The following is a 54134-nucleotide window of genomic DNA, read 5'->3' as shown; positions in this document are numbered from 1 at the left end:
CTGTTTCCCCTCCTTCGGGCTGGCGGACGGACGGACTGCTGCCCTGGGGCCGTCCTCCTCCCATTTCTGTGTCTTCATCGGAGCCCTGGCTCCTCTTACTGCTCCTGACACACAGCTCCCCATACCCCGCCCCCCCACACACACCCCATCTCCCAAGTTCTTGCCTGTAAGAGGGCTCCTCCATCTGCTCTCACTGTAGCCGCTGCCAAATGCCCGGGAGCGCCCCATCGCTGCCAGCTCACCGCCTTCCGGGAGGCCCTTCCAGCTTCTTGCTGAGACCTGCTTTTAGGCAATTGTCTCCGGTATGAAAGGCACCTGTGGGAGGGACGGCCCGTCAGGGTGGGCGGAACCAACCCCCTTTAATGCCAAGCAGAGCTTGTCAGAACCACTCTCTCACTTTCTGACAGTTCTGGCTCCGGGCACGGTCACCATTCCCCAGCCCCTTCCTTCTCGCTGGCGCAGCTCCTGCCGCGCTCCAGGGGCCTCGGTGCTGAGCCCAGGATTTTGTTGTCTTCCTTCCCGTCCTAGCACGTGACCGTGGGCCCCAAAGCCAATTAGAGTTCATGAGAAGAACGTGAGCTGAAGCCCGAACAGCCATCCCCACAGGTTCTGCTAATAAGTAAATAGGTGTGGTTAGCCTCCAGGGTTTGTGTTGGATCTTTTTTTAAGTCTTTATTGTTGAAAGTATTATAAATGTCCCCCTTTTCCCCCCCACTGACCCCTTCTAGCCCGCCCCCGCCCCCAGGCCTTCACCACCCTATTGTCTGTGCCCACGAGTTATGCATATAATTGTGTTGGATCTCCACTGTGAATGTGACAGAAAGTGCGCTTACAGGGTGTGTTTTAAAGCATCTGAGTCCTGGCCCTGGAGGTGAGGCCTTTTCGCCAGGAGAGCAATGATTCTGCAGAAAGGGCCCCAGCCGTCTGACCGGCGTCTAACCGTGAACAGTTTCCCTCCAGTTTTATCAAAATTCAGTGAACAGTTAAAGATGGGAACAAGCATGACAGATGTCTACGGCAGTAAATACTTTTGGAAATCACGTTTCAGAACAAAAGCCAACACGAGCACATTGGACCTCCTGGAAGTCGGATAGAGGCATGTCAGTGACGCGGACCCTCAAACCCCATTGCAGCAGGGGGTAGCATCCCCCCATCCTCCTCCCTCAGAGGAGCCAGGGCGAGCTGAGGGGACCTGCCGGCCCGCCCCGTGGTGCTGACTCAGACCTGGCCTCTGGGCCGAGGAGGCAGGAGGCGCCGTTCCGAACTCCTGGGCTCGGGCTCCGTGCTCACCTGGATCCCTGGAGGCCGCCCGGAGAGGAGTCTGTCTTCAGAGCCGGCGCTTGTCAATGGGCAACACCCGGTCCAGGGCTTCCAGAGAGTTCTTCCGAAGACATTTCTACCGTGAGGAGGCTCAGGATCCCTAGCTCAGGGGCAGCTGTTACCGCCCTGCTGGGCCCACACCAGGGAGCTTGTCTGTATAGATTGTGCCCGATTATGGCGATGAGAGACAGGCCTGGCCAAGGGAATCAGATTGCCCGGGATCAAGGGTTCCACCTCCCTGCTGAATCCCTTCTGAAAGGTTTCTCAGCGCCTGGAGGGCAAAAGCATGAGCTCACTGCAGGGTTGGGGGTTGGCCTGAGGCAGGTTCCTGCTGGGGCATCTGGGACCACCCCCAGTCACCCCGACAAGGAGAAGCAGATGGAGACAAGCTGGGGAGAAATGCCGCAGAGGAAGCTCGCAACTGAAAGCCCGGTGGCGTGGGGGCGCTCACGGCCAAAGGGCCGCCAGGGGCAGCTGCTGCGCTCCCTCCAGGTGCCCAGGCAGACGGACACCCCAGCATCTGCTGGTAACTAGAAGCACGATCTCTTTTGTGTTGTGTCTTGTTTAGGTTTTGTTTGCAAGACTCAACAAATACCAATTGACCCACCAGGAGTCCCTGATTCAGTTAAAGTTCTGCTGGTGATAAATGGATGACTTTTATTTGAAAAACGTGGATGAGCTGCCGTTTGAGGAATTTTAATCATATATATTCATTCTACCCCTAAAATAATTCCTATGCATAATCCTATAACAAAATCCCATTTTTTTCTGTCGGACTTTGTCGTGCTCAATAAGCAGTTTTAGAACACACGCTGCAGTTGATAACTTTCGTGACCAGTTTTTAAGAGAGACATCACCCTCAGTAGGAAAAAGGAGGGAGTGGGTGTACTCGCACACCTTTGCCCGTCTGCCTCCCTCCTGTGAGACACTGTGTGTGTGTGTGTGTGTGTGTGTGTGTGTGTGTGTGTGTGCACCCGCACAGACATTGTGGGTGGCTGGAACGCTCCAAGGCTCAGGCACGGAGTCAGCGCCCATGTCACTTACATGTCAGGAATTCTCAAGGTTCGCTGTCAGCTGTGAGGACAACCAGCGAAAACCTTGGTTTATTGGACATTAGAAATCCTATGAGAATAACCTACAATCCGGAAGTTGTTATACATGGACTTTCATCTTTATAAATTCAGGGTCTGGTATAGTAGCTGATGTATGATGCCAGGCTCTCAGTCTTTATTGAAAGAATGAATGAGTGTGAACTAACCGTTCTCCCCGCTGCTGGATTTTTCCACACTCACGTGTGGGCGGCTGTTAACAAGAGAACACTTGCCAGGGAAGCCAGGGAGCATGGGAGGGAAAGGGCTTTTTGTATCGTCAAGAACAGATGAGTGAGAACTACAGCAAGAAGCCCACGACTTGCTCTGTGATAGCTCCTCCCAGGAGAAGCTGGCTGTAGAGAAGGAGCGTGACCATCCCAGGTCACGAAACCACCAAATCACTTGCAAAGAGAGGCTCTCAGTTCTGGGGTCCCAGCCGGAGCTTCCCCACCGATCTCTCTATCCAGGGAGGGAAATGCCTTAAATACCAAGGAAGCCAACACCAGGCATCAGTTGCTCCAGCTGAGGCCTGAGGGGCTTGTGAACACTCACCCCCACCCTCTTCCTTAAGTTCATAGACAGTCGCGTTTGAGATCCCGGTTTAAAATGTGAAGAGACCAGGGACATTCGCTCAGAGCCGGGCAGACTGTCCCCTCATCTGCACCCACAGGGGTATTCACAGGCCAGGGATGCACCTCTTTTGGGGCAAAACTCGCCCCGCCATTGGTTTGTGAGTTGAACGAGCCACTAGTCTTTGAGCGAGATGCTTCCCCACTGCTCCAGAACGGCCGCAAACCCTGAGTGAGACCCCCAAGCTGAAGAGCTGGCGGGCAGTGTGAGAGCAGGAACGGTGCTGGGCAAGGGAGGGCGGCTGTGGGCAGAGCATGAGCCCAGCGGGGAAGAGAGAAATACATTGTTCCCAGTAACTAATACGTTGCTGAGACATGCAGCGCTGATTTCCAGGCACTATTCTAAGCACTTAGCCCTGTTTAACAAACACACACTTGAAAGCAGAGAGGTTACATCGTTGTCCGAGGTCACAAAGCTTGAGCAAGGGCAGAGGGAAGGATTTAAAACCAAGCAGTGTAGCTCCGGATTGTCCGCTTAAATAGATTAGAGTTGATCCAAGCCCCTGGAAGGCAGTCTTCAAATCTGGTAAGTTTTTTTATACAGACAAATCCAGGTCAAATGGGTTGTCTGTCATTGGCACGGAGTTGGTGGGAGGTGGTCAGTCCTTTGGGTGTAGAGGAGGATGAAGACTACGAGGACCGTGAAGAGGACTCAGAGGATGAAGGGGACGCAGGGCATGGGTGAGGTGAGTCACTGATGATGAAGAGGTCAAGGAGGTGGCCGTGAAAAGCAATGCACAGAACCAGGACGAGTGGATGATCTAGGTCCGTGGTCGGCAAACTGCGGCTCGCGAGCCACATGCAGTTCGCGAGCCGCAGTTTGCCGCTCTGTTGACTAATGAGTTTGCTGACCACTGCTAGGGAAAAACACTTAAAAAGCATTTTAATAATGTACTAATAATGTCTTTAACCTGAAGTCAAAACTTCTGGGTAAGGGTAATGCCTTAGCAGTGGTCATCAAACTCATTAGTCAACAGAGCGGCAAACCGCGGCTCCCGAGCTGCATGTGGCTCGCGAGCCGCAGTTTGCCGATCACGGATCTAGGTAAACAAGGCAAGGTGGCCTCAGGGAGACTCGGGGTCAGCCTAAACGACCCAGTACCCCTGCAGAGCCAGCTGGTCACCCCAATGCCCAACTATCACTCTTGGGAACCAGCAACGCTTTGGTGCATGGGATAATGCCCAACCACTGAACTACACCAACCAGGGCAATACAGGACTGAAAATTTATAAAATTCTGAAATACCCAAGGAACTAGAGCAAATTTAAGACGGCCAGAAGTCAGTACCGCAGAAGACAAACACAGGCACCATCTGAGGGAGGAGACGGGGGCCACCAGGGTGCAGGTTCCTGCCCTCGAGGGGCTGATGATCACAGCTGAGATACATCGGTGTCACCAAACAGCACGAATAATCAAGTCTGAACGTTAGACAGAAGCACTGACCAGCAAAGGGCCCCCACCCAGGCAGCTCTGAGCCACAAGTCCCTGGGCAAGACAGGGCGGTGCCGGGAGGCACACTCCTGGCCGGCAGGGCGGACGCCAGTGGACCCGGTGGACATATGAGTCACAAAAGACGGCGACGGCGCATGGAGAGGTTGAAAGGGCGACAGGCCATCGTCTGAAGGACTGGGTTGTGTCGGGACCTGTGACCGTCAGGGAGCAGACTGCCGTCTCCTGCATTGTGGGGCCTCCCCTAGTCAGAAAGCATCCTGGAAAAGACGTCCACGGAAACCATTCTGTCCAGAGAAAATGGGCCAGTGGCTGCTATTTGCACCTGCCGTTTCTTCAACTAGTTGGGGCTCCCCCAATCCGGCTGATGCTTGGGGCTGTTATAGAGCAACCTGATTCCGGACGCCTCATTAGCAAGCTCCCTCGGATGGATTCTGGGACACAGCCTCTTAAAAATAACTGCTTCTAGCTTTGCACAGTGGCAGTATCGTAGCCAATGAGGTTTATCTGAGGCGCAATTATTGCTAATTGAAAAAAAAACAAAAAAAACTGCTTCTTTGCAGGATCTAGACGACAGTCACAGTATCATATGTGAGGTTTTCCAGGAGTCCTGGCATTACTTTTAGACCCTTATACTGGAGAACCAAGATGGAGGCGCGGGTAACACTGGTACTCGCTGCCTCCCACCTTCGCATCAAAATTACAACTAAAATACAGAACAACCATCATTCAGAACTGCCTGAAAGCTGGCTGAATGGAAGTCCTACCACTGGAGAGATACAGAAGGAAGCACGTCGAGACTGGAGGGGGCAATGGAGCAGAATGAGCTGGTCCGACACCGACGTGTGCGGTTTTTTAATCGAGAGGGAGCTGTCTCTGCGTGAGGAGCAAGGGGTCTCAGCGGCACACCAGCCCCCCAGCCCAGGGTTCCAGCGCTGGGACGAGAAGCCCTCGTAACTTATGGCCGTAAAAACCAGCAGGGATTGGGGCTGAGTGACACAGAGGCAGCTGGAGACCCAGGTGTTCCTTTGAAAGGTCTGGCGCAGGAACTTACAAGGTCCTGCTTCCTTTGAGCTCCAGCGCCGGGTGGTGGCTCTGGGGGACCAAACACGTACGGGAGGAACTGGATTGTCTGGCATCGGGGCAGGAACTCGGGGGCGACTTTCTCCCAGACAGGGGTGCTCACAGGGGTCATTGTTCCTGTGCTGGGACCTCCACTATCTGAGTCCCCCCCCCCCCCCCCCCACTATCTGAGTTTTCATCAGCGTAGCCCACACTGTTGGCTCCACCCTGGTGATTCCCTGCGACCCCGCCCCATCCATTCGCAGCCCCACCCAACCTGTGTGCAGCGGCTTTTCCATGTGAATGCTCAGGCTTCAGACTTTGCTAAAACCTCAAACAAGCTGCAGCTGAGTCAGCGTGCCCCAAACCTACCACTAAAAAGCCTAAGACCCGGCACTAGCACAAGCCTGCCTTGCTTCACAGCTGGGCCTCGCCTGGGCACCTCCAAGTCCAATACAAACAACTCCTGCAGGGGGGCCCCAGGCAGTGGCTGACTTTGCAACTCTCTGGAGGCCCTAGAACCAGTGTATCCGGTGGACAGCTTCAGACCATAGCAGATTACAACCCTACACACCCACAAGGGACACACTCAAGGGGCAGACCCAGTGAGTGCCAAAGCCCCACTGAAGCCAAGTCCCGCTCCATAGGGATGTTTCCTGCACAGCAACTCCCCCACTGTAGCCACAGCTGGTCCCCACAGCCAATTGGCCTGGAGGTCAACTCCTCCCAGTGATACCAACAGCAATCAAGGCTTAACTACAAGACTGTGCACACAGCCCACACAGAGGCGCACCAAAGGGTCCAGCTCAGGTGACTGGGGAGGCTGAGCCACAGGGCCCTACAGGACACCTGCTCCACAGGCCACTCTACCAACTCCAGGAGACATAGCAGCTCTACCCAGTACATAGAAACAGACACAGGGAAGCAGCCACAATGCGGAGACAAAGAAACATGTCACAATGAAAGAAATGGAAGCAAGCAAACTATTGGATACAGAGTTCAAAACCATGGTTATATGGTTACTCATGAGACTTTAAAGATCTTAGTGAGAATATCAAAGACACGAGAAAGGAACAATCAGAAATTAAGCCTACACTGATTGAAGTAAAGAATAATTTACAGGGATTCAACAGTAGAGTAGAGGAGTCCGAGAATCAAATCAATGATTTAGAATATGAGGAAGTAAGAAACACCCAAGCAGAAGAGCAAAAGGAAAAAAAACAAAAATATGAAGATAGTGTAAGGAGCCTCTAGAACAACTTCATGCGTACCAACATCCGAATTTTTGGGGTGCCAAAAGGAGATGAGAGAGAGCAAGATATTGAAAACCTATTTGAAGAAATAATGACAGAAAACTTCCCCTACCTGGTGAAAGAAATAAGACTTACAAGTCCAGGAAGCACAGAGTCCCAAACAAGAGGAACCCAAAGAGGACCACACCAAGACACATCATAATTAAAATGTCAAGGGTTAAAGACAAAGAATCTTAAAAGCAGCAAGAGAAAAGCAGTTAGTTACCTACAAGGGAGCCCCCATACGACTGTCAGCTGATTTCTCAACAGAAACTTGCAGGCCAGGAGGGAGTGGCAAGAAATATTCAAAGTGATGAATAGCAAGAACCTACAACCAAGATTACTCTACCCAGCAAAGCTATCATTTAGAATTGAAGGTCAGGTCAAGAGCTTCACAGACAAGAAAAAGATAAAGGAGTTCATCACCACCAAACCAGTATTACATGAAATGTTGAAGGCTATTCTTTAAGAAGAGGAAGAAGAAGAAGGAGGAGGAGTAGGAGGAGGAGAAGAAAGAGAAGGAAGAGTTAAAAATATGAGCAATAAAATGGCAACAGATACATATCTATCAACAATTGAATCTAAAAATCAAAATTAACAAGAAATCAAATGAGCAAAATAAATGATAAAAATAAAATAGAATCAGAAGCATGGAAGTTGGAACAGACTGATTAATCTCAGAGTGAACGAGGGTAGGGGGAAAAGAGATTAACCAAAGATCTTACCTATGGACACTGAGAGTAGGGTGATGAAGGCCTGGGGTGGGGTGGGAACCGGGTGGAGGGGGAAAATGGGGGAGGGGGGAAGGGGGACGTCTGTAAAGGGGAGGACAACAAAAAAGATTTAAAAAACCCGTATACTTGCAGCACACCTATAAACATCGTAGTATTCTCTTCCAGCTAATAAGGATTTTTAACTTCTGCTTGCTATACAGGCTCACCTTCTTGTCCTTTGGAGTTATTTTTTAGGATCTGATGGGCCTTCTGCAATCCTTTATTGTCTTAGAGTATAAAAAGCAAGTGTCCTGAAGATCGTGTTGGCAGGCATGGTTACTGGCATCCCTCTGGGTGGCTCCCGCCTCAAAAGAATTTATGATCAGTTGCAACTTGTCTCCTCAGAGCGAGACTCCACCGACCTGCTGACTGCTGGCAGCGAGCCAGCCCAGTGCACCTGGGCCCGAAGGCGAGCCCTCCTGTGACCTCGCACCCCAGCCTCCTCTGGCCCCAGCACTTGGCTTCCAGAGGCCGCTGCCCTCTAGTAAAAGCAGAGAGGACACCTGCCGCTCAGCGCGCCCACCAGGAATGGTTTTAGCCTCGCTGTGGTTGCAATTGCTGGGGTGTAAGCTCCAGGAGGTCAGGGATCTTGTTTTGATGCCCAGTGTATCCCAACCTCCTAGTACAGTGCCTGGTACACACTGGGTGCTCAATAAACATTAAAACCAGCAAACAAACCCAACTGAGGCCCTTTCTTCTCAGTAAGTACTGACAGCAACTTGGCACAGCTTTCTTCACTCAGGAGGTGCCTGCCCTACACCTCCAGGCGGTGCCCTCCAATATCTGGCAGGTTTTCCTTAGTTGGAAGAGAGGAGGGACTGGTAAGGACCTTGTTAATGGTCAGGCTGCACCATACCATCCTCAGAAAGTTGGACTCATGGTTGCAGGCCCTTGTCTTCCTACAGGGCCACAGGAAAGAGCAAAGACCATGACTACGCCCCATCCATACTGGCTTGCTGTGCAGGGTTGCCTCATGTAGCTGCAGGCCAGAGGCCCACCAACAGAGGGCGCCACTCCTTCTCGACCTTTGGTATTTCACAGCTGAGCAGATTCTGTCCCAGGCCTTTGTTCCCGATTCCCATTTCCTCCAGCCTGTGCCCTGGCTCTGAATTCCAGGCCTGCACCGACCATGATGGCACACAAGAGCCTTATGCTGAAATGTGGTCCTCCGAGCAGCAGCGCCTGGGGACTCGTTAGGGATGCAGAACCTCAGGCCCGACCCAAGCACTGCTGAACCAGCATATGCAGTTTAAACGGGATCCCTTGAGGAATCATAGGCTGGCTAGGTTTGAGAAGGTCTGAACTGGAGGATATAATCTTCATTGGGAAAGTGGACATACTAGCTTTCTATTTGCTGCCATAACAAATGACCACAAATGTAGTGGCTTCAGATGGCACACTATAGACCTCCATTTCTGTCAGCAGCCTGGGCTCAGTGCAGTTCTGTCGGGCTCCTCTGGAGCCTCGGGGACAGACCTGACTTCCAGGATTCATTTCCTCTGGTTTTCCACACGGTGCCCTCCTCAGCTTCACCGGACTTCTGCTTCAGGCTCCTGGGATTGCATCAGGCCTCTGGGAACCAGCCCTTAGCTTTATCTTCAAAGTCCCTCTTGCACCTGATGTATCAGTTGCAACTTGTTTCCTCAGAGCGAGACTCCACAGACCTGCTGACTGCTGGCAGGTCCCAGGCATGACACCAGCGGCAATGGGTCCAAATCAAGACTCTTCATCTCAGGAGGGGACTCCCAAGTGCTTTGATTTTTTTTACTGTGAATTTTATAGGTCGTCTGTCAAGCTTTAAACCTCCTACATCCCGTTTGCTTCTTCCTCTCGGGTCCTTGGTTTCACTCATTAGCCACTACCCACCACCCACCCTGCTAGGCAGTGTCTCTCAACACATCCCGGTTTCCTCTCACCGAGCTCTTATCGGAGGGGCACAGAATTCTGCAGGAACTCCATCCCTCTCACACCATCCCCAGCCATCCTATTGCCTGGGAAGGATCACAGGGAAAGTGGTTAATAACAAAAAAATATGATGCTTGGCCCGTGTGGCTCGGTGGTTGAACTTTAACCTATGAACTAGGAGGTCATGGTTCGATTCCCAGTGTAGGGTATGAAGGAGACAGCCAATCGATGATTCTCTTTTATCACTGACTAGAGTCCCAATGCACAAAATTTTTGGAAGAGTAGGCCTTCCTTCCCCCAGCTGCTGGCACCGGCTTCCCTCTGGTACCTGGGACCCAGGCTTCCCTGGCAGCCCCGGCTTCGTCTGGAAGAATGTCCAGTCTAATTGACTACTGGCTCCTAACCACTCACCTGCCTGCCTGATCGCCCCCAACTGCCCCCCCTTCTGGCCTGATGACCCCTAACTCCCACCCTTCAAGCCTGCTCGCCCCCCTCCCCCACTGGCCTGCTTGCCCCCAACTGCCCTCCCCTGCTGGCCTGATCACCCCTAACCGCCTCTGCCTCGGCCTGGCCACCATGGCTTTGTCTGGTGGGATGCCCAGAAGGTCTCCAGTCTAATTAGCATATTACCCTTTTATTAGTATAGATGTTTCTTTTTGTCCTCCCTTCCTCTCTGAAATCAATAAAAAAATATTTTTTAAAAAATATGGCAAGTCATGCCTACTATTTCATGTCACCCTCCCTCTTCCTCAGCTCCTACATTCAACTTGGGGCTGTGGCCTGCTGGGCGGGAGCGCTGGGCAAGTGTGGCATCACCCCAGGCTCATCGGAGCTGGCACCCAGCCTAGCCTCCTGGTTTCCTGGGGTCTTTTGTCACCAGCAGGACTGCAGACCGCTCCAATTCCGGAGACTCGCATTTGAGTGGACAGATCTTCAAACAAATCCAGAGCTAGTGACAGTCTGTCACTAGCTGGTCGGTCATGCGTCAAATCCAATTGGTTCTCATGGAGGCTCTTCAGAGTGATGCCAAGGCCACACATGACCTGAAAAGACTGGCTTGGGAGACATCCTCTCACCATGCTGTCTGCCTTTCACGCTTAAACACCAGCCCGTACCAGTCTCGACTCCCAAGTGAATTTTGTTTGTAGAAAGTCCATCCTTAACGGACAGGTCCTGCCACTTCTGACCAGAGTTAAAACTATACTCCTGGCTCCTAATGAAGCATAGCAACCTCCATCTTGTATAAAAACTGCTGTTTGAAATTCTCTGCTGTTGTTAGATAGTCCCTTGTTCTGTAAACTCTGTCATTTTTAGACAGAATAAATGTTTCAGTTTGAATAGAAAAAGATAAAAACTTAACTGTCTGACCTTGCAAGCTAGCCATCTAACATAATGGACTGATACTGATAATTCCCATATTCTTATGCCAAATGTTTGTTCTTTATGTATCCAAGATGACAAACTGTAACAATAACTCACACAGAGCCCTTTGTAAAACCTGCAGACAAAGAGCTCAAAGGGTATAAATACAGGAAACTTCCGGTGTGACTTCGCTCAGAGATTTGGAAGAAACACCTCCCTCTGGGCCGCGCACAATCAACGACTCCTAATTAATTGGCTCATTAAGGCGTCTTGTATCTCACTCGCTGACTTACAACACTGAAAGTAAACCCCGAAGTCATTCCTGAAAAGTTCTGAAGGTTGACACATGGTAGCACAGTTGTCTAAAGGGGCTTATTTGAAGGACAACAGTCACTGGGATGTGAGAAAACTGGGTTAAAAAAGCAGACACACTGCTTTCTAGTCATGCCTGACACCCCTCCCTGCCAGCAAGAGCATGAAGGAAGCCTTCCGGCACAGCCTCCCTCTGGAAGCCACACAGAGGCCCGTGTGCACAGCAATTCCCCGCGTGGGGCTAGGGGATTTGGAAACCTCTGAAATAAACTGCCACGTGGACCGTTTCGAAGTCACGTATTTGTGACTCCCCCTTTCATACGAGCCTGCTGCACGGGCCGTGGGCAGACAGTAGACTGCCAGCTCCTTTCACGGGGAAAACAAGGGCTCCAGCACAGCAGCCGAACTGGAAACACGGGAAAGCACGGCTCCGGAAGTCAGGAACCTCAAGAGGAGGGGAGCCCTTGGGACAAGTACATGGACCACATGCTGGCACTGTGCGCACATTTTCTCCTTCAACCCTTAATTTACAGTGAAGAGAACTGCGTAAGATTTGTAAGCACCAAATGTAAATCAGGACTGAAAGCCAACTCCTCCTCCCTCTGCCCCCAAACGAAGGCTCACGGACAGGTCCTGTGGAAAGGTCTCTTGCAGGAGACGCGACAGATGCTGGGAGTCCTCCCGGGCTGCACCTTCAGTGCCAGACTCACTCCCTGAGGAGGCAAAGCTGCCTGTCTTCAGCCCCTGGTTCAGCTGTGGCCTACGAGCAAGCAGTACACACCGCACTTGCAGATCGTTGGATATGCAAAAGCTCTCAGCGGGAATCAGAAGCCGCACTGAAGACACCCAGGGAAGCGCCAAGGAAAACCTGAAATGTGGCGGAAATGGACTGCAACTGTCCAGGGCTCCCTTCGCTCCCAGCCACGCACCTGACTCAGACCAGCTCCTCACACCCCGCCCCGCCCCGCCCCTTAACCGTAACTGCCGTCACCGTGGTAACACGCCACAGGTCTCAGAGCCTGTTCCCTCCTAATTCAACATCCTCGAGAGACCATGTTTTTTCATCTGGGTAGCCTCAGAGTCCAGCAAATCATTACCTGGCACACAGCAGGCCTGTGACAGAGTTGAACTCCCCGAATTTTAATAGAAAACCAACAGGAAGAGTTGGGTTGGTCAACCAAGGTCAGACAGCAGTCAGTCTGAGCCACGCCGGAACCATGCATGCACGACTACAATTCAGTGACTCAGGTGCATTCCCATTTTTCTCTCCCAAACCCAACACTCCCCCACTTTGGATATTCTTGTTTCAGTCTGAGAACAGGCTTGCTTTTATCTAAGCTCATTAAAGCAAAGTAGACCCATAGACTACTTTAAAATACACCAGAGAAATGTAATCATATGCTCAATCATATGAATGTCACATGAGCCAAAGTCGACAGCTGCTCGGGACCTGGCAGCTCACCCTGGGCCAACGAGTGATGCCCTGGCTGCAGCCACGGCACTGCGCTGGCGTCACTGCGTTTCTGACCCGCGTTCCACTCTCAGGAGACAGGACAGAGAGGACGAGCGAAGCCCAGAAAAGGCTCGCTTTTTGAACAACTCCAAGAATCGTCGTCTTCAGTTGCTAAGACGTCTACAGTGAATCTGCTGTCACTAAGAACCGAGTGGCTGCTCCGGATGGGGCCGAGGGGCCAGTGCCCGCGTGGAGGCCACCTCACCTCGGGCACCGAGGCCCACATGCCAGCCGAGGCCCACTTCTCCTGAGTTGCATCAACACAAAGAAAACCTCGAAAATATCAGTTTTGCGTTTTAAGGAGAAAATTAAAAAATAGGCTTAAAAAAAGGGATCATACAGTAAGCACACCTTTTTCGATAAAGGAGCAAGTACCTCACATTGTGACAAAGGCTTGTAACAGACTCCTGAGGAGGGGGGAAAATTTCAATGACACCAACCAAAGAATGCTGAAATAGAACTCTACTGTTTGGTTGGAAGTTTTCAATAAGTTCCATGTTTTATATTTTACAATTCATGTTTTTTATTAGAGACAACAGTCTACTAAATAAAGTAGTAACAAGGTATTTCACAATTTAAATCTTAAGAATTTAATTTCATTAAAAAAGGTAGGTGCACAGCCCGAGCTGGTTTGGCTCAGTGGATGGAGTGTCGGCCTGCGGACTGAAGGGTCCCGGGTTTGATTCCGGTCAAGGGCACATGCCCGGATTGCGGGATCAATCCCCAGTGGGGGGTGTTCAGGAGGCAGCTGATCCATGATTCTCTCTCATCATTGATGTTTCTGTGTCTCTCTCCCTCTCTGAAATCAATAAAAAAAAGAGTAAAAAAAAAAAAAAAAAGTAGGTGCATATTCATACTGGATAACCTAAAAATGCTGCTTCATCTATGGTCTAAAATACTTTTCATAAGAGATTTAGGCCCAGCACTAATAATCCCATCACTACTTTTTTTCTTTTTTTTTACGTGTTTTATAATGAACAGTTTGTGTTCTTTTACTTTTTTAATAAAAGAAATATTGATTTGAGAGAAACAAATCAATTGGTTGGCTCCTGCATGCACCCCAACAAAGGCCTGGTCCAGGGAGGAGCCTGAAACCAGAATTGTGCCCTTGACCAGAATTGAACCTGGGATCTTTCAGTCCACAGGCAGACGCTCTAACCACTGAACCAAACTGGCTAGGGCAACAGTTGTTCTTTTTTAAAAAATATATATATTTTATTGATTTTTTCAGAGAGGAAGGGAGAGGAAGAGAGTTAGAAACATCGATCAGCTGCCTCCTGCACACCCCCCACTGGGGATGTGCCTGCAACCAAGGTATGTGCCCTTGACCGGAATCGAACCTGGGACCCTTCAGTCCGCAGGCCGGCGCTCTATCCACTGAGCCAAACCGGTTTCGGCAACAGTTGTTGTTCTTAATAAAAAAGATCCAGACTAATTCAGCATGTAAAAAAAAAACAAAAACTTTACAATAAACCCAAGACAACCTTTCAAATCCGCTTTTATTTTTTTTCCTCCTCACACATAGAACTTCTCCCCACACATTTCTTGCAGCTGTAAAGTCACTTCATGTTGGTCAGGTACCATTTTACCCCTAAAACTTGGTTGGCATCAATATATGACAGTTAACCAGTGTTAAATCTATAAAATATTTACATGGCACAGCACATTAAGCTTTAGACACTTGGCAATTAAACCACATAAAAAAATAGGACAAGACCCACATGTTCAGAATCAGGTGTTCACAGTCCCCGTCTGACGACTGTACAATGGTTCCAAAGGCAGCAGAGGCAACAGGCAGTTACTTCAGAGGACACCGAACACTACGACTGGGAAGCACATTACAACGTTACCGCAGCGTCATGTACCACCCCACCTCTCTCAGGTGGTCTCATATTCTAGAATGTCAGGTCCGGCTGATGCAAAATAAAGACAGACAACACAACATTTACTCTGTGGACATATTCTAACTCCTACTATGCACGCATTGTGATTTTGAAAGCAACTCGTCCTAAAAACTTGTCACGATCATCATAGTTTTTCAGGTTTTTTGATCCAACAATCTTGCACTCGACTGTTACTTCTTTTGGGGTACTGCTAGCAGTATAGTTGAGCTGGACAGCAACTAAGGGCTGTAGATAACTCGCCTGGTAAATAAAGGAAAACATATCAATTCAAATTCAAAGTAACCTCATCTACACTTCATCAAGCGTTGATTCTGTAAAATTTTAATCTATTAATTAGATCTATTATTTTCCATTCTCTACTTTCCCCCCTTAAAACTGGATGTCCATTTATTTTCACTTAATTTTTATTGATAAAAGTATTTATGGCTATGAATTTTCCTGAGTACTGCTTTATTTATTTATTAATAGATTTCCATGACCTTGAGAGTCAAGTCTTTTTAAAAATATATATATATTTATTGATTTTTTACAGAGAGGAAGGGAGAGGGGATAGAGTGTTAGAAACATCAATGAGAGAAAAACATCTATCAGCTGCCTCCTGCATACTCCCTACTGGGTATGTGCCCGCAACCAAGGTACATGCCCTTGACCGGAATCGAACCTGGGACCCTTGAGTCCGTAGGCCAACGCTCTATCCATTGAGCCAAACTGGTTAGGGTACTGCTTTAAAAGTATCCCATGGGCTGTGATTATATTGTTTCATTACCAGTATTTTTTAGATATCCTACAATTTTGGTTTGAATTTTCCCTTTCACTCAAGAGTTAATAAAAATGTTGACTCCCTCCCTTCTTTTGAGAAGGGCCCTTTTTATTAATTTCTTTGGTTAATCCTCACCCGAGGATATTTTCCCCCACTGATTTTTAGAGAGTGGAAGGGGGTGGGGGCATTGATGTGAGACATTGATGCCCTTGACGGGGAATTGAATCCATGACCCTCCGGTGCATGGGCTGATGCTCTAACCACTGCGCAACTGGCCAGGGCTAGGATGTATTTTTAACCTTTTGCACTCGGATGTCGAGTGTGACTCGACACGGTTAGCATCAGTAGCAGCTCGAGACAAAAGCAAGCGAGTGCAAAGGGTTAATGATAAATTTTTGTGACTGTTCCAGGTGTGCCTGAGGACCTGTACTGTATCACCTCCATATTATTGTTTGATAAATGTGCATAAGATCCACCTTACTGATTACATTAATTAGGTCTCTTATATCCCTACTTATGATTTCCATGTAACATGGCACAAATATACTCAGTTGCCTGACTATCATTATGATTTCTAAATACAATTCTTCACTAAAAGGCACTAGGGCCTGATTCCAGGGCTGGGAAGGGAAAGTAAGAAGTAAGTGCTCAAAGAATCCTGGGGGCATGTCAAAAGGACGGAGAAGCCAGCCGGAATGTTTCCCATCAGCCAAATCTGGGACAATTTTAAGCACCCAAATAAGTGATTATAACAGATTATACATAACCCCTGAATAAAATAAGAACCCATGAAAACATAATGATACACATAAATAATAAATGATAGGGAAGAAAAAGTCCTTTCTTAGAGTAGAATGCCAACTAGTAAATGAAAAAAGGAGAGATGGAATTAGAAAAACATTTGGGCCCTAGCTGGTTTGGCTCAGTGAATAGAGCGTCAGCCTGCGGATCAAAAGCTCCCAAGTTCGATTCTGGTCAAGGGCACATACCTCAGTTGCAGGCTCCTCCCTGGCCCGGGCCCTGGTCAGGGCATGTGGAGGCAACCAATCAGTATGCCTCTCTCACATTGTTTCTCTCTGTCTTTCCCTCTCTCTTCCACTCTCTCTAAAAATCAATGGAAAATCATCCTCAGGTGAGGATTTAAAAAAATAAAAAATAAAACTTTGTTAAAAAAAAAAAAAAAAGAAAAACATTGGGAACTGCTCTATTATTAACTGATTTATGCAAGAATCAACAAATGCTAAGGCTATGAGAGAAACAATTTTACAAAAGACTCAAAGTACTCTCCCCAGATAATATTGATTGATTACAGTGGAGAAACCTGGCTGACACCAGTTTGTAACCAGGAGTTCAAGGTTACTCTATCACCATTAATGGGACTAATCAACACCAAGTCTCTCCTGAGGGGCATTCTGAAAAGGAGGTAACATTTCTTCTGAGGCATACCTGCCAAAAATGTACAATCTACTCTTAATCATGAAGAACACCAGACAAGCTCAAACTGAGCAACACAAACAAAACAAGCAGAGAGGGGCCTGTACCAGACAGCGTGAGGAACGCTCCAGGTCACAGGTGACTGAAGGTGTTAACAGTGTGATATCCAGCCGAAACCGGTTTGGCTCAGTGGATAGAGCATCGGCCTGTGGACTGAAGGGTCCCGGGTTCGATTCTGGTCCAGGGCATGTACCTTGGTTGCGGGCACATCCCCGGTGGGGGGTGTGCAGGAGGCAGCTGGTCGATGTCTCTCTCTCATCGATGTTTCTGACTCTCTATCCCTCTCCCTTCCTCTCTGTGAAAAATCAATAAAATATATTAAAAACAAACAAACAAACAAAAAAAAACAGTGTGATATCCTGGGGCGGGAACACACTTTTCCTTTCCAATGAAGGACATTACTGTTGAAATCTCAACAAGGCCTACGATTGGGTAATAGTACTCTAATCATGTTAACTTCCTTTGATGACTAGATTATGATTACATAAGATGATGTCTTTATTTTTAGGAAATGACACTCAAGCATTTAGTGTAAAGCAGCATCATGTTTATAACTTTGTCCCAAATGGTTCAGAGAAAAAAATTATATATAAATGGAGACTGATAAGACAACTGAGGTAAAATAGTAACATTTGGGAAATCTGGGCCAAAGGTCTATGGGAATTCTTTTTACTATTTTAACCACTTTACGTTTTGAAATCATTTTAAAATAAAAAGTTTTCTAAGTATACATACAGTATGATCCCAATTTTATAAAATGAATTATTTGTATACATATCCTTAAAAAATATGAAAGAAATTAGACCACAATATAGTTATCTCTGGGTAATGAGCTTTATTTTTTTCTTGACTACTTACTTCTCTACATTCTCTAAATAAACACATCCTAAATAATTAAAGTGATAATGGTATTTTCTACTTGAATATTTTTTGAATTGTAGACATGGAATCTTCATTTGCCATCACCATTTGTGTTTAAAAACAAGAACAAATGATGCACAAGTTACACAAGACAGGTCTATCTGTCCCAGACAAGTGACATTTTTATACAGATGTGCCTGTTCCCACTTATGAACTTCTAAATACTTACATGCAGTTTTTTCCCATAATATGGAAAATATTTTAAGTCTATGTTTCCCTCAGGAGGATAAACTGGTAGAGTTGTTGTATTTTCACCCTAAAGTTGAAAAAAAAAAACAAGCAAGAAACCCCTCTTTAGGTCACAAAAAAAGCGAATTAAAAAATGCATTTATTACATAGCAGTATCAGTTATGAACAGTATGGGGAGACTACAATGCTACTCTCCAAGGACATTAACCACAAGTGTAGTTTTTAGGAGACTTACTCATCTTGATTTAAACCCCCTGAAACAAACTGTCTTTACTCTTCTTACATTTCCTGTTGCCCTGTATGCTTTCCCATGAGCACCTCCTAACGTACAACCAGATCTAGCCACACACTGTCTGTGAAATCTTACTTGTCCTCCGACCCCTAAATGCTAGTTCCTCGGCCACTTGGCAGCAGGAACACACCGCACATCTAGGACCAATGCATCCTGAAAGGATAAGACGCTGTGCTTCCAGCTGGAAGGCAGCAGCTGCCACAACCCAGAGTGTAGTGCTCAGGCCTGGGAGGCAGCAGGTCCCAAAGTTTCAGGTGATTAATAACCATGGTAACTGTAACCAGAGGGGGAAACGATGGTGACATGACAAAAACTATTAGGAAAAACGTGAAGTAATCCAAGCAAAAAACCGCACTTAACCAATTTAAATACCACATTTCCCTTCAATAAATTTATGAGCACATGTATATCAATCAAAAGTATTATGAGTCAGCTGGGATTATATTCCATGTATTTAAAAACAGATGAATAGACAAATCTAATCACCATCTATAAGCCAACTCATTCATGCTATTTATTAGCTAACTCTGGTATTCTTCTTCTTCTTTTATTTTTAAAATATATTTTTATTCATTTCAGAGAGAAAGGGAGAGGCAGAGACAGAAACATCAATGATGAGGGAGAATCATTGGTCGGCTGACTCCTGCATGTCTTCTATTGGGGATAGAGCCCAAAACCTGGGCATGTGCCCTGACCGGAAATCAAACTGTGACCTCCTGGTTCATAGGTCAACCATCAACCACTGAATCACACTGGCCAGACCAGTATTCTTAATAAATGACTTATGAAAATCTCGTGTAACACATTCGAAAGAGGTCTAATTTTTAATAACTGTAATTTTAACACATTCTAGATAACAAATAGACAATTATTAAAATCAGTGGTAAGTTTACGAAATACAAATTAAAATAAAGCCATACTAAATGCCTGAATTCTAGATTTGAGTGGTAATTTCTATTTTTGAAAGCACATGGAACACTGCAGCGTAATTACTAGATGTCATGAGCACATGTGCCTGGGGTGACCCAGGGAAGATGACACAAAGCAGTGATGATGCTCCACAGGAAGGGCCAGTTCTGTGAGCCGGGGCACAGGGGTGCGGGAAGAGCAGCGAGAACAAGACTAAGAGCAACGATTCCAACACCACCCTGGATCTGTACTCCCTTAACATAAAAAAAAAAAAGTCGAAAATAGCATTTTATCTCAAGAGAAAAAATAATTGTTTGGTTATGAGTGCTTTTCTGCACTTTGTATCACCTAATTCACAGCAACACAGAGGTGGTGCCTAAAACATAGTTTCCTTTGGTTTAGCTTATTGTGCACTTCAGTGTGTATTTCCAGCCACATTTAGCTGATATTTACCTCACTCACCGAGGCCTAACAACCCTTAAGAGGGCAGGAGCCCCAGCTGGTTTAGCTCAGTGGATAGAGTGTTGGCCTGAGACTGAAGGGTCCTGGGTTTGATTCCGGTCAAGGGCACATGCCAGGGTTGTGGGCTCGATCCCCAGTGTGGGGTATGCAGGAGGCAGCTGATCAATGATTCTCTCTCATCATTGATGTTTCTCTCTCCCTCTCCCAACTCAATTAAAAAAAAAAGGAGGCAGGATCAATTATGGAGAGGGGAGCTAAGGTCAGAGATAAGGTCACAGACTCGAGATTGCCCACCTGTGACAGACTCTTAATTGTTCTCTTGGTCTGTACCTAAATCATACTGTTGGCAGGCTTTTACTTAAATTTGTATTTTATACCTTCTGTAAAAATAAACATTTAGAGATGATGAAATATTGAAATGCATATCTGAATGATGATGAGCTACTGTAGGGGAAAGCATCCATGTCATATTTTCTAAGCATATAAAATGGTACCATATTGGAAACTGTAAGTAACTAAGTTCAAGAGTTTATTAATAGCATCTAAGTTCTACTGAAAACAAAAAAAAGTTTTAAAATTAAAGTATTTTCTTTTATACAATCCTAACCCATAAGCTACTTAAAGAATACACATCAAATGTTTAAGTAGTGATTATTTCTGGTTAGCATTTACCCATTTTTTTTCTTCTTCATTTAAAAATTTTTCTTACATGAACATGATTCATTTTTGTAAGGAAATAAAATACCGAAAGAACGAATGACATAAACATGTTAAAGGCCACCTGTAAGAGCATGTTCTGTCACCAGTGTTTGTACAGCAAATGTTTCCATCTGCTCCACAGAGACACTTAAAATGTATGGACTCCTGATCGCACCTCTGTGACTAGCCTAGGAGTAAAACGCAGTTTTATAAGCGTTTCTTCCAATTCTGTGTGCTTTTTCTCAAAACAAAAATATTCCACAACTAAAAAAAAAAAAAAAAGCAAAGCAAAAAACCCCATCTGTTTTGATTACTTTATGTACTTTACACATAACAAAAACCATCTGAAATCTGAGTCATTAGACCAGGATTTTTCATTAACATTTTCCCAAACTCTTCTAGAAGCAAAGGATACAGAATAAACAAGGAGAAAAATCCATTTAAACTCCTAAGGGATGAGTTACAGTATGGAGGTTTTTTATATTGGCCAAAGGTTTATAAAACTGAACCTTAGGAACGGGTCCTATAGTGTTTGCCTTTCTGGACTAAATGTGGGTGTGTTTTCCCTTCTTGGTGGTGCTGGCTCTACAGACCACCATTCCAAGCTTATCTATGTAGTCTGCTCACATACAAAAGCAACAGCTCCTGCATACACAGGTACACTGTCAGGAAATGAGCACTTCTACCTGGATGAAGCCTAGCAACCCAGCCTCAGGAATTTCTACTACAAAGACTTGCAAGCAAGGAGGTTCATAAAGAGTTACAAAGTACAACTTCTAAATGTAGCTTATAGCCACAAGGTTTTCTTTTGTTTTGAGAGATGATAGTAAATTTTTAGAAGGACTTGTTTATCAGAAAAGCTTGGCTTCAATGTAGCATCTGGTTTTAAGTGAGATTCTGGCTTTTCATCCAGTTTCCTGCTGAGCTGAATAAGGCACAGAGAGATAAAGGGAATTGCCTATGGTGACATGTATACCCCCAACCTAGATGAGAAACCACAAACTTCCCGATTTTTTATTGTACTCAAAAGGAGCTAGTAAGGATTCTCTAATGCAGAGGTTCTTTTGAGTGTGGCCCCAGACTGGCAGCATTACCTGGAAACTTTAGGTAAACTGTAAATAATGATACAATTAAATTTAGAACTGAAAAAAAGTTTTCCCTCAGAACTCTTACTCATATTTACATATTTCTTGGTCGCACTTGCAGCATGGAGAGAAAACAAAACAAAACACTCTGAGATGAACACTGCACAGAACTCTCAAACAAACAATCCCAAAACAATCACACACAAAGTCGGGACAGGAGAAAAAAACAATGCCTCTACCATGCTTCATTAAATATCAGGTGTCACTGATATACACAATTGTACTATTAAGAAAAAAAACCTCACATAAGACACCATTAATTGTAAAGCAAACCCCAATTTCAGTGTTATTAAGCTAGAAAAAAGGTGAACCTTAGAATCAATGAACTGTGGTATATGGTGCTGTAAGGAAATGTGAAATCAAATGCACATGGAAGGCAAGTCTTTTTAATTATAATGAGCACACAGAGAAGGGCTACCCACCAAGTTTGGTGAAATTTTATTCTTCTAAGAATGATACTACAGAGGACTTTTATAATGTGACAGGAAGGGGGGGAAATGACTAAAACTCATTAGACTTTTAGAGTATTCAGACCCACTAGAGCTTTAACAAAAGTTGGGTTATTTCTTGAATACTAACCTTAGAATTACCAGTGCATTCTATTGCTGGTTTTCCTTGAGGCTTTAATCCAATTATCTAAGGTGGGGGGAAAAAATGATTAATTGAAACATCACAAATGTATACCACAGGAACCAGGAGTGCAAGGGTTGAGATGAACAGTAATTCTGTATATTGAAACCTGTGCCTTTTATGCTAATTTCATTTTAGAGGAGCAGAATGGACTTTTCAACAGAATAATCTTACCAACTGGCTATCTTATTACTGTACTAGGGCAAGTCAGGAAATACATCAGTTACCAAAGAATTGACCAAAACACAGTATTGCACTTGCTACCCTTAAATTAAGAAACCAGACAGACACCTTTAAGTTTCATTATTTATATGAGCAAATAATGCAAATGATAAGAATTATAGAGGCACAATATAATTACCTTTCTTCATGAAAATATGTTAGGTCACAATCCTCACATTTCCATCATGTTTCCAGGGAGCCTGATCAGAGTCCACATCTATCCCACAAAATGCACACTCTGGGGATAATCCCATTAAGATTCTCAGCACCATTCAGTTCTATGGAATGAGGCTACCTGCATGTTTGTAGTTGACATAACTAGCTCTTGTATGAATGATAACAGATATTTATTCATCTATTTTGTGAGGATTTTTGGCATTCTGAATTTATATGCATTTTATATGTGAATGCCTGTAAAATGTAAATATTACTCACAAAAGACATTACATTATGCTTACTTTGTTAACCTTGATTCTTAACACAGTCTGCCTGGAACACCCTCAATCACTTACTGGTGCCTACTATGTGTCAGGCAGTGTTTCAGAACGACCTGTAGAGTGCTGTGGGATGAACAGACGCTGTCACGGTCCTCTGGGGGAGGGGAAGGACGGAGGCTGGAGGGTGTCAGCATGGGCGTTTTAGAGTCTAGCTGGTTCTCTCTCCAGGGAAACTCCTTATTTAGCAGTGCCAACTTCCGAAGACTTAAGCTGTCCTTTTATTAAGGATGGTAGCAATTTGCTTATTGGATGGGCTATGTGAACTCATGATCTTGAGAGATCTACACCTATTTATGAAACTACCCTTTCTCTGAGTAAATACTTCATATATTCCCCACTAGAAAATTCATGCACTGGAGGGGGGGAGGGGGTCCCCTCAGCCTGGCTTGACCCGTCTCACAGTCCGGGAGCCCTCGGTGGCGGGAGGTGACCCGGCAATCAGGGGAAGGCAATGCCCCCATCACACCTCTGCTGCTGCCACTGCCGGCAGCGTAAGCCTCGGCCGACCTAGGCAGCTAGGCAGCCACCATCCGAGGCTTGCCTGTGCTTTGGGCTAGCCCTGGGCGGCTGGGGGGCTGAGGGGACTGGGGGACTCCTGAGGCAGGCGCGAGGAGTGGCTGGACCCACCTGGGGGCGGGCCCGGCTGTGCTGTGTGCCTGCCACCCAGTCAGGGCTGAGTGGACTGGGCGCCGCCATCTTTGAGGGCATGGCAGTCAACTAGCATATTCCCTCCTTATTAGATAGGATGGGATTTTAAACTGCTTTATAACATAGTCTTCAAAGATGATACTGCACATGCTTTGGGCATGACACCCAGAACACCTGCCCCTTGAAGCATTCATCTATGCCTGCAGGCATGCAACTCTCTCCAAAGGGGAAAAGCAGAAGTTGTTTTACTGCCTAAACTATGATCAACTTGTGAACCAATCTTGTTTGCCGCCTGTATTAATTTTTCCAAAGGTCAATCAGTATCACTATTAGCCCTTTATACAAGCTACCGCAAATGAGACATTTAAAAAATACCTGACAGCTTCTTAATAAGGGTATTAGAGAAAAGCAGCAACAGCAGCAAAATATGTACATACTCTGTTCATTTTCACAAGAATACAAGGGTGTCCTTGGGAGTAGCCGAAGTCAAGATCATTCTCCCCACTGCATGCTTCAAGTAAGGTAAGAGGAAACTGACATGCTTCATAAACTGGGCCCTTCTGTTCAAAGAGGACATCATCCGGGCAGTTTTTGAGATTCTTCTGTGCTTCCGAAGAATATGCTACAAAGGAAACATATATATGTGCACACAGATCAGCCAAAAAAGATCTTAAACACAACTAGGAATATGTCCTCCTTTGGACAACATTCTTGGAAGACAAAAACAGCGAGGCTAATTACTAGACAATTTTAGGGGAAGAATATTAAGTCTGTTCCTTCAACTGTTAAGAGCTATCTAATGCTCTGAAGTTTACTGCATCTCAACACTGGTACAAGCTGGATTATAGATCAATATCTTTTGTCATTATGAGGTGGTCCCAGCCATGGCTACAGCATGATCTAAATGCCGCCTCTGCTCCTGGCCCAAGATACAATAGTGAGGACCTACAAGGGCACTGCTGCTGCCCTTATGGAGCTTACAGTGCAGGGGGGAGATAGGTTTAAGTATAAAATCATAATCGAAGGGTGTCAAGATAGACAGTGCTATGCCATCTATACTAACGGGACATGCGACAGAGCCAAGAGCTAATGTTAACTTAGAGAAAGGCAGAGATGGAGGTAACTATTGACTCCAAAGTGGTAAAGGAGTAAAATGGTTACAACTTGGAGATGGGGAAGAAAGGAGAGTGGAAAATACAAACGGCTTGTCAAATGCTTGCTCTGCACTGGCACAGCATTAGGCAACAATGGTGCAACAGTGAGCAAGCCTGCCGTGGTCCCTGCTCTCAGTGAGTGTAGTGTATTGGAAGATACTACTAAGCAGGTTATATGCGATGCAATAGTGCCCCCAAAAGAACGACTGGTGTGTGGGTATAACTGAACTGGAGAATTTAGTCTTCATCCTGAAAGATTCCCATGAAGTTCCAGCAAAGAGACACGAGGCCTTTCCAGCCCATCCTTCAAAACTGCAGCCTCCCCAATCCTCCCTCCCTCCCTCCACTACACTTACTACCTTCTAATCCACCCAGGGCAATAGTGCCACAAAGACATTTTTCTTTTGTTTATTGATGGAACCTAGAAGCGTGCTTGACACAGAAAAGGCATTCATAAATGTGTTGAATGAATAGAACTGCAGCTAGAAAGGTGAGGCAGGAAACTACTGTTTTTATTACAGACCTTTCTTGACTATTGGGTTTTTAAACCATGGTCATATCTCACAAAAAATATATATTTAATTATAAAGGGAAAGAGACTTAGGAAGATAGCTAATGGAAGATGTGGGATTCAAAAGAGGATTTTGATTTAAAACGGGAGAGAGTTGAGGGCTTTTGCATGTTGACAGGAAAGATCAATGAGAGGCTAAATGTACATAAGGACTGTAAATAGCATGTTTCTGAGACAGTGAGAGGGATGAGATCCAAAGCCTGGCTGGTGGTACAGGTGACCTTAGGTGACACAAAGGCAGCTCCCCACTCAGAGGAGGAGGGATACCAGACAAAATGGCTACAACTGTCAGTTTGTTTTACTAATAATGGGGAAACTGGGGGAATTCTTATCTGAGCTTCAATTTACTCTTGAAACAGAAATATAGGTTACTAGAGGCCTGGTGCATGAAAATTCATGCACTGGAGGGGGGGGTCCCTCAGCATGGCCTGCCCCCTCTCACAGTCCAGGAGCCCTCAGGGGTGAGAGGCGACCTTGAGATCAGGTGAAGGCGACGCCCCATCACACCTCTGCTGCTGCCACTGCTGGCAGCGCAAGCCTCGGCCAGCCCTGGTTACCTGAGCCTCGGGCGGCCCTGGGCGGCTGGGTAGCCACCATCTGAGGCTTGCCTGCGCCTTGGGCTGGCCCTGGGCGGCTGGGGGGCTGAGGGGACTGGGGGGTCTCCGGAGGCAGGCGCGTGGAGCAGCCGGACCTGCCTTGGGGCAGGCCTGGCTGTGCCACGTGCCTGCCGCCCTCGTGGGGCTGAGGGGACTGGGCGCCACCATCTTGTGGCTGTGGGTGCTGCCATTTTTGAGGGCATGGCAATCAATTAGCATATTTCCTCCTTATTGGCTGTGGGCGCCGCCATCTTTGCAACATTGTGAGGGTCAATTAGCATATTCCCTCTTTATTAGATAGGATTCTACCATGTGCCACTTAATGATGGGGGACTGTTCTGAGAGGTGCAGCCTTAGGTTAGTTCATCACTGTGCAAACATCATAGAGTTCACTTACACAAACTTGTATGGTACAGTCTACTACACACGTAGGCTAGAGGGCATAGCCTATTGCTCTGTAGGGGAGAAAAAATGGTTTGTCCTAGCTTTCTGGGTTCTTGGCTGAAACATCCCTATAATAAAAGACAGATGAACAGGAGAAAAACAAACAAGTTTAAAAACATGTATACCTCCTGTATACATGGGAAAGACCCAGGAAAACTGAGCAACTTGTCAAAATGGCCTGAAGCTACCACCTTAAATGCCATCTTCAGCTGAAGAGAAAGAAGATGCTGGGCTGGGGGGTGTCAGCTATGGGAGGTCACCTGGGGAAGCACGGTAACAAGGGTAAGGTTGCTGCAGGTCTGCACCTCTGTCCTCTGCATCGATGAATGTCCAGAGATAAGGTCGCCCCCCTGACAAATGGGGTCACGGGTACCAATGTGAAGGCCCTTTACCAAGGGCCACTTTGCGCTGGTTTGCAGAGCTGCTCCATGGCTGCTGTTTCTCAGAATTAACCAGCCTAAAGTAATCCTTATGTCAGAGACATTTTGGGGTGACAAATTCTGTTCCCCTATAGCTCCTAGGCTACAAATTTGCATAGCACATTGCTATACTGAATACTGTTGGCAACTGTAACACAATAGTATTTGTGTAATACGTTGCCCTACCGGCCTTATGATGGCTACTGTGTCACTAGGCAATAGGAAATTTTCAGCTCCATTACGATCTTATGGGACCACCGTGGTAAATGCAGTCATTGACTGAACCACTGTTATGAGTTCTAAGGGAAAAGGCAGGAAAGCAGAGGTTGTAAATAATTATTCAGAGAAATTCTATAGACCTGCCAGGTAGCAGAGCAAGACCAAGAAGGCGACCAAGTACTCCAGTGCTGTTTAGTCCTGTTGAAAATCTTCAGCCCTCCCCTATGGCTCAGTGGGTTGGTTGAGTGTCAACCTATGAACCAGGAGGTCATGGTTTGATTCCTGGTCAGGGCACATGCCCAGGTTGTGGGCTTGATCTCAAGTATGGGGTGTGCAGAAGGCAGCCGGTCAATGATTCTCTCCATTATTGATGTTTTCATCCCTTTCTCCCTCTCTCTGAAATTAATAAAAGCCTATTTAAAAAAAAAAGAAAATATTCTTCAGCAGCACCTGGCTGCTTAGAGGGACAGGCTCTAAGGAAGAGCTTCATCCAGGAATCTTATGGCTTCATCCATTTGCAATTCATGACGAATAGATTAAGAGAGGCAAGGGAGAGGAACCAAGATGGCGGCAAAGTTAAACAACTAAACTGCTGTCTCGCACAACAATTTCAAAAATACAACTAAATAACAAAATGTCTACCACTCAGAACCACGGGAAAGCTGGCTGAGTGGTAGATTTACAACTAAGAAGAGAAGGGAGCGCAAACGCTGGAGAGCTGAGGTATGGAGGCGCATGCGAAGTGGGCTGGCGGCGGGCGACTGGGGGCTTTTCTTCAAACCAAAGGGAGACAAACTCCCAATCACTCTGAACTCCAGTTTCTGGGGACACGCGGGGGACCCAGACGCCTACGGGACTCTCGGCCATCGGTCGGAGAGTAAGAGTGACTTTTCTGTCGGTGTGGACGACACCAGATTTCAGCCACTCTCATAAGGGACACATTCAAGAGGCAGACTCAGTGAGCACCAAAGCCCTACTGTGTCTCCAGCACAGCAATTCTTCCGTTATAGACACAGCAGGCCCTCACAACCAATTGGACCGGAGGTCAATTCCTCCCAGTGTACCAACAGCAATCAGGGCTTTTAACTACACCAAGACTTTCCACTCAGCCCACAAAGGGGAGTACCAAGAGCGACCACCTAGGGTGATTGGGGAAGCTGAGCTACCGGCCCCTATAGGTCACTGACCACACAAAGCCACTCCATCAACACAGGGAGGCAGCCAAAATGCAGAGACACTGAAGTATGTCACGAGTAGGAGAGATGGAGGAAAGCAAACTAATGGACGACACAGTGTTCAGAACCACATTTATAAGGTTACTCAAGAATCTTCTAAAAACCGCTAAGGAACTGGAAGAGACCTTCAAGGACCTTAACGAGAATACCAAAAAAATGGAAAAGGACCAGTCAGAAATTATGCATACACTGTCTGAAATAAAGAACATACAGACACTCAACTGTAGACCACCGTACCCGAAGAGTCAAACCAAAGATCTGGAATATGAGGAAGAAAAAAACACTCAACCAGAGAGGCGGAAAGAAAGAAGAATCCAAAAGTGTGAGGATAGCGTAAGGAGCCTCTGGGATGGCTTTAAGCGTACCAATATCTGAATTTTTGGGGTGCCAGAAGAAGAGAGAGAGCAAGATACTGAAAACCTATTTGAAGAAATAATGACAGAAAACTTCCCCCACCTGGTGAAAAAAATAGACTTACAAGTTCAGGAAGTGCACAGAACCCCAAACAAGAGGAATCCAAAGAGGACCACACCAAGACACATCATAATTAAAATGCTAAGGGCAAAAGACAAAGAGAGAATCTTACAAGCAGCAAGAGAAAAACAGTTAGTTACCTACAAGGGAGCACTCATACGACTGTCAGCTGATTTCTCAACAGAAACTATGCAGGCCAGACGGGAATGGCAAGAAATATTTAAAGTGATGAATAGCAAGAACCTACAACCAAGACTACTCTACCCAGCAAAGTTATCATTCAGAATTGAAGGGCAGATAAAGAGCTTCACAGATAAGAAAAAGCTAAAGGAGTTCATCACCACCAAACCAGTATTATATGAAATGCTGAAAGGTATTCTTTAAAAAGAGGAAAAAGAAGAAAAAAGTAAAGATAAAAATTATGAACGAACAAATACATATCTATCAACAAGTGATCCTAAAAATCAAGTGAATTAAAAATCTGAGGAACAGAATAAACTGGTGAACATAATAGAATCAGAGGCATAGAATGGGAGTGGATTGATAATTCTCAGGGGGAAAGGGGTGTCTGTGTGGGGGGTACGGGAAGAGACTGGACAAAAATCATACACCTATGGATAAGGACAACAGGGGGAGGTAAGGGCAGAGAGGGGGTGGGAACCAGGTGGTGGGGAGATATGGGGGGGCGGGGGGGGAAGGAGAAACAATTGTAATAATCTGAACAATAAAGATTTATTTAAAAATAAATAAAATAAAAAAAAAAAAAAGAGAGGCAAGGGATTTCAGAGTAATGGCAAGAGTAAAAAGCCATGGAACTAAGCTTGATAAGAAGGGAAATAGGGGGATTGGCTGGGATAAAAGGGCCATGGTTTGAAAGTCCCAATGAGGCAGAAACATAGTGAGGGGAAGTTAAATAAGCAAACTAGAAGGACAGAGACTGTGGTAGGAAAGCCTCACAGTGATTTTGGCAATGGAGTCCTACATGCTTAAGGAGTGGCTGTAAGTGTGCAGCCAAGGAAGAGGTGAGGCAATCAAGAAACAAGAGGCCAGGGCATTTGATGATTATTCGTATGATCATATGAATGTTAATACCATGGAATTAGGACAAGCAAAAAAACTGGGTCAGGGCGGGAAAGATTTACAATGGTTAACTCCAAAAAACTCAAAACTGATACATAGATTTCTTCTTCTTTTTTTTTAAAAATGATAAGCAACATTCCTAGTCGTCGTCGTCCCCCCCCCCCCCCCACAAGCACAACACTAGATGCAAAAGATCCAAATACTCAGAGGCATTATTTTATATAATATAGCTTTGCTCTACTACTCAAATACTTTCCATCTTAATGCCGATATAAATGTTATGTCTCAATAAACTTACGTACTTCTTACAGGCTAAAAAAAAAAATTAAAAGCAACCGCTTGTTTGGCTTAGACCCTTATGTCTTTCCATAAGTTAGAATATTAGAATATCATGACTAATCATGAAATCTACTTCTAAGTCCTTAATTGACTGTTTGACAGACCAAAAAAAGGCAAAATAAACTCTAAGAATGATGTTCTCAATGTAATCATAATTTTGTATTAGTTTCCATAATAACTAAAAACTTTTACCTCACTCTAAGAAAAAACACTTACGCTTTAGAAACTTCTTAAGGTCTTCAATATACCCTTTATATGACTCTTTTTCAGACACACTAAATGAATATTCCAACGCTGTCACTGGCTTTGGAAAAACCGTAAGTCCTATAAAGAGATAAAAGAGAAAGGGGTAAATTAGCTATAGTAAATTCCTTCTCTCTTTCCTCTTACCCCTAAAAGGACAGATCTCAGTAAGGGACATGGAAATCTGTGTTCACAGGTAGGTCGAAACTATCAAGAACTTCCCACTTCTGACTATTAAGGTCAACATTTACAATAAAGAGAATTCCAAATCCTCAAAGTCATCTCAGACCAATTAGATACCTCCCTAATCTGATTGGCTATAGTTAATTATAATTGCTCTGTTCCTTAAAAGATGCAAGTTTTACTTTGTACTTTCTAAATTCATTTTTCTATCAAATATTTTTAGGTTTTGCCTACTTGCTATTAATATATGGAGAAAATTTTTAGCAAATTAAATCTAAACACTTTTGTCATTCAAATTACAGCTGTATGGGGACATTCATAAACAAAACTTACCTTATTCAGTAAAAGAGGCCTATACAATTTTAACTCTATGGTTAATATTCTTCCTTTAATAACAAACATTGCTCTATAAAATGTTGTTTCTCATACTGAATTTGGAGTAGAAACACCAACAATTTATCAGAAGTCATCACCCATGTGTATAGAACATGTTGCATGAGTTTATTAATAGAAAATGTAAGCATATTTATCTGTTAGCAATATAATCAGGCCTCTAACTTTAAGCTTTCCTCATTTAAAAAGCATTAGATCACAAGTCCTGTCCATTGTTTCTGTGCACCTAGTTAACACACCTTTCAAATGGCTTTTTTACAGACCCCTCTGGAGGGTAATCATCCTCAAGAAAACAAATAATTTTGTTAGTAATTTTGTTAACAATCCTGTAATCAATCCCTGGAGCCTTGCTTTCTCTCCCCTTCTTGTAATCTTCCTTACATTCCCTCCTTAAACTGCAAACTATCATTCTGGGGAGCATCTGAGATCTTGCTTCCCAGCAATCCCATCAGTTTGGGCTAAAATAAACTCTTACTAAAATTCTCTACAGGTGTGAACGTTTCTCAGGTCGACAGTAGAAATAAAACCTCTGACCATCCAATGTAGGAGAGAACAACCTGTGTATGTCAGGTAGTTTGTTTTTCTTAAGATTTTATAGCAGGAATGAGACATACTATACTGCAAGTAAAACAGTAACAGAGTCAAGGCAGCTTGCATGTAACTATAAAAACACCTAACTTTTGCCCTGGCTGCTGTGGCTCAATGGTTAATTCCCAGTTAAGGGAAGGCATGTACCTGGGCTGCAGTTTCGTTCCCTGGCCCCCAGTTGGGGCAAGTTCTGGAGGCAAACAACCAACGTGTGTGTCTCTCTCTAACCCCCTTCTTCCCTCTCTTCTACTCTCTCTAAAAATCAATGGCAAAAATAACCTTGGGTGAGGATAAACAATCAATCAATAAATAAATAAATAAAATAAAAAATAAAAACACTTAACTTTTAAGAAAACCCCAAAATAAAACATGCAGATTTCTAATTAATTTTAAAGTAAAACATGCAGATATCTATGCTATTTTAAAATTGCATTACTTTACATGACTAATTTCTAAGAGAATTTAAAAAAAATAATTCAATTTACAAAAACTCTGTATGAACATCTAAAACTGAATTTCTGATACCAGCTACTTCTGAAATTGCCTAGCAATGCTCTCAGAGTCCTAGTTCCTATTTAACAACCTATTTGAAATTCTTAAGTAAAGAATCCACAGCAGGAGAGTGCAGTACAGCTGCATTTTTGACATAGTAAACTCCAAATAAAGATCTTAGCTTACCCCAAACCAAGAACAATAGAATGTGAGGTCTATAGTAACTCTTATCTCTTTCTAATTTACACCATTGGGATATGAGTGTGTGTATGTCTATAAGGGTGTGGCTAGGCAGTACCTGTTCATGTTATATAAACACACACACACATAAATATATATTAATAAACCTGCACACCAATTTGAAACTAGCATTTTACTAGGTACAAACACATTGAAATGATGGTCATGGTTTATTTTATTTTATTTTTTTATTTTTTTTTTTTAAAAAAATATATTTTATTGATTTTTTACAGAGAGGAAGGGAGAGGGAGAGAGAGCTAGAAACATTGATGAGAGAGAAACATCAATCAGCTGCCTCCTGCACACCCCCCACTGGGGATGTGCCCGCAACCAAGGTACATGCCCTTGACTGGAATCGAACCTGGGACATTTGAGTCCGCAGGCCGACGCTCTATCCACTGAGCCAAACCGGTTAGGGCTGATGGTCATGGTTTAAAGAAAAAAACGACACAACTTAGAAAATACAAGTAGAAGAAAAACAAAAATTGCCCATAATTCCTTTAAGAAGAGAAAATCATGTTTAGCAAACTAATGGATATCCATCTAATATTATACATACATATGAATATGCGTGCACATACATTTATTTATTTATTTAAAGTAATGATACATTAAGTACCATAATACACTTGGTAAATAGTTTTAAGAAACTCAGTTTAAAACTGTGTACTTAACTATATTAAACATATTTTACTGCTTATATTATTCATGCAATTATAAACAGAGTTTAATATTTCTGAAATAGATCAGATTGTGTTCAATGGTAATTAACAACTTTAGCAAAAAATAATTATCTTAGAATTAGTCTAGGGTGAAAGAAAACAGCTACAATGAGAGATGAGGGAAAATTAGCATGGAGCTCGTCTGATACTCATTCAAATAAACTGAAAGGGTTAAGAATCATTTATAATGTTTTAACAAATACTAGCTGCAAACAAAGGAAAAGCCATTAGAATAAATTGAAGAAAAATAGTTGGGGAAATTGGTTCAGTTTAGCTGCTGATAGGGCTCAGAATCCATGCAGTGAGCGAGGATCCAGACCTGGGCTCCTGTCTTGGCACTACTAACATGCTAACTGGGTAATTCTTTGTTGTGGTGGGTGGTCCTGTGCATTGTAGGATGTTTATTTAGCAACATGCCTGGCCTCTCTACTCACAGTGGCACCACTCTGGTGTGACAAACAAAAATGTCTCCAGATACTGCCGAATGGCCCTGGAGGGCAAATGCCTGCTGGAAGAGAACCACCGCTCCAGACAGAACCCTCCGGCTAAATCCCCACCTTCCCCGGCCTGCCTGCCATCCAGATCCCACTCCTCCATTAGAATCTTCCATCTCTACTGTCTCCACAAGTTGTTCACATTTTAGGGAAGATACATTGGGATTCTGGCACATTAGTATTTCCTATAAAAATTGCCAGCACCTTGAAGACAAGTGCCATATCCAACAAAGGCAGAGCCAGCGGCATTCAAAGACTGTTTCAGCCATAGTCAGGTAGCTCAGTTGGTTAGTGTTGTTCCAATACCCTGGCCAGTGTGGCTCAATTGTCTGGGCAACATCCCTTGCACTAAAAGGTTGCTGGTTGCAACATCCCGGTCAGGGCACATGCCTAGGTTACAGGCTAGATTGCCAGTGGGGGGTGTGCAGGAGGCAGCAGATCAATGTTTCTCTCTCTCCCTCTCTCCTGAAGAATCAATTTAAAAGTCTTAAAAAAAAAAAAAAGGATGCCCAGCCAGTGTGAGCATCAACCCATGAACCAGGATTGGGCCCAATTCCCTGTCAGGGCATACCCGGGTTGGGGCTCCATCCCCAGTGTGGGGCGGGCAGGAGGCAGCCAATCAATTATTCTCTCATCATTGATGTTTCTATCTCTCTTTCTCCCCCTCCCCTCCTCTCTGAAATTAATAAAATTTATATTTTTAAAAAGGATCAACCAATGAATGCATAAATAAAGGAACAACAAATCATTTTCTTCCTCCCTCACTTCTTCTCTCTAAAATCAATCAAAAACAAACAAACAAAACAAAATAAAGAAACAGAAAAAGGAAAAGAGGGTTTAAACATAACCAAAAAACAGGAAGACAACATGATTTAAACAATGTTTCAGTTAAGATTTTTTTCTGTACTAAAGTATCCTGGAGTTCCCCGCCCCTTAAGATTATTAATGAAGTAGAATCCTTTTGTTCTCTATTGATGTATCATTATTTAATATTTACCACTTCCATACTAAGCAATTAAACCATGAAGCATGTATTTTAAAAGAACAAGGCTCTGACCTGAGTTAGAGCCAAAATATATACTTTATAAGTAAATTAATTCAGGACAAAGTGAAACTGCCACCCGTATTCATAAAGGCCATTCATACCTATAATTACACCAGTCAAATTTGGCTTTACTATAATTCTCAATATTTATTTCTGCTTACTTCTGGCAAAGGATGCAAAATTTATCAGCACAGGTCTTTGTATCAGTATGTAAATATTAACGGTCTTTGTATCCGTATGTAAATATTATACAACAAACAAAAATCAAAACGGTCTCATTACCTAAGGCCAAGGTTAAACTATCTTATCTGCTATGTAAAACATGTGCTAGAGATAAAAGCCACAACGAGTGCAAGCTCCTTACCTGGACTGGAAATCTGGTCTCGGTATTTTGGAACTTCATCATTCAGAGTCTGAAGCATAACCCACATTGTGAATGTGAAGAGTGCAGCCAGGAACCCATAAAAGACTAGGTAGAAGAGCAAGATCAAACCTGTAAAAGAAAATAAAACTTACGGAATTTTGGAAATACACACATAATTGTGTGCGCATGTGTCCAGATTTAGAAAACCAAGCCAACCACGGCAAGGCCAGGATTCCAAGCTTGCCATGCACACAGCCAAAATGTCTCCATATTCAGAATATGAATTTGCCCAAGCAAGGAGTATTTCAGCAGGTAGCACCCACCCATCCTGTGACCCCCTCCTCTCCACTAATACGTCCAAGGAGCTTCTACAGAGCATTCTCTAGTTCAAGGTCAGAGCTTTATGTTCCAGCACAAAGGGGAATGTTTCCCAAATTGGAACTTGATGCCCTCCAGTACGATAAAAGATGATTTTAGGTGGGACAAACCCAATCTGTACATGTTCCTTTAAGTGGCAAACATAAAAGAATTAGTACATCAACCCATATTTCACACAATAATTATTTGCATAAATTTAAGTGTTGAAAAGTGATTTAAAAGAATAGCCAGGAAATGTGTAGGAAGGCAAATCACGAAGATGGTATCTCAATGAATAAAGTTTAGGAAACACTGGTTGAATGGAAGGCTCATGCGAAAGTGAAGAGGACAAGGCCAGAAACAAGCACCCCAACCAATGGGACTTCACTACTCTACTGCTGAGCACAAAGCAAGAGATAGCAGATGCAAGTCTCAACATCAAGGCTTAATCTTTTTTCCTTCACAATCTGAACACTATGATAGATCTATCCTAAACCCAAGATTTATTTTGAGGACATCTAAAAATAATTATTTCTCTCAAATGTCTATATTTGAAGTTCTAACGTCAGATGTGGTCACCATCAGAATTAACATTATAATATTAAAGTCACACATTTATACTTAAACATTTAAAAACTGATCAAAGAATACTGAACAAATCCTCAGCTATAGCAATAGTGAAGAACCCTTAATTCCTCACTGTTGATTAACATCAGTTTTATTTCCCACTCTTAATAACCTACTTTTTTGTTTTCTCACTCTATTCTAGCAGAGGGGCTAGAGCAGGGGTTCCTAACCTGCAATCTATGGACTTCCTCACCCCCACTCTCTAGCAAGGATTCACTTCAGTGCTTCTGAAGTCTTCTGTAATAATATATTTCTAAATACCCCCCCCCCCCCCCCCGCCTCCCAGCGGCTCTAAATATTCTTCTGATTCTCAAAAGACTCCATTCTCAAAGCAGATTGTGGCAAAAACTAGGTAACTTTTATTTCTGCAGGCCAGGAAACTGTCTCCCTTTCCCTCCCTTTTCAAGTAATGGGGAAATAGTTAACACAATTTCATTTTAATTTAGATTAGCATTCCCCCATCCCACCCTGCCCCAATTACCAGGAGGCGAAAATAGGGAGCGAGAGGACAGAAGGAAGAAAGGAGAAGAGCATGTCACCTTCAGACAGCATCACTTCCCTACCACATGCAGCGATCCTGTTGCAGAAAAAAAAAAAAGGGAAGACCAATCTCAATGAAGTGATCAGTAAAGTATAGAAGGAAAAGAAACACATGCAAAGACATTAGAAGAGAAACGAGTCTTTCAGAACTAGATATTTGTTGGAGCTACGGATAAAATTCTCCACATTGCAGACCAGAGTGGACAAATACATAAATTTATCGAGTGTGGGCTGTGCTCCAATAAAATCTCATACAAAAACAGATTGAGCATATAGTAGTTTGTCAACTAATGCAGTAGATATTAAACTGGAGAAGTTCCAAACAAAAGTGCTGAGTTTAATTATTTAGCACTGTTTTTAAGTCACCTCAAAATTTTTTTATCATACCATTTTCAAAACTTGATTTTAAACTTCCAGGAAAAATACCGTAAATAAAATTTATAAACATTGTTACAAAACAAATAAACAGACAGCAGACATTGGTAAGTTGTATCCAAATATGGTTTCTAAAGAATCATTACACAATGAAAAATGTGTTCAAACTTCCTATAAAGAGTTAGGTTCATAACACAGATACACAAATTAATAGCCATGTCCCAAGTCTGATGCCATATACTTGTGCATTAAGTTAATTTTGAATGTAGGGAGTGTACAAACAAGTAAATGAGTCGTTTCCAGCACTGAAGCAAGTGCTCCTACTAGATTAAAAAAAATCCTCCTGCGAAGAGACCCAAATTTAACATTTAAAAAGTAAAATTAATCTCACTTATAAATCTCATACATGAAAAGACGGCAACACTTCACCTCCTCTCCCCTACCAAGAAAAACAGAAAATAAAAACAGAAATTGTAAATTGCCACTCTTACAGGGGTAAACTTGTAGTTAGATACGCAGATGCAGTTTCCTGATGTGCTTAACACAGTGATGGAGACCAAGCTGGGGGTGTCCTAGGTGAGTAATGGGCAGACTCCTAGTGGGCCCCGAGGGAGGTTGGTACCCAGAGGGACCAGTACCTTGTTATTGGAGGGAGCCCTGACCTCCAGGGAGAGAAGAGGAGGGAGCGGGAGATTTGAGTTCAATGATGAGGTCAGTGATTTAGTCATACCTACCTAGTGAAACCCCAATAACCACTCTGGATACTGAAGCTTAGAGGAGCTTCCAGGTTGGGGAACACATAATGGGGGAGGGGGGAAGTGGTCTGAAGGCTTCATCAAAGGCCTGTATATAGGCACACCACTTCCTAGTGAGATGCTGTGACCTGACTCCCTACTCCTGCAAACTTCCTAGTTACCGGAGAGTAGACACCAGAAAGTGCCTCTCCTCAGAGAATTCTGATAACTAGAAATTACTTCCCCTTGGCAAGTAAATTAGCATTCTGTCTCCAGTTTTAAAATGTAGAGCAGGGGCAAATATAACTTAAAAAACAAAACAAAACACAATTACTTGGACAAGTACAAGTTTAAAATCCTTTTCATGTTTAATTTTTAAAAAAATATTTTTATTGATTTCAGAGAGGAAGGGAGAGGGAGAGATAGAAATATCAATGATGAGAGAGAATTATTGATTGGCTGCCTCCTGAACACCCCCCACTGGGGGTAAAGCCTGCAACCCAGGCATGTGTCCTTGACTGGAATCGACCCTTCAGTCCACAGGTCGACGCTCTATCCACTGAGCCAAACCAGCTAGGACTTCATGTTTAATTTTTAAAAATAACTTTTTGTTGAGGTATAATTCACATTCTATATACCTATGAGTGGAATTGCTAGGTAACTATGTGTAGCCTTTTGAGTAAGTGCCAGACTGTTTTCCAAAGTTTTTTTTTGTGCACAACAGGAAATATTTGCTTTCGGAGAACAAGAAAAATAGGTTTATTTGCATTATGGTTATTAATTTGTGCAGTTATACAGTGTCTGGTAAGTTAATGTTCAAGAAAAAAATATTAATTTTTATTAAAATGTTCTATTATTTTATGTTAACAATTATTAATTTATTTCAGCCCTTTGTATTCAGCATGTCTCTATTGAAATAAACCTACATTTCTATAAAAATTGAAGCTTTTGTTTATTTTGTGGCCCACATAAACTTAAACCTTGTTTATTTGGCCTGTGTTAGCCTTTGAGTTTGACATGCTTGTCCTAGATGGATTGGTAAAACACCTAAAGGAGTTTACATGTGCTACCTACATCCTCAATGCTGTGACAAAGTCGAAATACAAAGAGGAGGACCACAGAACCAATAATTACAAAATATGTGAGAAAAAACTAATCCAATGAAGTATCAAATTCAACAAAGAAAGTAACTAACACCTGAGAAAAACTGGGTCATAACAACAAATAGAGCAGGGAGGCGAATTGTAAATATAATTAAAATATAAACCAGAAGGTGAAAGGATGGTATTTTAAAAATTAGTTTTCATATTTTGATTAAAATAAAAAACTTAATAGATAAGCTGAGGAGCAAGTGAAAACTACCCTGAGCTACCATTGCATGTTCACCAGATGCTAGGAATTTTAAAGACTGTTCGTACCAAGTGATGGCCCAGGCGTGGAACAACTGAAATTCTCACACACTCCTGGTGGGAATGTACCAAAACAAAACACAACACAAAGCTATTTTATAAAACACTGACAATTTTTCTAAAAAGTGGGCAAACTATACCTATGATAAAATTCAGCCAATATATTCCTAGATGTTTGACCAAGAAAAATGATAAATACTCACTGATGCTTTATTTGTAATCACCAAAAGCTGCCAACAACGCAAATGCACACACCAACAGACGAATAAATTCTGCCTTATCCATACAATGGATACTATTCATGAACTACTTCTCAAAATAATTATGCTGAATGAAAGAAGTCAGTCCACTCCCCCGAGAGTACACATACACTACATGATTCCATGTATTTAAAACTTGAGAAAGCACACACCAAAGTGTCAAAAAGCAGATCTATTTTTGCCTAGAGACCGGGGGAGACACAAAGGGGCTAGAGGAAATTTGGGGGATATGAGTATGTTAATTATCTCGATTAGAGTGAGTTTCATGAGCACAGTGTATGTATGTGCTTATATGTGAGTATATTACAAAACTTGTATACTTTAAAGACCATATATCAATTATACCTCAATAAAGCTATGGGAAAAAACAAAAACTTGAAAAAATTAATCTAGAGAATTGACCAGACAAAGAAAAAAAATCAGTGAGCTGAAGGATCAAGCCAAGGTATTCTACGACACTGGACAAAACAGTAGAGGGGGAATGTATGTATGGAAATTGTTGAAACGTGGGAGCCAGAACCAGAATATCAACAAATCTAATAGGAATTCCACCAGAAAAGAGGACGGGGAAGAATGCTCAAGGAAATAACAAATTTTGTATCTAGATTGGCAAAGACCGAAAAATACTGGAAAACATTCTGTATCTAGACACAAACAGGTGATATTTCAGGACACCAAAAATAAAGACAAAAATTCTTAAAGCTTCTAAAAAGATAAAACAGGTTACCTATGTCAGAGAAATATAACAGATATCAGATCTCACTAAGTAAAAATGAAACAATATGTTCCAAACTGAGGAAAAATGATTGTGAACTAAAATATCAATCTACCAAGAAAACAAAAGAACATTTCCAGACGTACAAGGACTCAGAATTACCACCCTCAAATCCTACATGAAAGAGTCCTATCCTATATAATAAAGAACTAATATGCTAAATTAGACCTGATGGTGGAACAACCTTCTGGAACGACCAGTGGGCAGGGCCGCGAGGCAGCCGGGGCTGCAAGGGCCTACTCTTGCACGAATTTCGTGCACCGGGCCTCTAGTTGGCCATATAATACAAAAAACCCTAAGTGGGAAAAAGTAACCTCAAAATGATACATACCACTTGCTTAAATTTAAAACACTCAGAGTTATGGAATTCTATAAATGTATATATAAAGAGTGGTTTTTAATGGATCATAAACATACAAAGTAAATTCATAGTGATTGCCTTCTGAATAAGAGAGGGGTTAGAATTTCTTTCCTAATCAGGTCTAAGGAATAATTTACATACAATAACTTTCATTGATTTCAACGGCACAACTCTAGTGAATGTTGACTGTTGTATAACCTGTGAAACCACCACTACACTAAAAATGCAGAACACTCCCATCCCCTCCAAAGATTCTGTGTTCTCCTTGGCAATCCCTATATCCCTGAGTCAGTCAATGGTTTTTTTGGTCACTATATTAGTTAGTATTTTACATCAAGTTAAAAATTTAAATTTGTTTAAATTTAAAAACAAATGAAATTCCCAAAATAGTATAATAGGAATAATTTAGTAGTAGTCAAATAATAAAAAAACATTCTCAAAGTGGGTTTAAAAGATTCCATTAAAGGCTATTTATAGAAGAAAATCTAAAATTAAAACATAATGGTTGAAAATAAAATGGCTCAAAAATAAATGTAGATGTGGTGTTTTTACTGTAAGCAAACTAGAATTCAAGTCAAAAAGCATTAGTAAGGCAAAAATATTTTGTATCAATAAAATGTAAATAAAAATCAAGACAGCATAATAGCCATGAAGCTTCATGATGCTAAGTGCTTAAAATATATAAAACAAAAGTAGAATTACAAAATTCAACACTATCAAGTAGAGATTTTAACATACTTTTGAAAAAAATCCTCACCTGAGAATGAATATATATACTTGTGTGTGTGTGTGTGTATGTATATATATACACATATATACATACATATATACATATATTTCCCCCCCCCCCCGAGGATATATTTTTCCCACTAATTTTTAGGTGGGGGGAGGAGAAGAGAGTGGTTTTTAAAATATATATTTTTTTATTGATTTCAGAGAGGAAGAAAGAGGGAGAGCGAGGTAGAAACATCAATGATAAGAATCATTAATCGAGTGCCTCCTGCATTCGCCTCACTGGAGAATAAACCTGCAATGTGGGTATGGCCTCCTGGTTCATAGGTTGACATTCAACCACTGAGCCACCTCGGCGGGGCACCTAGTTAGCACTATGCAAACAGCAAAAGTGGACAGCACTCACACAAACCACACATTTATTTCAAACACTTACATAGAGCTTACACAGGACTGGAGATACAGATCAACAAAATATAATATCCAGGAAGGAATCCATATAAAATGAATATTTGCATGTAACAAAGCTGGCAAATCATTATCAGTGAGGAAATATTTTAGGGTAAGTGATTAGGAACAGCCCATAAAAAATTGTTAAATTTGCGATGATGTTTATTTAAAACAAGGAGAATTAAAAAAATAAACTAAGAGACCAAATAAGAGCAAAAAGGTGAGTGAGCGACTGAAAAGAAATGGAAACTGAGTAAAGATAAAAATATGCTAAGTTGCAGTTTTTAGAGAAATCGGAAATTAAATGAACCAGATACATACCAGCATCCCATAAAACTGGCAAAATTTTTGAAGAGTAATAATGTCCAAAGCTCAGAAAGTTGAAGGGAAACAGTTTCTTTTATCTGCTGCTTGTGGGAGTATAAACTGGTACACTTTTTTAGAGGATAGTCTATTAATAATAAAAAATAAGCATATATACACACACACACTACAAACTGCTGATTCCATTTCTCAGCATCCAACCTAAATAAATAGTTGCACACTGCAGCAATTTTACGAGAAAAAAATGGAAAAACTAAATATTCATCACAAAGAAAAATACATGTATTTTGGAATCTAGGTGGGTTTATGGATCTTTACATTTTGTGGAATATTATGCAATGATTCAAAGGAATAAGATAAATCTATGTTTACTGACATGGAAATACGGCCAACACATAGTAAGTGGAAAAAAACAAAGAGCAAATTCTAGAAGATACATTTTTCCTATTACTCATGTAAACGTGGAAAAGAAAATTACTTATTCCTATTCCTATAATTTCTACACACACATATATACATATATAAATACATTGAAAAAGGACTGGTAGGAAAATTGATAAACAATAATCTTCAGAAAAGACTCCATGATTGGGGGAAGGCAATCAAGAGAAACACGAATGTATTCATGTATCCCTTTTTCTCCAAGATTCAGTTAGAAATATTTACAAATATTCAGAAGAGTTGAACAAAATGTAAAGATCCATAAACCCACCTAGATTCTCCAGTTTAACTCTCTATCATACTTAGAGGCTGGGTGCACGAAATTCGTGCATGGGGGGTGGGTTTGGGGGGGGGGGGTTCCTCAGCGCAGCCTGCCCCCTATCCATTCCAAGACCCCTTGGGGGATGTCCAACATCCCTCTTGCAATCCAGGACCGCTCCCTCCTAACCGCTCACCTGCCTGCTAACTGCCCTCCCCTGCCGGCCTGGTCGCCCCTAACGCCTCTGCCCCCCCACCGTGGCTTTGTCCGAAGGATGTCTGGAAGGATGTCCGGTCTAATTAGCATATTACCCTTTTATTAGTATGGATCATATATATTCACCATTTATCTATTTTTTTATGCATTTCAAGTTGCAGATGTCAGTAGACTTCACCCCTAAACACTTCAGCACCCATGTTAACTAAAATTGAGAGAGAAAAAAATTACATTAGTGAAACATACAATTCTCTAATGTACCAATAGGTGGCTTCTGACAAATGCATTCACTTATGATTCAACCCCCTCCCAGTCAATCCCCATGCCCTAAAGGCAAACACCAATTTGGGCTTTTTTCCATCATAGGTGTTGCTTGTTTTAGAATTTCGCAAGTGAAATCATATAGTATGTATTCTCTTTTGGTAAAGCTTTTTTACACTAAGCCTAATTGTGAGTCGTCCAGGTTTTGTGTTATCTGTAGTTAGTTCCTTTTTACTGTTGAGTAGTATTCTATTGTATGGACATACCAGTTTGTCCATTCTTCTGCTGATTCAGGACACTTGGGCTGTTTCCCAGTTCGGAGCTACTATGAATATTCTTGTACAAGTATTTTAGTGAATATATGTTTTCATTTATTTTGGGTAGACACACATAGGAGTTGCCGGATCATGGGGTAGAGGTATATTTACTTTTGTATGAAACTGCCAGACCTCGCCCGAACCGGTGTGGCTCAGTGGATAGAGCGTCAGCCTGCAGACTCAAGGGTCCCAGGTTCGATTCTGGTCAAGGGCATGTACCTTGGTTGCGGGCACATCCCCAGTAGGGAGTGTGCAGGAGGCAGCTGATCGATGTTTCTCTCTCATCAATGTTTCTAACACTCTATCCCTCTCCCTTCCTCTCTGTAAAAAATCAATAAAATATATTTTTTTTAAAAAAAAGAAACTGCCAGACCTCTATCGAAAGTGGATACAGCAAGTATTATATTTTAGAAAGTATTACAGTTAATTAACAGTGGTTACCGAGGGGAAGAAGCTGAGGATGACAATAGACTTACTGATTATCCACATCTAAATTGTAAAAATTCAAACAATGGTATTACTTTTGTTATATGAAAAGAACAAAGCCAAGAGTCCACATTCCACTTAAGACCAGGTTCAGGTTTCTGAGGTCAGCCCAGACCACTCTTAAGTTCTAAAGCAGAGGTCAGCAAACCACGGCTGTTGCTGGTTTTTGTAAATAAAATATTGAGAAACAGCTAGGCCCATTAGTTTATATATTGTCTGTGGCCACATTAAAGCTACAATAGCAGAGCTGAGCAGTTGCCACAGACACCATGTGGCTGGCAAAGCCTAAAATATTATCTGGTCCTTTGAAGAAAAAGTTTGTCATCTCTTGTTCTAAAGCATTTATATAAGTTTTGTTTTTCATTTCAAAGTGACATTTGAAACTGTCTCATGCAACTTTTCTCTTATAGAGGAAGCTAAGATTTTAAATGAGTTATCTAAGCTAAGATGGAGATGTGGAACTAACATTTAGGTCTATATTCTGAGTCCTAGTCAGATCATCTTCTTAGTATATTTGTGTACCTCTAAGATTCATAAGTAAAAAAAATGTATTTATCCCAATAGGCTCATTTTTACTATGAAGCCCTATCTGGAAATTTCTAAATGAATTAGAAGTTTAGTAGGACAGACTCATCGTGAGCTAAGGGGAATTATGCCTTCATGTACATGTATGTATACAAATAAGACTTTCAGTGTGCAGCTGTACCAATTGACCCACAATACTCCCAACTTTAGCCCAAGTAATAGGTGAATCACAAGCTGAAACTAATTAAATGACAATTTGTCCATTAAAAAAAAGAGTAAGGGGAGCATTTGAAATTGTGCTCCTCAGCTTATAGCATCAGTTTGGCTCAAATAAATGCATAAAAATTCTCTTAAAAAATAAAAATAAGGGTGTACTATGTGCTAATTGTTGTAGGGATATAAAATGTAGATGTACATCATACTCTGTGATAACACCTAGTTAGTAGGAGCTATATATATATGTGCAACTTTAACCCAGGATACAAAGTTTTAGGTGCCATGAGATAAATATGACATTATTTTCATCTGGGCATCATCAGAGACAGCTTAGGGCATGGCTGCCACTAAAACTAGGTCTGTGAGTAGGAAAGAATTTGTGATGCAGAGAATGGGCTGGGAGAGGGAATGAGTAGGGTATTCCAGACCAAGGGTCTTCCATCTACACCCATTTGACTAGGACATGGGTCCTCAAACTTTTAAAACAGGGGGCTAGTTCACTGTCCCTCAGACCGTTGGAGGGCCGGACTATAGTTAAAAAAACTATGAACAAATTCCTATGCACACTGCACATATCTTATTTTGAAGTAAAAAAACACAACGGCAAAAACACCCGCATGTGGCCCGCGGGCCGTAGTTTGAGGACACCTGGACTAGGATATGTGGTGAATGGGAAATAAGGTGGGAAATGACATGCTATAATGTTGAAAATTCAGTTTTAAGACAGTAAGCCTGGCCCTAACCTGTTTGGCTCAGTGGATAGAGCGTCGGCCTGCGGAAAGAAGGGTCCCAGGTTCGACTCCAGTCAAGGGCATGTACCTTGGTTGCGAGCACATCCCCAGTAGGGGGTTTGCAGGAGGCAGCTGATAGATGTTTCTCATCGATGTTTCTAACTCTCTATCCCTCTCCCTTCCTCTCTGTAAAATATCAATAAAAAAAAAAAAGACAGTAAGCCTGGAATGCCAGACTGTCTGGAACTTAAACCTTCTGAAAGCAGTAGGGATCCATAGTTTTGGGGTTCAGGAAATAGCATGATCAAAGCTGCAGCCTTAGAAATAATCCGGTAACAGTGAGGTTATACTGGTTTAGGTCACAATGACAACTGATTCCTTGGATCTTTCTGGGGATGCAAATGAGTTAAGAGCCAACCTTCCTAGAGTCAACAACACTATTACTTTTTAAAAAGCTGGAAAGGCAATGGTCTATGTTAACTTGGAATAACTCTTAAAAAGTCACAAAAACTCTTTATCTGGTGCTTTAGGATTTTTAATCAGAGAATTTATAAGAAAAGGCACGACCAGACCTTGATACAGGGGCAAAGTTTGGTGGGAGTCTTAAAAGCTAAGAAATTTCTAACAGGTGGTTACTAATATGAAGCTAGGAAAAAATTAATATCCCAGGCTCCCTGAATGTGTGCTCTCACAAAATTGCGGGCGGAGGAGTGTGGGTGTGCAGAGTGGTAGGTCAGATGTTTGAAAATAGAATTGGCATAATTTGGCCAGGTTTTAAGCCCAGATGACAAAAAGAATACTGATGTTTTCAAAAATTGCAAATAGCCCTAGCCGGTTTGGATAAGTGGATAGAGCGTTGGCCCATGGACTGAAAGGTCCCGGGTTTGATTCTGGTAAAGGCCAGGTACCTAGGTTGCAGACTCCATCCCCAGCCCTGGTCAGGACGCATGCAGGAGGCAACTAATCAATGGAAAAATATCCTTGAGTGAGGATTAACAACAAAAACTGCAAATATAGGAGCAACACAGAACTGTAGTGGAGGAAGGGGAAAGAGATCCCTTTACTAGGTGACATATATCAGTTAGGCACTAGAGTTACCTAAGCCTCACTAGCTCAGGTTTATGGGATATGCACAAAGCAACTGGAATCTGAGAGATGTTAAACTAAGAATTAAAATCTGTGAGTGATCTTTGGAGTTGTTTTATGAGATTGCAAGGAAAGACCAAGAAGAGAAAACAAGGCCAAAGACACCTGGGAAATATATATTTAGGAAACAGAAGAAGAGCAAACAGAAAGGAACCAGGAAGGAAATGTGTAGAAAAGTATGGAGTTGGGTAAGGGTATATATACTAAGGGCCACATTTTATGTGCCAGTTGCTAGCCAAAGAAAAGTACCTCATGCTTTGGACAAGGGTTGGTTGCAAAGTCATACCTTACCATGGCACCAGCAAAATACTAAAAGGAAGTCATAAATAAGAGCCAACTCCACAAATGACTCAGTAAGAGGTGACAGATATGTGGGAGGCTAAGTTAGAGAATTCTTTTCAGAAATATTAGTAATAGCTGAGTCTCTACTGCAAAAGAGAAAATGATACTATTAATTAAGCCCTCATTAAGTTTGAGAGCAAGTAAGTTCTAAGAAAAAAGAAAAAAAAAGCAATAAAGCAGGAGCTGGGAGGCCTGAATAATAACGCTGGTTCTGTTATCCTAATCAGATGCAGGACCAAGGTCACAAACTCAGCTAAGTCTCCAACAAGAAAGTTAAGTGGAAGCTTCTTCAGAACACTGAACTTCTATGAAAACCCATCAGTGCTATAGCAAAAAAAAGTAGGGGGGAATGCCCAAACCTTGGGGGAAGTGTTATACTATGATACATCAACACCACCCAGGACATTAAAAATATGTTGCAGAAGACTAATTACATGGGAACATTTCACAATAGTGTTCATTCATTCAATGCATTTTTATTACATTCCTAAATGCCAGGCAACAGGCTAGGTATTAGGGAATCAAGATGAGTAAGACATGAATAGCAAGTTTATATATAGTCTAGTAAATGGGAAACAAGTCATAATTGCTATAATAGAAAGTGGCATTATGGGAGCACTTGATCCAGTCTTAAGGCAAAGAGGGTTTCAAAAGGTTTTCCAGAGATCAGGCTATCTAAGCTGGTACCTGAGTAGCCATGCCAAGGTGAAGGAAAGAGGCTCAGGAGCTAGGAAACTATGGAGTTTCCTAGGGGAGAATTATGTGGAATGGTAGAGATGACAGGAGAGGAATAAGTCAGAGAGGTTATAAAGAGAGCCTCTGAGGACAATGGAGATTTACATGAAGAGGTGCTATGAAATGAAACATCGCACTAAAGATTTCTAACATTTGGAAATCTTAATATTGGTTATAATATAAAAAAGCCATATGGACTGGAGATGCAAATTTGGGAGTCCTAACAGAGAGATAGTAACTAAAGCCACCAGAATACATAAATTCCAGCAGAAATGTGGAAAGTGCCCACGAGGTGATAAAGAGGGCCAAGGATACCCCCACCACATCACCCTCTAAAAAGGTGGCAGAGGAATAAAAACATTACCCTTAAACATTAAGTGATGGAACTAAGCATCTAACTGTTTATTTAAAAATTTTAATTTACATGTAGGAAAAAGACTTAAAAATGTTAACAGCCCTAACCAGTTTGGCTCAGTGGACAGAGCGTCAGCCTGTGGACTCAAGGGTCCCAGGTTTGATTCCGGTCAAGGGCATGTACCTTGGTTGCGGGCACATCCCCAGTGAGGGGTGTGCGGGAGGCAGCTGATCGATGTTTCTCTCTCATCGATGTTTCTAACACTCTCTCCTTCTCCCTTCCTCTCTGAAATCAATAAAGATATATTTAAAAAATGTTTAAAAAAATGTTAACAGTGACTATTCTAAGTGGTTAAAGACTACAGGTGATTTTATTTCAACACAATAAATGCATTACTAGAATATAATATAAATTTATCTTTCAAAGTTAAATGATTTTTCTTCCTCCTATTACACAATCAAGTAATAAATGATTGGTTCCTAGTCATTTATAATGATAAAGCAAGGACAAGATAGAAGGGTTTTTAAAGTTCTTTTAATATAGCTAATTTAATTCTAGAGATATAAATTCAAATTTCAATTGCAAAGAAATAAAGTTATTTCAGGGGTTGGGAAATTGCCTTTTAATAACAGTAAAGCACATATTACAGTAATTGCAATGGTGTCTGGAACACAACACAAAAACTTATCCCTTTCCCCCCTAGCCACTACCGGTCCAGAAAGTACTGTCTCCTGCTGGGTGTTGGCTTAGCATGCCTCTGCTGCTACCTCTGCCACACCCACCAATGACCTTCATTTATAGGCTGCACACAGGGTAAGGCAAGTTCTATTACTTTCCCAATGGTGCACAGATCTGTAAAGTTCAATGTCACATTCCACAGGACAATGAACAATACCATACAAAACTATGTAATACCGGGAAAATAAACACACTCGCCTCTGGGGACCCCTATAGTCAACACCCAAGGTGAGATGGTGTCTGATATCCAAAGCAGAGCATTTACTGAGGCACAATGGGAGCAGTTGACTGAGAAAATGGCACTTCATTGCTCTATAATCATGAAAAGAGAAGGCACATGAACAAACTATAGGTGATAAATAGTTTGGGTCCAGAATCTTGATTCTGCTGGTACATCAGTAACACAAGTTTCAACTTAATCCCATATAATAGAGAGCTAATATGCTAATTAGACCGAACAGCAGAACAACCGTCTGGGCGACATTCCCGAGGAAGCCGGGGCGAGGGCCAAGGCAGGCGGGGCTTCGAGGGCCGAGCCCCTTGCACGAATTTCATGCATTGGGCCTCTAGTAGTAATATAAAGCATCTATTAAACTTAATGACCTTAAGCTAATGAATTCCAAATAAGCTCACAAGCAGATGTCATTAAATGAGGTCATGTAATGTCATAGTTTTTCTGGCCTTGGAGGGCCTCTGAAGGCCCAAGGATTCTGTCACTAACTCAGTGAATTTTGACTAGTCAGATCTGTGGGTTCAATTTTCTCACCTATGAAATGATGGTACAGGGCGAGGTTAGTGGTTTTCAAGCTTTTCTGACTCTGAGCCACAATAAGAAATACATTTTACATTGGGGTATCTATATATACAAAATACAGAAAAGTTTCATTGAACAGCATCTTTCCATAGACTGAACTTATTAGGTAGAATAAACTTTGGTATTTTTACCATTCTATTTTATTATTTTTTAAAAATGCCAATTGCAACACATGGTCCACTACCTACAATTTAAATAACACTGAATAAGTTCTAGGCTCTCTTTTACTATTTTCATTCTAGTTGTATTTAATGTACTTAGGCTTAATATTAGCAACATCAGCCACAAAGTGCTAAATTTTCTTTCTTCTGTTTTCATAAAATAAACAAAACAAAACAAACAAATAAACAAAAACGAAAAAAAAGTGGCATCTATTTATTCCTGATGTGTCCTTACTCTTCTGCTTAAGAAACCAGCGCTACGGCGTTCCCACCACAAAGGGCTGTCTTCTGACAGTGGTGCGTTTTTCTGGGGGCGCCCACACCTTTGTACAAATGTGTAGGTTAAACTTTCCGCGGCTTCTGCTTGTGAATAAAAGATGCATCGATTGATAAAAAACAACAAAACCCCCAGCTCTAAGCATACTTTTGATCACCCACACTGTGTGCTTTAAGAGGTTGTTGTGAATATCAAATAAAGTGATGATTATAAGTATTTAAGCATTTTCAATTGCTGTAACCGCACTAGCCAGTTTGGCTCAGTGGAGAGATCGTTGGCCTGCAGACTGAAAAGTCCCGGGTTCAACTCTGGTCAATGGCACATGCCTGGGTTGTGGGTGCAACCCCCAGTAGGAGGCGTGCAGGAGGCAGCCAATCAATGAGTCTCTCTCATTATTGATGTTTTTAATCTCTCCCTTACTCTCTGAAATCAATACAAATATATTTTAAAAATAAATAAATAGCTGTAACCGAGTATAAGATATTAGTCAGGTATTCAAGTGGTTATTCAAAATCCTTACATCTAACACTTTTAAATAAAGCAATGTGATGTAACATGCAGTATTTTCACTGTATCTCAAATGTAAATGGCAAGCATGTGTGCTTTTAATACATCTAAAGACCTTAAGAGAGGAACCTCAGATTACAGGACAAATGCATTGAAGACTGCAATATAAAAAATAAAATCAGGAGCATCTTAAATGAATGTCTTTATAAAATCCCTGGGGTAGAGAAGGCCTTTCTTTACACACCAGTAGACCCAACAACTTTACCAAGATCAAAAAAAGATGTTAGCAACCCCATCACCAGTTACATTAAATTCAGAAGCAAGTAGAAAAAATTTTGCACAAATGAGTTTTTTTCTTAAAAAGTTTAACTTTTCAAAATGCAAAAGTTACATATATTATACTTGGCCTAGATATTCCACCAACACAAATATCTCAAGGAAATACGTTTGTTAACATGTACACACAAAGATAAAGGGAATAGGAGGAAGGACCAGTACATACACTAATGCACGTTTAAATTAAAAATAATAATAATAAATAAATAAAAATCAGGAGTCACTTATTTTCCCCTGCGTATCTCCTATACATACATGATGTACACATATTAATAAACTTGTTAAAAAAATCACAATACATCTAACTATACCAGGGATGGGAAATGCCTAGCCCAAGAGCCGTATAAGGCCCACGATTTGGTCTAGCCCTGCCAAGGCATTCGGGGTGAGTTAATTAAATGTTTGACCAAACATAGAAGGCTAGTTTTTAAGTTGATAACTTTGTATGGCCCTCAAATGTTGTTATAAATATCCAAATGGCCCTTGGCAGAAAAAAGGTTCCCCACCCCTGAACTATACAATAGAACACTAGTAGGCTATTAAAAATGGTGATAAAGATCTTTATTAACATGGGAAGATGACCACAATATACTCAAAAGATAATAAAACACTATTGTGTATTTTTGTTAAAAAAATGTTACAAACATTTCTCAACTCTGCCCAGTTACACACCTAAATACTAATAATGGGCAACTCTGGGGTGATGAGATCAGCTAGCTCACACATGCCTCTCTGAAAATTAGAACAAGATACCTCCTTTCTCCAGGGCACACAGCCTGGTGAGCAGAGTGTGGATTTCAGCCTCCACACACCACTCCCCGCTTGGAGGGATGCCCTTAAACTGAGATAACTGGATAATATGGATAATTGTCATCTATTTATGCCATTCTGCACTGGCATACTATGACTACAATAAACAGAAATTTGCTGTTTGTTGACCACCATAATACTTATATTTTCAATTTTGAAAAAAGGTCATGCCCTCATCCTGTTAAAACTAACCCCAACTTGACTTGTACTGCTACCACTGCCCTTATAGAATGCCCTATCTTTTGATAATTTGTTCATGTCATCTATTTAAATGCATATACAAATAACTCTCTACTCAGTATCTAATAACACAAAGGTTAGATATAAAGAGAAGAAAAGTCATGCTAACACTAAAGTGAAGATACTTATCACTGGAAATGGGAAGGCGATGAGGAAAGGAGGAAGGAAGTTAATTTACAAAAACTAATCCCTCTCAAAAATTCCTTCAGCAAAAGTTACTAGACTCTAGAAACAATAATTGTTCACTTCCCCACCCCCATTTAACTCTAGATGCAAGATATATTTCCTCATAACACTACTGGGTTCCCAAAAGACAGCCATTTAAATAAAAATTGTGAGTGATCACCATGCAGTTAGGCAAGGCATCTGTAAAATAATACAACCGCTGGACTGGGATTAAAGGAGAATTGGGTTCTTTTCTTGGCTCTGTGGAATATGTAATTTTACACAAAGCAAAATCACAACCTCCCCAGATCTCTCTCTCTCTTTTTTCCTCCTCTAACGTGGGGGTTGGGCTAACAAACCTCCAAGGCCCCTTTCGGCTGGCGATAGGACCTAAGCCATCTTTTCCATCCGCTCTGGAGGCGCCGATTTCAGCCAGCAGCAACAGTTTATTTTCTAAGCCATGCCTGATTTACTCTCTTCATGCTTCTCTTAAAAAACGGGCCCAAATAGTTCTCAACTCTAGAAATTTATTCTCACTCAGGGGGGAAAAAAAAAAGATCTGTCAAGAACCACTTACAAAATATTTTCCAAAAGGCCCACAAAGAGTAAAATTCGTTTACTTGATTAATTTTTTCGGGGGAAAAAAAAAAAAAAGAGGCACCCTAGAGCAGCACTACCCTGGTGAATGGTTTAAATATTTCTTTTAAAACAAAGAACTCATGCCTAGAAAAACTGCTAACACAGACAACCATCACACGTTTTGTAGGCACGGGAAAACATTGTGCCATTCAGATAGGATTTACTTTCCCCCAAAGAAGCAGTTTTTCTAAGAAAGAAAACCCCCGTAATTAAAAAAAAAAAAAAAAAAGGGAATAAGTGTCTTTTCACTGTCCAAATTCAAGTGCATTTCCGTGGACGATGCACGTAAGTGATTCATTAACGCACCGCGGCATGCATGCGACCCACACACTCACACTCCCTCGCACCCTCGGTCGGGTGGCGGCGCGGAGTCACAAGATAGCGGCGGGAGTGGAAATTTCCTCTCCGCGGGCGTGGGGCAGGGGCTGGCTTCCCCGAACCGCTCGGCGCCGCTGGCGCCTCCTCCAGGGCCTCTCCCGGCCGGCCGGCGCGCTCCGTACAAAGGAGGCCCGGGCGCTCGGCCCCCCGCACGCTCCGGGCTCGGCTCCGGGCCGGGGTCCCCGGCTTCCGGCGCCGCCAGGCCCGGGGCAGCACGTGCGCTCTGGGCCGGGAGGAAGACGCCGGCGCGGTAAGGGCCGGGGCTGCCCGCGGTTCCGCAGCCTCGGCCGCGGGCGACGGCCCTCCCGTCCCGCGAGAAATGAATGGGCCGCGCGCTCCGCCACAGCCCGGTTCAGAGTCTGGAGGCCCGAGGCGAAGACCGCTGCGGGCGGCGAAGGCGGCTCCGGGAGGCCCCCCGCGCAAGGAGGAGCCGCCGCCTCCCGCTTTTTCTTTCCCCATCCGACCCCGCCCGGCACCTCCCGGACCGCGGCCGGCCTCGGGCGCCCAACCGCCGCCCGCTCACCCCAGCTCTTGGCGGTGCGCCCCAGGAACGCTCCGGTGGTCGGGTTGTAGATGAAGAGCTTCCACTCGGCCAGGCTCTGGTGGAAGGACTTCTTGTCTTTCTTCGTCATGGTGGGCGCGCCGAGGGCGAGGGGAGCGGCTGCCGCGGGGGTGGAGGCGGCGAGGAGCGCGGAGGCGCGTCCCGGCTCGAGCGGCGCAGCCCGGCGACGGCGGCGGAAGGTGGAACGGCCGAGGGCACCTCCTCACAGCCGCGGGCACTCGAACCGACTGCGCCGCGCCGAGCCGGGCGGCCGCTGAGGCCGCGGGAGCCTGACGTCTCCGCCCGCCGCAGCCAATCCCCGCGCCGCTGCACCCGCGCCGCTGCCGCCGCCGCCGCCGCCGCCTCCCGCCCGCGGCTGGCGCAGCCCCAGGCGGCCAGGACGCCCCGCCCCCGGCCCCGCCCACGCCGCCCCGCCCCGCCCCGCTCAGTGATTCCGGGCCTGGCCCGGGAACGCTTCGGGCTCCCTCCGCTCCGGCCGGCGAATGGGGAAATTACGCAGAGCGGCTTGAGAAATCTCCAAGGCTTCATAAGCAGCACCTTTGTAACGAGGAGCCAAAGGTGGCGTCCCCCACTCGCCCGTTTCTCGGGAGGAGGAGGAGTCGGGGGAGACGCTGGGGCCGCCGTCCTCGCGGCATCGTGCCCGCGGCGGCAGCGGGAGTAGCCGGCGCGGAAACGGCTCGCCTCTGCCCGGGACGCCCTCGCCCGGCCGGGGACTCGGCCTCGCGCTCCCCCGCGCCTCTCCCGCCGTCTCCGGGCGC

The 54134-nt window shown here is 43.2% G+C and overlaps 1 protein-coding gene across 1 annotated transcript; it reads right to left on the bottom strand.

The window, feature by feature from the left end:
• Positions 1-14189: 14189 nt before the first annotated feature.
• ATP1B3 (ATPase Na+/K+ transporting subunit beta 3) lies at positions 14190-53697 on the bottom strand. Its single transcript, XM_079795100.1, has 7 exons — positions 53338-53697; positions 34776-34904; positions 30228-30335; positions 23918-24102; positions 22063-22119; positions 17957-18043; positions 14190-14852 (listed from the first exon to the last, which is right to left on the bottom strand). The coding sequence occupies exons 1-7, from the start codon at positions 53444-53446 to the stop codon at positions 14682-14684; spliced, it is 846 nt and encodes a 281-aa protein (XP_079651226.1). The 5' UTR covers positions 53447-53697; the 3' UTR covers positions 14190-14681.
• Positions 53698-54134: the final 437 nt, after the last annotated feature.

The sequence above is a fragment of the Cnephaeus nilssonii genome (assembly GCF_951640355.1).
Source record: "Cnephaeus nilssonii genome assembly, chromosome: 17".
NCBI lineage: Eukaryota > Metazoa > Chordata > Mammalia > Chiroptera > Vespertilionidae > Cnephaeus > Cnephaeus nilssonii.
This window is presented reverse-complemented; position numbering and strand designations above follow the sequence as displayed.

Bases quoted from the DNA above. Each gene is read 5' to 3' on its own strand.
- ATP1B3 (XM_079795100.1), bottom strand. From the start codon at position 53,446: ATGACGAAGAAAGACAAGAAGTCCTTCCACCAGAGCCTGGCCGAGTGG. The intron at 30,336-34,775 runs GTAAGGAGCTTG...ATCTCTTTATAG, and splicing joins AGACCAGATTTCCAGTCCAG to GACTTACGGTTTTTCCAAAG. The intron at 22,120-23,917 runs GTATGTACATAT...CCCCCACCTTAG, and splicing joins TTCTTGTGAAAATGAACAGA to ATAATTGGATTAAAGCCTCA.